The sequence below is a fragment of the Myotis myotis genome, unplaced genomic scaffold (genome assembly GCF_014108235.1).
Source record: "Myotis myotis isolate mMyoMyo1 unplaced genomic scaffold, mMyoMyo1.p scaffold_m19_p_2, whole genome shotgun sequence".
NCBI classification, from domain to species: Eukaryota; Metazoa; Chordata; class Mammalia; order Chiroptera; family Vespertilionidae; genus Myotis; species Myotis myotis.
The window spans coordinates 40,385,433-40,457,521 of record NW_023416324.1 but is presented as its reverse complement, the minus strand read 5'-3'; the positions used below and the strand labels follow the sequence as shown (position 1 = coordinate 40,457,521).

Genomic DNA, 72,089 nt, shown 5'->3' with positions numbered 1-72,089 from the left:
ATCCACTGATCCAAACTGGTTAGGGCTGAAAGAATAATTTAAACCCTAGAAAAATACCTTAATGAAATGGAGATAAGTAACTTACCTGATAAAAAGTTCAAAGTAGTGGTCATAAAGATGCTCACTGACCTAGGGAGACTATACATAAACATAGTGAGAACTTTAACAAAGAAATAAAAATGTAAGAAAGTACCAAACAGAAGTCATAGAACTAAAAAATACAATAACTGAACTAAAAAAAAAAAATGCATTAGAGGGAGTGTATTTATAAAATAGTGATCTGCATCCTTAGTGAAGGATAGTGAAGCAGAAGAAATAATTGGTGATCTGGAAAACAAGGCAGTGGTATTCACCTACATAGAGCATTAAAAGCGAAGATAGCTTAATGGATCTATGGGGCAACATTGAGCAGAATAACATTTTAGGGATTCTATAAGGAGAAGAAAAAGAGAAAGGACAGAAAACTTATGTGAAGACATAATGGCAGAAAACATCCCTAATCTAGGAAAGGAAACAGGCACCCATAAAGTTCCAAACAAAATGAACCCAGAGACACACATTGAAACACGTTATAGTTAAAATGTCAAAAGTTAAAAACAGAATCTTAAAAGCAGCAAGAGAAAAACAATTTATTGCATACAAGGGAATCCCCATAAAACTATCAACAGATTTCTCAGCAGAAACTTTGTAGGCCAAAAGGGAATGGCATAATGTATTCAAAGTGCTGAAAGGAAAAAAACTTTCAACCAAGAAAACTCTATCTACATGCTTGTCACTCAGAATTGAAGGCAAGATAATTTTCCAGAAAAGCAAAAGCTAAAGGAGTTCATCACCACTAAACCTGCCTTAGAAGAAATGTTAAATGTTTATTTAAGCTAAAAAGAAAAGGCACTAATTAGTAACTAGAAAAGATAAGAAAGCAAAAGCTCACTAGTAAAGGTAAAAATAGAGTAAATGAAATGGATTAATCTTCTATAAAGCTATTATAAAGGTTAGAAGACAAAAATAGTAAAAATAACTGCAACTATAGTAATTAGTTAAAGGATACACAAAATAAAAAGATGTAAAATGTGACATCAAAAACATAAATATGACAGGGGAAGTAAATATGCAGATTTTAGAATGCTTTCAAATGTAATGTGTTCTAAAGTTAATTTAGACTGTTATATATTTAGGCTGCTATATGTGTGCCTCATAGTAATCACAAAGCAAAACCTAGCATAACCAAAAGATAATGAGAATCTAAGCAACATTACAGAAAGTCACCAAACCACAAGGGAGAAAAGCGAGAAGAAAGAAGGAAAAGAGAAACTACTACAAAAGTACCAGAAAACAATTAACAAACACGCAATAAATACATATCTATTAATAATTACTTTAAATGTAAATGGACTAAATTCTCTAATCAAAACACATAGAGTAGCTGAATGGATAAACGTGCTACCTAAAAGTGACTTACCTCAAATGTAAGAATTCACACAGACTGAAAGTGAAAAAATGGAAAAAGATGTTTCATGCAAATGGAAACCAAAAGAAAGATGGGGTAACAAATACCTATATCAGATAAAATAGACTTTAAAAGAAAGATTATAATAAAAGACAAAGATGGGCATTACAGAATAATGAGGTCAATCAACAAGAAGATATAACACTTGTAAATATCTATATATCTAACATATACATGTTCACATAAAACTAAAATAATGTTGTATGTCAATTATACTTTAATTTGAAAAAAAAAAAGAGTGTATGGCTCAATATTTTCTAAGCACTTCTCTGAGCTCTCCTCCTCCATGGAGCTCTCAGCAGCATCCCTGAAGAAAAACCACTGTCTCTCTGTGGAGATGAAAAGCAAACCATCTGCCCCACATGCAGCCTCAGCTCATGCTACTTTGTCAAGTATAGCAGGTGCTCTATAAACTCCCTTTGCCTATAAGGCTGAGAGCAGAAACCATTTATTTATTCTCACTTATTCAACCAATATTTATTGAGCACCTACAGTATGATAGACATTGTACTGAGTACATGTCTGTATCCCTAGCCTTCACCTAGGGCTCCACATAGCAGGTGCTCATAACCCTGTATTGTGAATAATAAGGACGCAGATCACTATTTTATAAACAAGGGAACTAAGACCCAAAGAGAGTAAAGACCCTGGATAATGGCAAGACCCAGATCTTCTTGGTTCTGACTTTTAGCTCTTTCTTTTCCCTATCCCGAGCCCAGCCCTACCCATCCTGTATGTGTTCCCGGACATGGAGCACAGGACTTTTCCTGATCCTCAGGCTGGAGCAGGACCAGGCAGGCCCCAGAGTCAAGAGTTCTGCTAAAACAAGGATGCTATTTAAATTCATCTTTGTATCTTCATAACCAAGCTCCAATCCCTGGAACATAGTAGATTTTCTGAAAAGTAAGTTGAATAAATAAATAAAGCTTTATCATTTAGGCCTCTCAGATCTAGTGTAGTTCCTGTCTCATCCAAGTCTTAGCAGAAGGGACACTGCTCTCAACCTCATAGCCTCTTTGCTACCCTATTCCTGCATAAAACATGACAACAGGCAAAAGTGAGATCGTCCTTGAAGCATGCTGCGACTTTCTCATGTGCAACAGCAGCTGGGTCAGCAAAGCACCAGAGTTGAGGGAGAAAGGACCCTGAGCCAGGGGGCCCCCAGTTCAATTCCTTGTTTTGTAAAGGATGTGGCAAATTCAGGTTTGGAACCTGAGCGGGAGGGTCCAAGATGGTAGAAGTCATGGCAGCAGGATGTTACAGACAGTGCATGGAACCTGCAGTTAGATGAGATCCAAGATTACTTTCCCTTCATTCAGAAAGGAGGACTCTGAAGGGGATGCAGCAGCCTCTGCTCCGTGCCATTCAGAGTTTCAGTCTCCCCTAGACATGGATCAGGGCTTTATTAATTGTCATCCACACTGTGCTGAAAGCCATGTTTCCACCCTCGTCACCACAGGTACATCCCTGGGTGGGGGGGTCTACCTAGAAATGGACTCAGAAACATCCCCTATCTTAGTCAGCTTGGGCTGCCATAACAGAATGCCATAGACTGGGTAGTTTAAACAACAGGAACTTATTTCTCACAGTTCTGATGGCTAGAAGTCTAAGATTAAGGTGCTGGCTGATTTGGTTTCCCAGTGAGGTCTCTCTTCCAGGCTTGTAGACAGCTGCCTTTTCCCTATGTCTTCACATGTTGGAGAAAAAAGAGAGCAAGCAAGCTTTCTTGCATCTTCTCTTATAAGCACACTAATCCTTTCATGACAGACCCATCTTCATGACCTCATTTAAACTTAATAACCATCTAATGGCCCCATCTCCAATATAATCACATTGGGGGTTAGGGCTTCAGCATATAAAGTTGGGTGAGGAGAACACAATTCAGTCTGTAACTTCTCCCCCACACCCACCTCTAGTCCTTCCCATAGGCTAGACTCTGCTAAATCAAAGGGATATCAGGGTAAGAAGAATTCAGATCTTACACTCCAGGACTCCTAGTCCTGGTAGAGTCAGGGGGTGGGGAGTGGGGAGGTTGGGTAAGAATAGGCCAAGGCAAAAATGCAGTCTAAAAATGTGTACAAGCTGCTTTGGAAACAGAGAGAGAGCAGCAGATACTGCTTAGGGGAATTTGGGAAGGTTCATAGAGGAGCTCATTTTTTATTTGGGCCTCCAAGTTTAAGCAGATTTTTGCCAGCTAGAGAAGTGACAGAAGGGCACTGCAAGTCAAGGAGCAGCATGAAGCATGGAAGAGCATGGTGTGTATTGGGGGGAACCAGTCAGCCCTGGGATGGGTGGGTGTATGTGGGCATTGAGCAGCAGAACAAGCCTGAGAGAAGGCTGAGGCTGGCTCAGGGAGGGCACTGAATGCCATGCTCCAGGGCCCGTGTGGACCTTCGGGCAAGAGGGACCTAAGTGATATCTAAGCAGGGACGTCATGAATGATCCTATGGTTTAAATACTCTTAAACTCAGGAGGTGATCCTCTGACGGAGGTGGGGGAGTGAGGTTTTCGGGCAGACTGCTTTAGTCCACTTGGGCTGCTGTAACAAAAGACCACAGACTGGGTAGTGTATGAACAACAAAATTTACTTCTCATGTTTCTAGAGGTTGGAAATCCAAGATGAAGGTGGCAACATTATTGGGCTCTGGTGAAAGGCCTCTGGGCGGGAGCCTGTGGGCTTCTCGCTGTGTCCTCATGTGTTGGAAGGTGCTACAGAGCTCTCTGGAACCCTTTCTGTAAAGGCACTAATCCCATTCATGAGGGTTCTTCCTGACCTAGCCAACTCCCAAAGGCCCACTTCCTGATACCATCACATGGGGTGTGAGAACTTCAACATATAATGCTGAGGGGACAGACACTGAGACCATACCAAGACCAACAAGGAGACTCCAGCAGTGATCTCAGTGTGAGGCTATAAAAATCTGAACAAGGCAAGTCATTGTGGGAAAGAACAGAAGTGGACCAATTCAGGAGACATGGGGCAAGTAGAGTGGACAAGACTCAAGGCCTGACCTGAGAAGAGAGGGAGAACTTTGGATGACTCCAGGCTTCCTGCAAGGGGCCTTAGTGGATGACGGTATCAGAGTGCAACTGAGGAAAAGATCACAAATTCCATTTCAGACAGTTGGGTTTGAGGTTCCTGTCATATGCAACAGATGACTGGACAGGTGGCTCTGAGATTTTGGAGCCTGAGACAGTAAAACTCAATTTCACCCCAAACCAATAACTGCTATTGTTAGATAAAGATCCTTCATTCTTCAAACTGAATATGCAAACATCAAGGTTAGACTCATGCCTTTTGGTTAGAACAAGCTGTTACCTATCCCATAATCCAAGCTTTTGCTGTGATATATTAGCCTTTGGTTTTCTAAATCCTTACTTCCTTACAATGCACCACGTTTCTCTCTGTGCTTGGAGGCAGAAAGATCTCAGCTTAACATGAAAATTCAGCCATCACGGCAGCCCTTTCTCCGCGGAGTCTTGCACAGCATAGAGCCCCCCCTGAAGTTACAAGATTCCTTGTTGCCAAAGGCTCCCTGTACAAGATTAGCAGCATTTCCTTGTTTTACCAAGTCCCGCAGTTGGTTCTCCCTCAGCCATCCAAAGGAGCACCTCAGGAGTTTCAACATTCCTTGCGACATGTTACACAATAAGCAGAGGCAGCCCGGCCCCAGTCACTGCGGCTTCCATGTGCCGAGGAGAAAATGTTTATGGGCACAATTCAGCCTGCAGCCAATCGACCATCAGCATATTTATAAACCTCCGAGAAAGAAGAAGAAACAAAAGCTGTCGAAATGTGAAAATAATTAGGGAAGAGACTTTCCCAGGGAACAAACATGGCCCACACTGTACGGAGGGCAGAACAAACAAACTTTGGGGAGGTTATGGAGCTGTAAAACCCTTGTTTACTTCTGAAGAAAGAAATAAAGTTGGAGGAAAGCCACTGGGTCTGCACATTAATAAATCAAGTTCCAGGGGGTGGGGACGGAGGGCTGGACTATAAATCCAGAGGCCCAAACAAAGCCGCATTCCAGCAGTCCCTGGTGGCGTGTGACCTGTGCGGCTAGATTTCTGAGCAGACCTGGCTCCTGCCAGTGGCACTATCTTCAGAGTCAACAGGCCTGTGTGCCCCACGGGGCGGTCCCCCATCCCAAAAGCATGTGGTCTGGGTTAAGGTTTTTGAAATAAAGCCTTAGGGTGTTTGATGTTTAAAAAGAAAGGGAAAAACGAATCAAAACACTCTAGTTCCCTCTTCTTCGCAAGCTGAACTTTCCACAGCAGTTTCAGCCTCGACGGAAACCACAAGGCTCAGCCAGGCAGGGCCAGGGCCGGCCCAGGGAGGCCAGCAGGAAATTCCCACAGTGGCCGGCTCCTGGGAAGGGGGGCTCCCAAGCACTTCCCGCCCCGGCTTGGGGTAAATTTGCCTGAGAAATGTCACAACTGAATAGCCTCCTGGCTAAGGGAATTTTTCTCCAGGCTAACACCTCAGGTTTCTGGGAGAAAGAGGACCTAACTGAGCACCCTAGACCTTTACAACTCACACAAATGCCAGGTACTCTGGCCTGCAGTTCTCACATGCGGTTAACAGCCTGATAACACTTGTCTCAGAAACCTCAGACATTTTCCCCCTCTACTTTAAAATGGAAATTACATCAAGGGGATTGAGTTCATTGAATATTAAGTGCCTGCTTTATGCCAGCTCTGCTAAGCCCTTTAAATGCACTGCCCTGTGTTACCCTCATCAGGATTCTATGAGAAAAATACCACTATCGCTTCATATTTTAGGTGAGAAAACGGAGGGTCAGAAAGTTCACAATTGGCCCCAAATCACACAGCCACTGGTGTGAATAGGATGTGAAGTGAGGTCTGTCTCTAACTTCATTTCTCTTAACTTCTATGCTCTCCTGTTCTGATAACACAAGGTTCCTGCTCACAGGAGATGTAGCTGGCTGGTTAAAGAAAACAGGTGAAATTTTACTAAAGTTAATTAGCTTAATTAAGAGCTAGGTAACAATAATAAGAAATCATAATACTGCCAAGAAGCAACCAATTATTAAGCACTTATTACACCCTGGCCAGGCACTTTGCATATATGATTCCAACTGCTCTACAAACATGGCCTTTGAGGGAGGTGTTGTCCGTACCTGACAGAGGAAGTAACTAAGTCAGAGAGAAGGTGAGGAGCGTCCCTAGGGGACCCTCACCAGTAAGTGGCACAAGGATCTCAGGGTGTCAGCTCAGAGCCCGGCTCTGTGATAGAATCTCAGGATCTTGGTGGTCTCTGCAGAAAATTCTTTTAAAACTTAAAATGACTAAAGGTGTAATTTGCACCAAGTCCGATGCCATGTTAACTGGCATTTGGTATAGGCAAGGACCGAAGACCTAAATGGAAGTATGGGAACAAACACAAAGGTAGTGGAAATATGCCTTTAGCTCCCTGGGACATGAGTAAAATTTCAACTTCATCCACAGTTTGCATCAGTCCAGCTCTTGTGTTCCATGGAAGCGGAGTTGGAACCCAACCCCACCATTCAGCCGTAGTATTTTGTCATTCTTCAATATTAAGATAATAGCAGCCATCCTTTATTGGCATCTGCATATGACAGGTAGGTTATTACTCTATTTTCCAGATGAGGAAATCTGGCTCAAAGAGGCTAAGTGACGTGCCCTAGATGAAATAGACAGATGATGAAAATAACTGGACAAGCACTCAAGTCGTTTGATGTTCTGTGAAGGGCTGTTTCAAGCACCCCACTATACCTTATCCTTTTTTACTTTATTTCTGCTACTTCTTTCTTCCACTCACTACATTAGCTCCCTATTGCTGCTGTAACAAATTACTACAAATTTGGTGGCTTACAACAACACACACATTGATTCTCTGACAGTTCTCCAGGCCAGAATTGGGAATCAGTACCACTGGGCTGCAATCGGTGTTGGCAGCTCATGTTCCCTCCGGAGGCTCTAGGAGAGAATCCATTCTCTTGCCTTGTCCAACGTCCACAGCTGCATTCCTGCACTCCTGGCTTGTGACTGCTTCCTAATCTTCAGAGCTAGCAACATAGCATCTTCTCTCTCTGATTCTTCTTCCCTTTTCTTCCAACATATGGCCTTCTCCTCTTCTGTTGTAGTCAGCTCTCCTTTTCTGTTTCCTTCCACACATGGCCTTCTTTTTCTTCTTCTCAGCCTCTATCAAATCTCCCTCTGCTCTTTCTCATAATGACGCTAGTGATTCCATTTAGGGCCCATCTGGATTATCCAAGATAATCTCCCCAACTCAAGATCCATACCTTAATTACATCTTTCCTCATGTCCAGTAACATTCACACCTTCTGTGGATGAGGAGCTGATATCTTTGGGAAAATCTTTCAGCCCACCTTACTGACCCCTACCCCTGAAAATTGCACTTTGCATTATTTTTCCAGGAGTGGAAGTGGGGTTGAGTTTGATCATCCAAACTCTCTTGCCTGGTCTGCTTGGTGACTGTGAACACTAAACATTAACCTAGTTCTTTCCAGCTTTCTAACTTTGTGTGCCAACTGCCCCATTAGAGTGTCCAGTCCATGGTGATCTCGCCATTACACAGTTACTAGTATTAAGAGAAAGTGTGTCACAAGGCAGTGCCTAATCAAAGGTAAAGTGCAAGGAATTAAATTCATGCAAAGGAGAAAAGAAGTGGTTTGGGGGCATTGATGACCAAATTGAAGCAAAGCATCATGTATATGAAAAGTTACCTGGTAATGCCAAGAATTGCCCATTAAATGCTAATCATAAAAAGCAACCAGAATTTGGAAGAGAAAGAGGTCCTATAAGCAGGGGAAGTCATAAGAGCCTTTCTGGAATAGCTATAGTCTGCAATGTGTTTTGAACATTAGCTAAGAAGAGGAGGGAGCTACCATATTTGAGCATCTTCTATAGACTAAGCCTTCCATACCTGCCATCTCATTTACTCCTATTAGATGTTTACAAATGAGAAAACTGAGGCTTGCTAAGAGAGATTATGTCTCTTGCTCAGCTGGTAGACGGCGGGGCTGAGATCCACTTGTGTAATGTGCCTGAAGACTGTGCAGATTCCACACTCTGACACCCTTGGCCTGCAATCTGGCCTCAGGGCAAGTAATGGCCACATGATCATGGTGACCAGTGGACTTAGGGGGAAGAATGGGAACCACAGAACATTAACCTGAACTAGCAGAAGTTCCACACCAGTGGCCCACATCTTGTATCCGTCTCATATATTTTCTGAAGGGCTCAAGGTTAAAAAAAACCTGAAGCCCATCCTTTAAGCTACATGTTAAAAAATAGCCATCAGCATGGTGAAGGGGCTACATTTTCATTCCCACCTGGAAAAAATCATCTTGCCTTGTCCTGTCCTAGGACAGGAGCTCATCACTGGCTTTAAGGCATTCATATCCAGCTTTGTAGGGCTCTGTGAATTTGAGGATCTTCGTAAAATAATATCCCCCACCATTCACGAACACTTTGAGAAACAGAATCAGATCTTTCTACCTTTGGTGTGAATTACAATTTCTAAGTAATGCCAGGACACTGACTCAAAACAAATCAAAGCTCAGTTGAGTTTTCAAACAAGACCTCCCCAATGGTCCCATCACCCACTGCTTCTCCAGCATCTGGGAATGACTTTGTCTGAGATTAATGATAACTCTTATTGGATGCATGCTGCTTCGGTGGACAAAACATCCTCATGTTCCTCAATTCTTATTATCCTCAGAAAAGTGTTACCGGTTAATGGTTGCCATTCCTGTATGCAGATAAGAGAATTCTTTACAATGGCAGTGGGACCTACAGGGAAGAGCAGTGTGGGTTCAAGGCTTTGTGAGGTCTCAACCCAGGACTTCCCCTCCTGGACCTGAACCTGGACCTGGAGGGGCTCATCAGACAAGATGACTGGTATGGACCCATCTACTCTAAAGTTCTGTGAAAGAAGAGGCGGATTTTACAATTCTAAACACATGCACTATTCTTTGCAATGGCTTAAAACTGCCCCAAATGAAAACAAATGGTGACCCTTGATGGGAGGGTGTGGAGTGTTGAGCATCCACTATTCTTCAGCACCAGCTCCATCTGGAGTTTCTGCACGCCCAGAACACCTTCTGGGCCTCCTCACTGTCAGTCAGAATTTCAGAAAGAATGGCTATGAAAAAGAAAATCAGTCTTCTGAGGAAAGCAAGACTCTGAGAGGTTCAGTAACTTACCTGAGAACACACAGCAAATGAGTGACAGTAAATCAAGAGTTGGAGGCACCAACCACACAGGACAACAAGAATCTATGGAGAGGTGTTGCAGGCAAGAGCTTTTTCTCAAGCTCGGATTCCTCTTGGGGTTGAAGATAAGGTAAATTCAGATCTGTCTTAGAGACTGGACTCTTTCATGTCAGATTCCAGCACCACCTAGCCCTTGTCTGTTGGGAGTGGGGAATATCTGAGGCCTCTGCTTTAAAACTATACATAAGAACTGATGGTATCACAGGCAAGGCTGTGGGTCAATCTGAGTAGTTGGAGGAGCTTGTCTTGGTCTGAGATATAAGTTTTGTGTTGGCTGCTGTGGCCCAGAAGGTGGTGATCTGGGCACCTGACCAGCTGGTAACATCCATGAGCCTCTGCCACATGCCTGTGTATGAAGCTCTGCCTGGTGCATCCTGAGTGCTGCCTTGAGTCCAAGTTCACCCCCACCTGATCCAGGGGCCTGGAGCATCTCCTCTACCTCATTCTACTTTGGGTTCCTCTTTGAAAAATGGGAAGACAATGCTAATGTTCAGGATAATGGAAAACTCTAAAGCACAAGACCACTAGCTTTGCAATGAGCCTGAGTTTAAATCTCAAATTGGTTCCTTACCAGCCATGTGATTTGGGCATAGTGTTGAATCTTCTTCATTTGTCAAATGTGGATAATGAGAATGTCTCTGAAGTGTTGCTGTTAATCCTATATTGCCGGGAGCCGGTCCATGCTTGCTGTTTCAGGGGACCTGGCACATATGGCATACTGTTCTTAATATGTTTGCTCACCTTCTTGGCACTATGTCTTTTAACCAAGGTCTCCTCTCTGAGAAAGGTTGTTTCCCCAGGTAGGGATTTTCCCCTGAAGTTAGGGAGGGAATAAAACCTCTTAACTAAGTGCCAGGCGGGTAATTAATCACTTTAACTACGAACAATCGTGCTTAAGCTACATAATCTTTACTCCCTGGAATGAAGATAAGAAACGCCCTAACCTTTGTAATAGAGATTGATAGGATTGAATCAACTGGTATAAATACAGATGCAACAAGACAGCAAGAGCCAGAACTCAGAACACAGAATGGAGAAGACAGAACTCAGAAGAAGGAACCTACACAGACAGAAGAACTTCGCTGGAGGGAACATGGCAAAAGAAATTGAACCTGACTACAGAAATTGGCAAGAGAACCTGACTAGAACCTGGTGACTGAACCTGGCTGGAGAATCTAGCAAGGGAACATGGCTACAGAACCTGGCTGGAGATCCGAACCAGAACTTCGCTGGAGATCCAGAGCAGAACCTCTCTGGAGATCCAGACCAGAACTTGGCTGGAGATCCTGGCTAGAGATCCTGGCTAGACTGCTGATCAACTGAACACTGTCTCCGTGTCCTTCCTTCTTCGCCGACTCCGTCTACACCTTTGGGGACCCCTGGACCCGCTGGGGTTGGACCCCGGCACTATATAATAAAAGAGTAATATGCAAATTGGCCCTAATGGCGCAATGACCAGAACGACCACTCAACCAGTCACTATGAGGTGCACTGACCACCTCTTGGTCCCTTTCCCCGGCCAGCAGGCTCCCATAGCCTGCCCAATGGCCAACAGGGAACGGAGTGGGTGGTGGTGGGGGGTGGGGCCAGCTGCAGGCAGCCAGGGAAAATGGCCCTGATCGCAGGCCAGGCCTAGGGACTGCACCATGCAAAAATTTCGTGCGCTGGGTCTCTAGTATGAAATCCTATCTAATAAAGAGGGAATATGCTAATTGACCCTCACATCATTGCAAAGATGGTGGCACCCACAGCCAATAAGAAGGGACTATGCTAATTGTCTGCCCTGCCCTCAAAGATGACAGCACCCACAGCTAATAAGGAGGGAATATGCTGATTGACTGCCAGGCCCTCAAAGATGGTGGCACCCACAGCCACAAGATGGCTGGCAGGAGAGAGCAGTTGAGGGTGATCAGGCCAGCCGTGGAGGGCAGTTAGGGGTGACCAGGCCAGCAGGAGAGGGCAGTTGGGGCGATCAGGCTGGTTAGGGGGTGATCAGGCTGGCAGGCAGAAACAGTTGGGGCAATCAGGCAGGCAGGCAGGTGAGTGGTTGGGAGCCAGCAGTCCTGGATTGTGAGAGGGATGTCCGACTGCTGGACATCCCCCAAGGGGTCCCAGATTGGAGTGAATACAGGCTGGGCTAGGGATACCCCCCCACACACACATGAATTTCGTGCACCGGGCCTCTAGTAAAATCATAAGGATAAGGAGCCAGGCACTCAGCATAAAGGCAGCCATTTTTGTTAAAATAGGCAATAGTTTTGTGAAACAGAGAAAGCTACTGAAATTTAAGGTGGGGGCATTACCATTGCTGTGTTAGTGTCACTATCTTGTGCAGCAGGCCTGGACGAGGGGCGCAAGGGTGGGAGAAGGCATGAGTCCTGTGAGGGCAGCTCCAGGAACACTTGGTTCCAGGGGCACGACATTTTTGGCCAGTTGTAGAATCCGCCTCACTGCCTTCTTCAGCCCCAAAGACACCAACAAGAAAAAGAAAAAAATTCAAAAAGCCAACCACAGCAGTTTAAAACCTCCCATTGGTTTCTCCTTTCCTTCCCCACGTATTGTTTTTGGGAAGGGCTGTTTCAGCCACAGTACTGCCAAGAAAACAGGGTGGTTTCCCTTGACCGCTGACCACGGGTGCGCGCTTTTGCCTCAGCATCGGTGCAAATGATTTTAAAAAATAATAAAATCCTTCTTTATAAATAAACCCTTAGGCTGTGGGTCTTAGAGGGATGAGTTCCCCCTTCTGAACTCACCACAGGCGAGGTCTCCCCTGCAGAGGAACTGCACGTGGTGGAGCCAGAGAGATTCCATTGAGTTTCCCATCAATGCAGGAATGGTTCTGGGCTGAAACTTCTAAAGACCCCTCCACTTCTCAGCAGACACCCCTCCCTCCATGGAATACCCCTTCCCCACTTCCCCAGAGACTCTTAGTACAGCCCTTTCTGAGTTTCCAGAGTCTGACATATTAAACAGCTCTAAGGATTTACTCGGTGACAAGGTGCAATGAAAAGAGGGTGAGTTCATAGGGTTTTCCTAAGTCCAGAGACCTGGGGTTGAGTTTTGACTCTGTTCCTGATTAGCTGTCTGATAAGAGGCTTACATGGTATTGGGCAAGGTACTTGACATCTCTGTGCCTGCCTCAGTTTCCTCATCTAGAAAATGGACATAAATTATGTATAACTCATGAGCTGTGGTAAAAATTAAATAAAAAATACATTGAAGTCTCAAGCACACAGTAGGTATTCAGTAAATGAACATCAACATCTATAAAATGGGTGATGACTGTACCCACTTTATTGTTATCAAGTTCTCAGCATGATTCATTATCAGTAAGAAAAAGAAGATTCCCTCTGCTGGGATTCCAAAGAGGATTTAATGAAGGGATAATTAATAAGGGGCGGGTGGCACTAAGGGAGCCAATAAGGAACATTTAGGGACCCAGAGACCTGCAATGGTAGGGAGACATAACCACCCCTAGACTTGAAGGGGCAAGGGGACAGCCAGGTACTGCTGGAGCACAGTAGGAGGGGGAGCCGTGGAGCGGGGCCACTAGCTGGAGCTCTAGTTTTAGAGGAACATGGCCAGTGACAGAGCAGGCCCAGAAGCAGGGTGGGAGCTGGGGAACTGTCCCATCCTCTCTGCTTCCCACTTCAGTCCCTTGCTGATGCCTGTCACTGGACACATCCAGCTGGGAGGCAGGGGCCAGAGAGCCCCCTGCGGGTACTAGGAGTCAGCCTCCCAGGGCATAGTGCAGACCAAAGAGTAAATCTCAGTGGGAAGAGGGTGTAAGTGGTGAGTCACCAGGCTGGTCAGAGAGGGATTCCTTGTCATTTGCATATTGGCTAGTATTAGTCAACCCAAACCATAACAGATCTCCTGCAAAAACCCTAGAGTGGTGATTGTAGTCACATCACTTCAAGCCTAAAAGCTCTACGATGGTTACCAGGGTTTAAAGAAATAAGCCCTCACTTCCCTCCTTTCCCCCACTCCCTCCATGTCCCAGGCCCTGTCTTCCGGCTCATCTGCCTCTCTGCTACTTGCACTTTCTGGGGTGCCTAAATCCTCATGTGCTTCTCTGCTATGTGCTCACAGTTCTATTTGAAACATCTGATAGTGGAAAATCTGATGGGTGAAAGTCTTCACCCATTCCATCCCTGTCTTGTCTGCTTGGCCAACTCTTGTCATCCTCCAACATCCTGTCATGTATTGCCTCCTCGAGGCAATGTACCCATCCTCCCCTAAGTTCTCACAGAGAGGCAGCCAAATATGAGTGAGGCTAAGAGCAGACTGCCAACTTGCTGTTCCTGGCTGCAACTTTTTCTTGCTGCATTGTGCCCTTGCCACCTAACCTCTCTGTGCCTCAACATCAACATCTATAAAATGGGTGATGACTGTACCCACTTCATAGGGTTTTCCTAAAGAATAAATGAGTCAATGTATGCAAAACACTTATAGTAAGCACTTAATACATATTAGCTATTTTATATTTAATTACTGGTATATCATAATACTTAACATACATAGTATAACTCAAAATTTATTTTTCTGATCCCCACATTGATTCTTTAAGCAACTCAATGATAGGATCTTTGTATTCCAATGCCTAGAATACTGCTTGGCATATAGTAGGTACTCAATAAAAGATCAATGAGTGAATGAATGAACACGTGAATACACTTGAAGTGTTTGGAATCTGGTTTGGGCTTTCACATGCTGCATACCATAGGCCTTTTCTCAAGGATATGAACAGCTGAAGAAGTCAGATCCAGAAAATTCAAACCCTCCAGAGCAAAGCTGGGCCACCCAGCAAGGCAACTCCCCTGTCTGCCCAGTTTGGGTGGGTCCCTGCCCTGAGCAACCAGCCACTTCTAATTTAATTGTGTGATAAAAGAAATAGCTTCTCCACCCTTCACACTTCCTCCTCCCAAGTTAGAAACCAAGAGCCTTGCTCTGCATTTGTGTCAGAGCGCTGGTCTCTGGGGAAGACACACACTCCCCTCCCACCGCCTCCAGGCAAAATCACCATCCTCAGGACATTCAAGGGTGGAGGAGTCTGAGCAGAGAAGTTGTGAGTTCCCAGAATGCTTGCGTGTTCCTCAGGTCACTCAGTCCTGGGAGCAGGTGTGTACTGTGGAGGACACAGAAGCTTGCCCCAGGCCCGCAGCCACTCTGACTCTCTCTAGGCTTCCAGGACCCCTCCTGCCATCTTCCATTGACTCATTCATGTGCTCTCCATGGCTTCCCATCCGATTCAGTTAAAACAAAGTGCAAGGTCCTACACTTGCCCATGTGACAGGCTTCCTGGCTGCCCCCAGCCCTTACCAACTCCATTCTCCCCATCACTCGCCCACTGCAGACAGCAGGGCTCGTAGCTCTTTCACCACTCAAAACACACTGCTATTTCCCTACTAAAAAGGCTCTTGCTTCAGATATCTTCGTGACTCTATCTTTCTCCTTATTCATGTATTAGTTCCTTCATTTCACAGACAGTTTTAAACTTTAAAATTTTTATTTTAAATTATGGTTCAAAAATATGCAAAATTTACCACCTTTAAAATAAAAATATGCAAAATTTAACCATTTTATGGGTACAGTTCAGTGGCATCAAGTACATTTATTTATGCTTGAATGCTTGCTGTGCAACCATTATCACTATCCAACTACATAACCCTTTTCATATTATAAAACTGAAACTCTACCCATTAAACACAAACTCCCCATCCCTGCCCTGCCCCCAGCCCCTGGCAACCACCATTCTACTCTTCTGTTTCTACAAACCTGACTACACTACAAACCTCATATCAGTGGATTACACAACAATTGTCCTTTTGTGACTCACTTCTTTTGCTTAGCAATATAATGTCCTCGAGATTCATCCATGTTGTAGCAAGTGTCATAATTTCCTTCCTTCTTAAGGCTAACTAATATTTCATGCACACATGCAACCACATTTTGTTTATCCATTCATCTTGTGATGGACACTCGAGTTACTTCCACCTTTTAACTATTGTGAATGATGCTGCTATAAATGTGGGTATACAAATATCTGTTCAAGTCCCCGCTGTTATTTTTGGGAGGTTCATACCCAGAAGGGGAATTGCTGGATCACATGGTAATTTTATATTTAATTTCTTGATGTCTTCTATAGTGTCTACACCGCTTAGCAATGCACAAAGCTTTCAAATTCTCCACATCCTCACCAACACTTGTTTTCTGTTTTGGACTTTTTTTAAAAAGGTAGCTATCCTCATGAATGCGAGGTGGTATCTCGTTGTGATTTTTAACAGACAAGTTTTGAGCACCTACGGTGACCCAGGTCTGAGCTGCGTGACTGTCAGCACATACAGAGCCCACTGCCTGAACTCCATTGAGGGAGAGGGCAGCAAAACAAACCTGAAATGAGCCATACCTGGAACTGAGCCCTTACAGACATTATCTCGTTGAATCCTCACAATCTCCATCAGATGAATATCATTACCTCACCGCAGTGACGAAACCAAGGTTCACTAAAGTTCAGTGACTCGCCTCCTGGTTATAGAGCTAATATATGTGACAACTGAACACACACGTCTTTGAGACTCAAAAGCCTATGCTCTTTCTCTGTGACAGTTTTCCTCAGGTATTTTTATTTAACTGAGCAGAAAGACATACAAATAACTTTGAGGCACTGACTGACTAGGGCCAGCTTTTTATTTGGAAAAAAAAAAAAAGGAAAGCAATTAATTTACCATCTACTGTCACTATTCTTGTATAGGAAAAAAATTTAACCACATACCCTTTGGAAAAACACACACACATGATAAAGTTTATTCAACTGAATAAACTTGGCTTTTTGAAAACCTCACTCCATGGTGGAACTTTTCTCATTTCCCTGCCCCAGTAAGGGAGGCCCATGGCTTCACCTGGGACCAGTCCTCAGCTTCTGAACATCAAGTGCTCTAGCCCGGTACCATGGGGGATGCCAGGCCAAGCATGGGCTGGCCTTGTGGGGAGCTTAGACATGCACAGAACAGAGGGAATTAGGCGCCGCCGGGTTGCCCAGCCTACTCAGCAAGCGATGAGGAGGTAGGGAGTGTTACCACGTGCCACCATTTCTGCTGCCTTTATGACCTCTCTTAAACTTTTCTCCTCCTCACTTTCACCACTAATTCAGGTCCCATTTTCCAGAGGAAATTAAAAACCTTCATACATGAGCCACCATAAATAAAGGGAAGAAATGAGCCATGAGTAGTGAAAGCAGTTGCTAAATACACAAAATAAAAGTGTGTGTTAAGGATATATAAACATTCAGGAAGAAAAAAGAAAAGGCTTAGAACATAATAATCCACTGTCTCCCTGTCTGCAGCCTCACCTGAGTCTGAGTCTCCACATACAAGCCGAGAAATTTCTCAAATGCGGAGATTGCATTAATCCCCCACCCTGTTCTCTGTGCTTTCAAATTAGAAAACTTGTATTCTCTACTGAGAAAACTAGCTCAGTAGTCAGAAAACTATAGTCCACAGGATAAGTCCAGTTGCCTTTTGGTAAATAACAACGATCGGAAGGCAGCCATGCTAAGTCACTTCCGTAGTGTCTGTGGCTGTTTTCATGCTGCAACTGCAGAGCCCAGGAGGTGCAACAGAGACTGAATGACCAGAAAGCCTAACATAGTTCCTATCTTTCCCTTTGCAGGAAAAGATGGCCAATGCAATCCTTGATCTAGCTTCAAGTTCACTGACTCTATCTCCATTATGTTACTAATCCTCTCCAGTGAATTTTTAAATTTTGTCTTTTTCAGCTATGAAATTCCATTTCTTTTTTTAATAGCTTCTATTTTTTTTTTTTTTTTTTTTTTACTGAAAACTCCATTTCCATTTGTTCAAATAATGATTGTTCTTATGAAAAAGAAAACTGTCGGGGGATAGGGACAGGGGGCGGGGAGCGGGGGGAGGGGGGCTTGCAACCTAGTTCAGTAATTGGTTAAAACTGTAGTCTTATTTCCCCACTCTGACTGACTTGGGAGGAGCTGCAGAGCATGCCCCCAAGCCCCGCCCCCCCAAGACTGACTTGGGCAGAGCAGGAGCCTTGGGGACCCTCAGGGGCCCACCACAGGAGGAGATATAGGCCAGAGCCTCCCCACAAGTTCAGTTCAGGATTTGGATCGGGAATTCCCCTGGACTAGCAGATCTGCGAAATAAAGGTTAAACTTTCCTCCCTCAGAGTGCTGGCTGATCGTTCTCCCATGCATTCTGCCACAACACTTACTCCATAAAACATGGTATAATAACTGCTTTTAAGGTTTTATCTGAGTAGTTCAACATCTGGGCAGCTTTGTGTTGCTATCTTTTAATTGTCTTTTCTTTTTAGAGTTGTTGAGTTCCTGGTTCTTTGTTCTTCGTAAATAAATTAATTTCAAATTGTATGTTGGACACTTTGAATATTATGAGACTCTGGGTCCTGTTAAGAATCTCTAAAGAATCTTGATTTTTTTTTTAAAAAATTTAAAGCAAGCAATCTTCATACATAGGTTTAGACCACAAGTTCCAACATAAGCTTCTATGGGCTATGGTTCCACTGCCAGTTTAGTCTTCAAGGCCTTTGCTGTCCTATTAAGGTCTGCCCCAAATGTGCACCACACAAGGGCCCGTCTGGTCCCTGAGAAGTGATCTACACTGTAGTTTAGACATGAAGTTTTGTTATGCAGCTTTGGGTCAATTTCTCACATGTAGAGCCCGAGAATGAGCTCAGAATGACATACACAAATTTAGGGGACACCTTTCTTGAGCTCCTTCTCCTCCATGATTTCCTCTACCCAGGCTCCCATTCCCCTGGTGTGCTGGATAGAAAGCCATGGCTTTAGCTTCTTCATGCTGTCACATATTTTTCACAATGGGGTCCACTTCCAGAATGAAGCAGTGGGAAACAAACAAATAAGAGAAATACCCAGCCCCCACAGTCTTTAGACCACAAGGAGCCCTTTTCCCAGTTCTTCAAATCAGAAAGAAGAATCTTTTCTGAGGAGCTGCCACTACAGGGGTGTGCTTCATGACAAGGACTTGCCTTGGGGCCACCTAAGCAAGTAATAAGAGTAAAATAAAATGAGATTCCTCCCTTCCCTCCCCTGCCACTTATTGTCCTGCAGGGCCCATTCTCCCTCCTCCTCTAACCAGAAAGAGAATGTTTACTTGGGAGTTTTTGTTGTCCATGCTTAGGACAGTTCCAGGCTCAGGCTGCCCTGGGGTCTAAGCTAGAATATACAGAAGGGAAAAAACTCTCAAGAAACTTAAACTCTGTATGATTAATTTTACATGTCAACTTAACTGAGCCACAGGGTGCCCAGACATTTGGTCAAACGTTATTCTGTGTGTGTCTGTGAGGGTGTTTCTGGATGGGATGAGATTAGCATCTGAATCTGTAGACTGAGTAAAGCATATTCTTCTCTCTAGTGTGGGTGGGCCTCATCCAATCAGGTGAAGGTATGAAAAGAACAAGAGGCTGACACTCCTGTGAAAGGAAATTCCTCCTAGAAAAATAGTTTTTTCCTGTCTCTGAACTCAGACTGAAGCATTGGCTCTTGCTAGGCCTGGAGCTTGCCAACTTTGGGCTGGAGCTGTGCCATCAGCTCTCCTGGTTCTCTAGCTGCTGACTACACATCTTGGGACGTGTCAGCCTCTATAATTACATGAGCCAATTCCTTACAATAAATCTATTTATTTAGGTGCATCCTATTGGTTCTGTTTCTCTGGAGAATTCTAATACAGTTGCTCTTTGAGCTTTTATTTCCCTCCCAACCTAACCTGTGATTTACTTTTCAGAAGCCTCAAATAGTTGTTTTATGTATACTCTCCAGGGTTTGGGTTTTTAGCTGTAATTAGTGAGAGAGACAGCTTGGAGTATGCTCATTCCACTTAGCTAAAACCAGAGATGTCTACTTTATTTATTTTTAACTGCTGTATCGTATTCCATTGGGTGAATATACTACAATCTCTTTATTCTTTCTCTATTGATGAGTGTTACGGTTCCTTCCTTATATTCTCTATGAATATGTGCAAAGCTTCTCCAGAATATATACTTACACGTAAAGTTGCTAAGGTGTAAGGTATATCTATCATCAAATTTACTAGATAGCACCAAAACGCATGCTGAAGTTTGCGTTTAGATTTGTACTAGCAATATATAAGTTTTCTCATTGTTTCATAGACTCGTGAACTTTTGGTATTGCTGGATATTTAAGTTTTTGCTAGTCTAATATGTATGGAATGATACCTCAGTGTTTTAATTTACTTCTAGTTACTAGTGAGATTGATCTGCTTTTCAAAGTTTTGGTCCTTTCATATTTCCTCTCCTGTGATTTCTTTGTTCAGATTGGTTCCCTATTTTTCTTTTGGGTTTTTAAAGTGTTTTTCTTGTTGATATTCTTACATAATTCTTATATGTAGCTGACTGTGTTTAATAGATGTAGCAAACGCTTTCTCCCACTGTGTCTCTTGTCTTTCTCACTTTGTTTGTAGTGACTTTTGGTGGATAGACATTTTCATGTTTTGATGCCAGAAAGATCATTGTCGGTGCCTCCTTCTCCCTTACTCTCTATATTCAAATAATTTCTGAGCCCTGTTGCTTTTTCTCTCCTGTCTCTGCCATCTATCCATGTTTGCGGCCCCTGGGTTAGGCTCCCCTCCATTCCCATCTCCTGGACAACTGCATCCATTCTCAATGGATTCCCCATTTCCACTCTCACCTAGATACAATGTGGACTTTAAAAACAGAACATGAGTTAGACCATGCTATTATCCTGGGTTAGACACTTGGAGTGGTTTCCCTTCACCTATCAGATTAAGTGTAAACTATTTTGGGTGCCAAACAGACAATAACAACAAACCCACCAGGCCCCGGCCATTGCTGGCTCCTCCTGCCTCATGTATTATTCTGCTCACATCTGTGCTCCAAACACACCGCACTGCTCCTTCCCCCACCCTTCCCTACCAGGCATCTTCACACTGACTTCTGATACCTTAACATTTAACATAATCATGACAACTCCCTCTCTCCCCTGCCTCAACATAATATTATGGCTTTGAGGTGGGATAGGGAGACTCTAGGCTGGAAATGAGCTACTATGGACCAGACACCTCCACCTATGGTATAGTCTCATTTCCTTCTTACAACACCAGTGACCTCATTTACAGATGAGGAGGTTGATGTTCAGAGGTGCTAAGTGACTTGCTAAAGACACACAGCTAGGAAGTGGCAGAATCAGAGGCTGAACCCAAGTGTCTGATGCTCTAAATTACTGACCCGCAGCCCTTCCTGGTTCACAAGGACTAGGTGTGATTCCTGGATCTGCTATTCACTGGCTTTATGACCTTGGGCAAGTCACTTCCACTCTGTGAGCCTCAGTTTCCTCATCTGTAAAAGAAGAAGAATATATTCCATGGTCTATAGCAGTGATGGCGAACCCATGACACGTGTGTCAGAGGTGACACGTGAACGCATTTTTTTGGTTGATTTTTCTTTGTTAAATGGCATTTAAATATATAAAATAAATATCAAAAATATAAGTCTTTGTTTTACTATGGTTTCAAATATCAAAAAAATTCTATATGTGACACAGCACCAGAGTTAAGTTAGGGTTTTTCAAATGCTGACATGCCGAGCTCAAAAGGTTTGCCATCACTGGTCTATAGGCTCCCTTTCTCCTGGAGACATGCTATTCTGTGCAGTGCCCACTTGGTCCTACACATTTCTTCAGGCCAGGGCTTCCCACTGAGAACAGTCCACTCTCCAATAATGATCCAAGTCAGCAGAGTACTGACGATCCTCTCCCACACTCTGCAGTTTTTACATCAGTGTCTGAACTAGCACAGGAACCCCTGCCACAAGTCTGCATGTCTAGGCTCATACATGGCTTACTGCATCTCTTCCTGAAGCCAAAAATCCATTAGGAAAACAGAGATGGTGAATCCAGACACAACACTCTCCTGAAACTGCACTAAATTCTTCTGGCTTCCTGAGTGGCCATGTGCAACCCACTGCCCCGCTCGGAGCCTCGATGATTTCACTTGTAAAGCAATGGGCGTTGGTTTCTAGTAGACAGAGGACTAGATATAACCTTCTCCAATGCTGGGATATTACAAACCACCTGTGGCAAGAACTTAATAACAGAAGAATGAACCATCAAACAAAGGCCCATTTTCCTAAGGAGAACCTGACCTCAGCCAATTCACATGTCTCATTTAGAATAATCAGCTACTACCCAGACTTCAAGATCAGAATAGAGGGAATGTTCCCCAAAGAGCAGGGATTGAAAACTGAGGAGAGGAAGAAAGGAAGGGAATAAAGCAAAGTTCTCTCCAACCAGGTGAAGACGTTGAGGATGGCGGAAGATTTCCCACAGGCTTCAGAGTAAGGCAGTCGTGGATCCAACTCCCCACTGTAGCTCTCACTAGCTGCCCAACCTTAGGCATGCCACTTAACCTCTTGGGGTCTGTTTCTTCATTTGTTTTTTGTGTTTTTTTTTAAAAAAATGGGCTAATCATTTTTTTACTCACTATTACTTGTGAGGTTTAAAGGAGATAGCATGTGAAAATAGCTGTAGGTATTCCAAATTACTCATTTTTAATCTTGTGTGTTTTCTATTGAAAGAGAACCAGGGACTGCCAAGAAAAGACAAAGAAACTTAAAGCCAGATGTTTTCAGGCAAACACATCGATGTAAAACATGCTCCGCATGCATCCTGAATCACAGTATCTCAAAACTGGAAGTGACTCTAGCAATTATCAATTACAGGATAATTACGCCAGATTTAATACTCTCCATCCCCCACTGCCCACCACGGCTTCAGTGCTGGTACTGCTGGAGAGTTCACTGCTTTTCAGAAAAACGAATTCATAGAGAGGTGGATTGAGGCAAATTATTGAAACGTCAAATGTTTAGACCCAATGGCCCTCCTGAAAGTAAGGCTTCTCTGTCTCTTGCTTTCCCATCCATCACCAAACTATTTGCAGTTATCAGTCCACTCAGGGTTATACTTTCCACTGAAACTTCACTGCTATTTCCTTTATTGGGGATCCTCCCCCTTTCTTGCCCGCCTCTTCACCAGAGGAGATGCCTATTCATTCTTTAAGGATTTTTTTTTTTTAATTATTGATTTTTAGAGATAGGGGAAGGGAGATGGAGAGAGAGAGAAACATCCATGTGAGAGTGGAACATTGATTGGTTGCTTCCTGCACACCCCCTCACTGGGGATCGAGCCTGCAACCTGGGCATGCACCTTGACTGGGAATCAAACCAGCAACCTTTCAGGGCATGGAAGACGCCCACCAACTGGGCCACACTGGCGAGGGCCCTAGTCATCCTTTAAGGTGCAGCTCAAACATCACCACCTCCAAGAAGTCCTCAGTGAGTGCCAACCCCAAGCTGGGTTAGGGGCTTCTCTGAACGCAGTTCCTTTTACTGAGACCTTACTAAATGTCTGAAAATAATCGATTTACATATTGGCCTCTCCACCAAACAGTGGTTCTTCAAAAGCCTTACCTCATATACTTCTAGATCCCAGCTCCTCCCACAGGACGTGGCTCAAAAAGCTGCCTGAGGAGCTGAGCCACCAAAGGGGCAGAGAGGCCCGTGCAGAGCAGGCAGTGGCTGTTACACGGGAGTAGATGCCCAGGATGTGTGTGTGGCAACAATTAGAGCCTGGACCGGGCCTCCTGAATAAGAGGAAATGGAGAAGAAAGGTTTTCATTTCAAAAGTGCTCTGGGGCTGTTTTGATTTTCTGTCTGTCTGCCCCCAGCAGACAGACACGCTTTCCTCTCCCACAAACTACATTCAACAAATTAGTGGGAGGCTGGACACATGTCTCAACCAAACGCCGCAAGAACAAGACGGGAACTCTTCTTTGGGTTTTTGTTGTCGTTGTTTAACAAGGCAATCGGCTGCAATGCCATTGAGTTTTAATCAAGGTAATCAATCACTTGGGAGAAGGAAGGATGGACATTCTGCCAGTACATGCACTGGACATGGTGCTAGGTGCTTTCCAAAGGTTAGTTTGTAGTAAATCTGTGGGGTTAGGTATTGATGTCCGTTTTACATATGGAGAAACTAGAGGTTAAATAACGGTCTAGAGCAGTGGTTCTCAACCTTCCTAATGCCGCGACCCTTCGATACAGTTCCTCATGTTGTGGTGATCCCCAATTTCATTGTTACAAATTGAACATAATTAAAGCATAGTGATTAATCACAAAAACAATATGTAATTATATATGTGTTTTCCGATAGTCTTAGGTGACCCCTGTGAAAGGGTCATTCGAGCCCCAAAGGGGTCGCGACCCACAGGTTGAGAACCGCTGGTCTAGAGGCTAAATAACTTTCCATTAGTCCTATATCTAGGAGGGGATCAATCCAGGTAATCCCCCAATGTATGCTTTTTACAGTCCCATAACCAATGAGGTACAGGTCGTACGTTACCTACCAAATATCCATTTTCTCCTTTGTTTAGATATAGAACTTCTACTCTCTGCTGAGTGAATGACCATCAGGAATAAAGACAACATTTCCCAGCTTCCCTTACAGCAGGAGAAGTCATGGAACGAAGGTCTACCCAATGGTCTAAAGTCCGGAGGGGCAGGTGGGACTTCAGGGAAGGCTCCTGCAGAGAGACAGTGCCCTTTGTTTCCCCTGATTTCTCTGGCTGCTAAGCTAGAACCAGATGTGAGAAATTCCAGAAACCAAGTTGGGACCTTGAGGATGGGAGCCATGTGTTTGAATGGGGGTCCCTGATACCTATGGAGCCAGAGCCAACGCTGGACTCACAGACATCTTTGATGACTGACTGAGGAGATCTTTGTGTCTCTCTCTCTGAAGCTGAAACAGTACATCTGATATCTTGGCTCAATGGCAAATTCACTGTGGGACTTTAGGCAAGTTAATTCAACACTTTGGGAATTAGTTTTCTCATGTGGAAAATACATAGATTGGATTAGAAGGGCATTCTCCAAGGTTCTTTCTAACAAGGGTACCAAAAATACAGCATAATACTAGCAGCCAGGACTGCTGGGGCTGAAAGGACCGCAGACTTGAAGAGCCATTTTTTCCCCCTGAGGATTTTCAAGTAGTTAGAACTATTCATTCATTCATTCATTCATTCATTCATTCATTCATTCATTCATTCAGTGTGGTGGCTACTGTAGTGTATTGCCCAAATGCCCCTGAAGACCATGTTCCAAATTGTCATTAGTACTGGCTTCTGACAGGTCACAGCTGATTCCTCCCCCAGAATGACCATTATTTGAAGGGTGCTGCCTCAAACGAAGCGAGGCCTGCATTCCAGCGTAGCCCATGCCCATCCATGGTTTGATGAGGAAGGTACAAGAGTGTGGCTCCCCTGCCTCCATTTGTGACAACTTAAGAGGGCAATGCCAGCTGCAGAACCCCTGGCAACTGCATCCCAGCTCAGCTGCTCTTTCCACTCAATCCATGAAGGTCAAGGCCTTTGTGGGTGATGTCTCCAAAAGCACTCATGAAAGTTTCTGCATGCAGGCATCTGCCTCAGGGCCTGTTTCTCAGGGTACTCCACCTAAAGCCATTGGGAGGAGTGGCTTCACATAGGGATTTTGGCAGTGGGCTACCCGTCAGCCGGCAATGAGGATCCCATCGCTGGGGCAGGGGCAGTCCTGACAGCACCTGGCTCACTGAAGTCCTGAAACTGGGAAGACTTCTGCTCTTGGCGAGAGGGAGTGAGATTAGAGTCAAAGGAAAAGCACTGGCAGGTGCAATATATCAGATATTTGAGAGATTTGGGGGAAAGCAGTAGTTACTAAGACTATGGAATGAGATGGCTCTACTGAGTGCTATCAATGTCCCGAAGCAGGTCAGTGAAAGGCTGGAAGTGATTAATCCCTAATTTAAGACAAAGTGTGAAAGTTAGAGGGCCTCCTTGGCAGCATGTCAGGAGGCTCATCCCTGGCAGCTGGAGCGCAGAGCTGCTGGAGCGCAGAGCTTAGGGCTGGGCCCAGGACTCCATCAGAAGGGGAGCGGAGTGTCAGTGACAGTCTAATTTTCCACCCTGGTATGACTCAGGTCAGGGCCCTGGGTGAGGAGATGAGGGGTGGGGACATCTGAGTGGATGCTCTTGAGAACCTGGACACTCCAGCTGTGCCTGGGCGTTCTGGGCTGCAGAACTGGCCTCATCCTCCCAGTGATGCATGAACTCCTTGCTTAAAGATGGCTCAGAAGGCTTTGCCTGGCAAGCTAACATATGTCTGCTTCAGGACTTCCTCTCCAGGCCACCAGACAAGAAGCTGGGATCAAACCACACCAGAAACAATAGCACAGCCACCAGGAATGTGCTGGGCCTCCAGGAGAGGGGATGAACCCTGAAGGAGCTTCTGGGTCCAGACAACCTACTCTGGCAGGTGCCAGAAATGTGGGTGTGGGACTGCATCCAGGAGCAACAGACAGTGGATAACAGAGTTTATTGATGTGGGAGCAGTCGCCTCGGACACAGGATTTAACAGCACCAGGATAGTGCTGTCTGAAGGAGTACTAAAAACAGTCCCCTCCTATGACAGCACCAGGATAGTGCTGTCTGAAGGAGTACTAAAAACAGTCCCCTCCTATGACCTTTATGAAAGTCCACCCTGAGAGATAGTCCCCTTAGGCTCCAAGGTTGACTGTGGGGATCTCACAGAAGATCATGAGACATGCCCACATTAAGTGAAGTAGAAACACCAGGACAAAGAAGAGAGAAAGAGATCAAAAGACTGAGAAGTGGACATGCTTGGGTGATTGGCCACAGAAAGCCAGAGAACTTATCTAAGACATTCAGTAACTATTCCCAGTAACCACTATGGGACAGGCATTGTGATAACTTCTCAGGATATTATGACAAATAAGATACTGTGTTCCCCTTAGGGTATCTATAATCTGTGATTATGAAGTAAGGAGACAGATTTTTTTTAAAATAAAAATATCACTCAGAACAGATGAACCCAAATGTGTATGGTTCTTGTAAAAAATCCTGCTTAGGAGACTCTACTTCCCACTAATGTGTGGGAAATTCTGGGGAAGTGGAGTCACATTGACCTGGGCTTAAGTCTAGTCTTGATATAACTTTCAAATTTAAACCTGTGTGACCTTGGAGAAATGTTTTGACTTCTCTGGGCCCTAATTTTCTTATCTGTAAAATTCAGATAATGGTATCTGCTCTGGTGGGGTATTGTCCCATTGCAATTAAAGTGAGATTGCATAAACAAAATGCCTTGTCCTTAAATGCGATGCAAACACACAACTCCCTTTTGTCAAGTCCCATTTAAATTTCATTTAAGAGCCAAATTAAAAAATAGTCGTTTTTCTGTCCCTCCTTCCATTTTTGTCTTTCACTCATTTATTTATCAAGCATGGATGGAGGTCTATGCCAGCGGTTCTCAACCTGTGGGTCACGACCACTTTGGCAGTCGAACGACCCTTTCACAGGGGTCGCCTAAGACCGTCCTGCATATCAGATATTTACATTATGATTCATAACAGTAGCAACATTACAGTTATGAAGTAGCAACTAAAATAATTTTATGGTTGGGCCACAACATGAGGAACTATATTTAAAGGGCCAGAAGGTTGGGAACCACTGATCTAAGCTTTTGGGTACCTGTAGTCACATGGTACAGGGGCAAGAACAGAGTTCTAGAGGGTTTGGTTCAAGCTCCAGCACCAGCACCTGCTCCCCATGTGACCTTGGGCAAGTCACTCAACCCTTCCAAGCCTCTGTTTTCTTTCTGTTCAATTGATGAACCAACCCTATTGGGTGCCTTCTCTGTTCCAAGCCCCAGAGCTGACATGTTATGTAAAGTTGCTTAAGTATTCTCATTGCACTCCCTGATTACTTCTACCTTTGCACCTTGGCTCACACCACGTCCACCTCAAGCATCTCTGATTATTTCAATCCAACCCATCCTTCAAGGTCAAGGTTCACATGCACCTTCTCCAGGAATCCTGCCCAGAGCATCACAGGCCACATATGAATTTGGGGTTCATGATTTAGCCCATAACAGGTGCTAAAGTCTCCCCACTGTTGTGAGTACATGTGTGCTAGTTCCTAACCCTGCCCAGATCTCTGCAATCAGGTCTTCATAAGTGCAATTTAATTTGAACCCTTTATATGTGCACTATCTATTTTCTAGCAGGCCTCTCACAGATACTAATGACTATGGTGATGATAATCTACAGCCATTATAAAGTTCCTTGAGAAGGACAAAGTTTAGCACTAAATTTTATGAGGAATTCAAAGCCAAGTCATGGGCCCTTCGCACCTTGTGCCTCATTCCCCACACCTACCAAATGGGGATACTAAGAACAGCGCCCTCACGTGGTCCTTATGAAAGCCCCCTGTGATAAAGGGCCTAGAGCAGCAGTTCTCAACCTGTGGGTCGCGACCCTTTCACAGGGGTTGCCTAAGACCATCGGAAAACACATATATAATTACATATTGTTTTTGTGATTAATCACTATGCTTTAATTATGTTCAATTTGTAACAATGAAATTGGGGGTCACCACAACATGAGGAACTGTATTAAAGGGTCATGGCATTAGGAAGGTTGAGAACCACTGGCCTAGAAGGAGCAGGGAGTGTGGAGGTGCACTGAGACCACAGGTGGAGCCACTTTTCCAGGAGCAGAGAACAGCTCTATGACTCTGCATTCCCAGGTCAGAAGCCTGAAGATCAAACCTGGAAAAAGGGGTGGATGTCCAAAAGGACAAGGCCCAGCTCCTAGCAGCAGAGATGGATGGGGTGGGGCATCTTTAGTGATCCCCAGGCAGGAGGGCCTCTTGTCAGGATAAGTTCTAGACAGGAGGAAGGGCCTCTCCCCCCTCCTTGGTAATAATGACCAACCTCATGGGCTTGCTGAGTATCTATGGAAAACAGTCCAGGCGGAGATCCTGGATACATCTATTTATGATGATGTTGACATGGAGAGGACCAGTATATTCATGCAGAGGCCATGTTTCCTGTTTCTATAAACATCTTCAATGTGAGAAAAGGCTTCAATGGGTCCATGGGCACAACTTACAGCTTGCTCTGTGCCAACATAAATCAAGCACACATACCATCCCAATGAAATAATGCAAATCATTGATCTAGGGTGGTGAGGACCTGCAAACAGCATGGATTCCAAGGCAACTCATTCTTGTACCCTTGTGACTAGGCTAGCTTTCATCTTTGGGAGGGTCCATCTGGCCATGTGGTACAGAGGAAAGGGCATGGGTTTAGGTATTAGACAGTCTGGGTTCACAGCCAGTGTGGGACCATGTTGTCCAATGCTTTAAGCTTTACTTTCCTCCTCTGTGAAACTGGGCTAACAGAGCTACCTCAGTGAAATGAGACTAAATGAGAACAGAGCCTTGGTGTTACTTTGATGATAAAGTCAACTCTTTTTCTCTAAACTCTCGTGGTTTTTGTTGTTGTTCTATTGTTTTGTTTCTAAGGTCTTGCAGTTTTAAATTGGTCTCCAAATTGGCAGAAGTCCAGCCAGTCACAAGGCATGACCTAGAAAGGCACTTGGAAGCACTTGCCATGTGCTTGGAGACAATGAACGTGGCCCCAAGGCCCAATTGGGGGTTCTGCCCAGCAAAGTCTTGAAGACCACAGAGCCCTTTCATTTGCACTATCTCCTTTGGATGCCAATTCACATAACTATCTTTGTATGAGGACAGGTTGTTTTATCTACATCTTTAGTTGTAGTTTTAGAGTAACAAAAAGGGAAGAATAACTTGGCATCAAGAAAAGTCAAGTTGCAGTCCATGACACTGTGCCTCTGGGGGATTAAATTGGTTCATCGGGGACTGGAGATTCATGGCAGTTTGTTTCTAAGAAAGTGTCGTCTCAATCGCCCTCAGACAACCTGTTAAGACTGAGCTTGTGTGCATCCTCCATGGACCAATTTCTTTTTGCCAGCCTGTTCCATGGCTAAGTATCTTAGAAGCAGCAGAAAATATATGCTTCAGGAGTGTTATGTTTAGTGAATTCAGAAGATCTGACTTTGGCCTCTAACTCTGTTACTTGCTCACCATGAGACCTGTACACTCATTTTCCTGCTCTTGGCCTCAGTTTCTTCATTAATACAAAAGAAATAGCATCCCAACCCCAACTAACTCACAGGTGCACAGGGAAAGCCCCCAATGAGAAGACGAGTGTATGGTAGTTTATAAATTGTGACTTTCAGGCATCCCAATTTAATGGGGCCAAAAAGAATGCTGATATTTGCTCCCCAAACCTCAGCCTAACCCATTGCAGTCAAAGGCACCAGAATCTACCTCCCCTTTGATTTCCTCATCCACCACATGTCACTCATCAGCCAGCCCTGTTGACTACTTCCTTAGATGTAGAGCAATCATATTTAAATTTGTAATGTATTTGTTTTAATATATTTCCAACCTTTTATTTTAAAAATTTAAAAAAATTAATGGACCCTTCACCCAGATTCCCCAAATGTTAACATATTACTGGGTCTCTCTCTCTCTGACTCAGCTGAAATACCAGCTCTGACCATTCAGTCTCTTAAGTCTATCATTCTAATTGCAATTCTCAGCAGCACTGAGCTCCAGCTGATATTTTACTTGGCTATTTACTGGGAACTTCCTAGCCTCCCCTATTAAGATGTAAGTTTTGTGGAGAATGTGCCTGTGGGTCTTGCCTTGTTCACTGTTGAATCCTCAGAACCTAGCACAGGACCTGGGTGGTCTCCACGGTCAAGGTGCAGGTATATGCGAGCACCTGCACTGGCTGTGGTATTCGCTCTTCACCCACGTTATGGAAATATCTGCGTATCTTGTCCTAGGAGGGGATTCCTTAAAGTATGGCTAACGTTTGGGTGTACATCCTCTGAGGAAGAGAGAGAAAACTATGCAAATGCTCGCGTGTGCACACATACACATGAAGGGAGAGCTCACCATGTTAGTAGTTTACATATGGGCTCCGGGGTCAGACTGCCTGATTCACGGTCAGGTTCCACCACTTACTGTTATGTGGCATTGATCAAATCACTTCAGCGCTCTGTGTCTCAGTCTCCTTGTGTGTAAAACAAAGATTAAAAAAAATAAACCCTCATAGGCATGATTAAGTGCATTAATATATTTGAAATGCTTAGAGCCATGCCAGGCCCATAGTATTTAATAAATGTCCGCATAACATATTACATAATTGATAGCAGATAGTGCATACTGCTTTATAAGCTTTTTTGTTGGGCAAAATAACCTGAATATTCCACATCAACAACTATTCCTTTATGCCATGATTATTAATTAATGCTAATATTCCTCATCATATAGATGCACTATAAGTTTTCCAACCTAATCCCATTGTTAGATATTTAAATTGCTTCCAATTTTTCTCTATTATAAACAATGTTATATTGAACACTAGAGGCCCAGCGCACGATTAAATCGTGCCTGTGTAGGGTCCCCTAGGCCTAGCCTGCCATCAGGGCTATGTCTGCCGCCCTGCGACACTGCGCACACCGCTGGCGCCCCTGCCCCACGATACCTCGCACGCTCAGTGGACACTGCTGGCACCCTAGGGGGTGATAGGGGGAGGGCCCGAGAGGTACTCCAGCACCTCCTGGTGGCCGGTTGTTTGGTCGTTCCTTCATTACGGCGTCACGACCACAGACCTTTCATGATGTAGATTCTTGCACAAATACCTTTACATACATCAGCAACTATATCTTATTGTATTTCTAAAAGTGTGATTGATTGTTGGGTCAAAGGCTATGCCTATTTCCTGACCTGAGATATAGATTCCAAGTTCCTGAGACAGCGGGTTGCAACAGAGGCGTTTTCTTAGGGATTCAAGTCCAGAGGTCGGGGCGGCCCCTAATTCCAGTCACTTCCCCACTGCCCTCCCTCCCAGAGCCAGCCAGCCAGCGGTTCATGTCCAGCTGAGGCCAGCACAGGCTCCAGTAATCCTGTTTACTCTGTCCTGGGCAGGAAAACAACCTGGTTGTTCTCTCTTGAGGGGATATCAGAGACCTTTGCTTTGAACTTCATCTAAGAGAATAAAAACAACCCCATCCAACACTGCTGCTATTTCCCTGCCGGACTTCCCTCTGTCCTCGGACTGTGACACTGTGTTTACAAAAGCATCTGTACTTCTGGACTCTTTTCAATCACGGCTTCCCCACCCCATTACCCAACAGAAAGTCATCTGTTCCTTATGGTCTAGCTCAAATGCCACTTCTTCCAGGAAGCCCTCTCCCCTTCAATCCATGCATTCTGATGTAAGCACAATATACACATGGAGTCTAGTTTCTAGCTTGCTTGGCCACCCAAGAGAGGGGAGGCCACGCTTGTCTTTCAGAAGGTCTGAGCAACCCTCACCCATCCTTTCCCCTACTTCTCTAGTTAAATAGAGATCAATCATCCCAGCAAAGGAGGGGGGCACGCTGGTACTCAAACTGATAATGGGGAATGACCTGGCCTTGGAAGGGTTCTCCAAAACAGCAAAATAAACTGCGGTAGCTGCTTTTTTAAAATGGGCTCCTGCGTCCCGCCCCATCCAGCAGCCCTGCCCAGGAAAAGCGGAACCTCTGAAGAGTGGAAGGAAAAGCCAAGGACTTAACACGCAGAGTTGTGGCTCCGGGAGCCACAAGGACAGCTGCCCATGGCTGGTGTGCCAGGGAACTGCCCCCTTGAACAGAACGTACCAGGAGCAGGTCTAGGGTTTGCAAGGTCTGAAGCAGATACAATCTGGGGAGCTTTCTTTAAGAAAACATTATAAATACTGCATAAAATGCCACTCTATCATACCCAATGGGAAGGGAAGAATGATGGAGGAGATTGGTGACTGGGAGAGGCAGCAATCTCTGAACCTCACCAACTGAAATTAAACCGTCAGGGTTTTGCAAATTTTGTAAACATATCTGACCTGAGGACACAGGGGCTCTAAGCTGAGGTTTGCTCATGTCATCTTGCAGTCGGGAGCACCTTGTGCTAAGACCAGAAGCACATCTTCTCTAAACTCCGTTTCTCACAGACCCCCAGCGCCTGGAGCAGCCCGGACCCAGTACAGCAGAGATGGAACTTCCTGTCACTTGCAGGGAGGTGGCAAGCTGGAGTTGATTTAGAAATATAAATCAATCTACTTTGGGCACAGAAGCATCCTAAAAGATCTTAGCTCTACCATACTCAGGAAATAGCTTTATTTTTAAACGACAATCGAAAAGCATCCCGAGAAAGCGACTTCCCTTCATGAGCCTCAGCCTTCCCATCTCAGACATGGGGGTGATTAAACTACCTCACGGGCTTGGTGTGAGAAGGAAGTGAGCTAACACCTGGAAAGATCCTGCCACAGGGCAGCCAGCATCCCTGAGCATCTCCTTGGTGGCCCTTGGGTGGCTGCTGGAAGACAGAGATGACGTAAACCAGGCCCCTCCTCTGGCACTCAGAGTCTAATCTCCTGGGGCTACTGAAGGGTTAGCTGTGCAAAGCTGAGCTTTGCAAAGCGGGGAAAGGGCCGGGCCAGAGAATGTCGGCTCTCAGACTAGAAAAGCTCACTTGACTGAGGCCGAAGTGTGCAGGGCCCGCGCTCTGGGAGCACACTCTGACACAGCAGTCTGGGCTCATGGATCTGAGTGTGAGCCTGGACTGGCTGTGTCTGCAGCCAATCAACCCCCTCTGAGTTTCCAGCAGGGTTTGGGAGAAATGTCAGGAGGACTATCCAAGGCAAGTGCTCGGGAGGTGGAAACGTGTTCTGTTCCATTCATTGCTGCCTGGGTTGAGGTTCTTTGGTAAAAACCTCCATCTGGTTCCTAGGAAGTCCACTTCTGGATCGGCCTCTGCAAGAAGCAGATAGCAAAGTCCAAGCAGAAGGCTCAGGGTACTTCCCCTTCTACCACACTCCACTGAATTCCATTGAAGTGGAGCATCCTCCTTCAAGCAGGAAACGCAAACCACTTCCTCCTACTAGAGATTTTTTTTGCAGTGTCTCTTTTTCCAAATGTCTGGCCAGAGGCCCAGCTGCGAGGAGCCAGCAGCCTTTGATTCAGGGGTGGCCCTGTGGCACTTTCTCCTGGTTCCTGTGCTGACTCAGGCCAATGCGTCTGACCTGAAGACCCGAGTCTCCATCCCAGAGCTCCTCCTCACCCCCCTTCCGGCAACTTTCTCCCTATTAGCATCCTCCAGCCACCAGGCAGCCTGTGCCAAGGCTCAGGCCACGCTCCGGTGATTTCTGCTTACTCCCAGTGTTCGTTCCTGGATGGCGTTCCTCACCCCACCAGCTGTGTCTTTGTGGCAGCTTATTCTCATGAGGCTGCGGAGCATCCTGAGACTACAGGCCGAGCACTAGGCTAAGGGTCTGGAGACCTCGGCTCTGCCAGGGATTCCTGCAGCCTCGGGGAGCTTCCATTTTTTTCATGTGCAGAATGAGGGCTGAACCGGACAGGCTCCAGGGTTCTCCTCAGGCACAGTCTACACATCCCTGATCTGACTGATCTCTCAATTAAGGACCCAGCTCCCTGCTCATTTCAGCATAAAGTGCAGACTTCAGTCCTTCTCTTTACATTCATCACGCACTGAGCACTTGCTAGAGATAAGAAAAGGGCTCATTACTAGAAAAGAACAGAGAACTGTCAACCACAGGCCCCTCAGAGGAATCATCCCAGAGGAGCAACCACACTGAGTCTTAAGGAACAGGTAGGAGATCTCTGAGCTCAGGGAGGTGAGGGAAGGGTGTTCCAAGAAGAGGGAACAGCATGTGCGAAACCAGTTCCAAATATTTATAATTAATTCAACGTGGCTGCTGTGAATTGCACATGTTGTAAGCAGTAGAGAGTCCGGGAAAGAGGACAGAGCATGCTGGGATGTCATGCACTGGGGACCTCCCCCTGGAGATGGAGTTTCCAGTGCCACCTGATGTCAATGCCCTCACCAAATCCAGTAAAAGCAGAAGCAACTTCCAAGCACCACAACCCAATTCGGCCTGAGCCCAGGGCTCTTGGTTGGTCTCACAGCAGAGTCTGACTAAGACTTGCAGAAAACAGTCTTAAAAGTAAGACAAATATTTAGAGTTTGAAAAGCTCAGACTACAAATTAGGAAGAATGGGAAACTTGAATGTCAGATGTTCAACTTTGTTTTCTCTAATTTAAAGCAGACTTGTCTCTGAAACCCTCCTGTCTCCTCAATAAGATGGTAGGAACCACTTCTGAAGAGCAGTGTTTTATGTTATAGGCAACCAAATTGCATAAGGCAACAGACAAAAAAAATAGTGACGTCAATATGGCTTTATCTGAGAATCAAAAGAAATATATTGTTGATCGACTGAAGCCGTTCCAGTCCTAATTGCAGTAGAAGGGAAAAGTGAAAATTTTCCATCTTCTGGTCCTCTTTGCTTTCCCCAAACCCTGAACCTAATAATATATTCATTCTGAAAAAATAAGAGCTTGCTCAGCAAAAGAAAGATGGAGTTTCACTTCACTTTCCCCCATCCCTTCCTAATGCAGGAAGGAACTCATATTTGCTGAGCACCTGCTCGATGCCTGGCCCTTTGTCTACAACTAACTTCCACCAACATGCTTGCCCCTACATGGAATCCACTCTTTTCTTCATTTTAAAGATAAAGCAACTGAGGGTCAGAGAGGTTAGGTGACTTTGTCAGTCAGACAGCTCAGGTAACATTACATGTGAGTGACTGAGTTAGGATTTGATCCTCACCCTTTTCTGACACAGAAGCCCATGCTCATTCCACCTGCCCTACTGCCTTTCTATAGTTCAGAGAGTTGGTTCACGGAGAGTGCCTGTCTGTGCAATGAAATGGTATAAGCTCCATTTAACCACTCATTCATCCAACAAATGACTGGGTAATATGGTGTGCCAGGCATCATTCTAGGCACAGGGACTCAAACAGGCAAAGGCCTGCCTTGTGGAATTTACATCTGTGGTGGGTGTGAACAAGGACTCAGGAGCCAGACTCCTGGGATCACATCTGAACCTTCCCACTTCCCAGCTGTCTGACACGTTACCTAAGCTCTCTATCCCTAGTTTCCTCACTGGCATAGAGGGGGAGATAATAGTATCTCTTTTTACACTTGTTATAAGGACTGAATGAGCTGATATTTATAAAGCATTTAGACCATATACGTGTTGTTACACAAATAGTGAGGCACATAGGCACCAACAAAGTAAGATGCATAGTGTGTTGTTCAGTATTACGTACAGAGGTGAACAGTAAATTAGGGAATGGAGATAGAGAGTGTGGTGGTGGGTTTGCGATTTCAGTTCGGGTAGCCAGGGAAGGCTGCGATGAGAACCTATTATTTGAGCAAAGATCAGATTGTCAGTGAGCCGACAGGGCCATGTTTGAGCTTTCATTGATGGTTCAGAGGCACTGATGGGTTCTGTGGCCCTACTTTTGACTCAATTATAAATATCAATTCCCTGAGATGATCAATGTAGTGATATGCTTCACAAATTGCATCCTTATAGTGTGATGTGTTATAAATGTATCGATGTGTTTGTCAGGGACTCATCCTTTAACCTGGCCTCAGCGACCAGGGAAAAGGTCCTGTGCCTTGAGAGATACGGTCATTTCTGGAATATTCCTTTATAATGAGAACAACAGTACTGAAGTTAAGCCATGGTTTATCAGGTGCCTTCACAGCCCTTATCTTGTAGATAAAGGGTGTCACAGCTGGCCCAGGACTACACACCATGTACCATACAGTATTCTGATCTTGACTTTCTATTGGACCACACCTGGCTGATAATCCTTTGGTCTTGGGAGTGGAGATGGGTGTGCAGACACTTTACTGAGTTTACCTTCCCTTGACTGAGAAGGATCAAGTCTGGCCACGTGCTAATCGCCCTGCCCATATAGGAATGCTGCTTCAGAGGGATTCTTAGGTGCTTGAATGCTCAAAAAACAATTTCATTTTAGTGCACTCCCCATATGCTGTCTGAGAATTATCTTTTTTATCCAACCAAGGCCATGGATTTAGGGATGTGGCTAACATAGTTCACCTTATCATTGTCATGTGAAATGAAGAACACTGGCCTGGGGGGCTGGAGACAAGGGTTCCACTGTCAGCTCAGCCTTTAACTCTCACATATCTGTGTACATCACAACTCCTGTCTCTGGCTCTCACTTCTCTATAAAAGAAGGAGATGATAGGGGGACATACATACACACTGCTCTTCCTGTGTGGCTTGTCCTCTCCAGACCTGGCATATCACACATAATCTCTCATTTGAAAATCACAACGATCCTAAGTTGGGGCCCTTGTTGTTACACCACAGGTGCACTGTGCTGTAGTGGGAAGTGGCAGAGCAGGGTTGGACCCCAGACCTGACTCCAGCTATTGAGCTGCAATTGCTTAGGCTTTCTAAGAACTTTTCCAAGACTGAGATTTGAGAGACTGGGGAAGCCATTCCGTCCCTTTAATTATTCCTTTCCTATGGCTTGAGTTGGAGAGAATCTCTCCAATATCTGTCTCATGGGTTTCAGCCCAGCTGTGAAGACCCTCTGACCAAAACAAACAAACAAAAACAACAGATTGGCATGCGAGTGACAGCAGCGGTCCAAAGCAACCCTCTGTTTCATCATCTCGCCCCTGGAGGCAGACCAGACTAAACACAGGAACAGTGCTTCTAAGGAGGAGCCAGAGGCCTCCCCAGTGACTCACTCAGCGCCAGGAGAAGCCTGGCCTCCCAGGGATCGGTAGGCAGCCTCCAGACGGTTCTCCGGAAGCCCTTACCCATGGTGTGCAGAGGAAGGCAGGAGGTGTGGTCTCAGGGAGAGACACTGTGGTGGAGCACAGCCTCGAATGAATTTGCAGTGTGAGCTCAGCCAGTCGCTTCCCCAATTACTACAGAGAGGTAGACTGGAGCCGGTGTAGGGAAGCAGATATCTGAGCAAGGGAGTGGGCTGACCAGGTTTGAATCCAAGTTCTCCCACTGGCTAGGAGATAGGAGATGTGGCCTTTCAGCCAAGGCTCTTAGCACCTAGGCTAGGGATCCTCAGCCTAAACTTGAATCTGGGCTGGAAGATCAATCATCAGGCTCTGCTGCTGACTAGCTGAGGGCCAGTGGGAACACTTAACTCCTCTGGGCCTCAACTTCCTCATCTGTGAAATGCATAGTATCACAAAGGTCATTGGGAGAATTCAGGGTCATGTATACGGTGTCTCACACAGCAGGCCCTTGATAACTATTAGGATCAACCCCCTGCCTCTCTCTACTCAGCCTATCTCGAACTACCCAAGAAATGTTTCAGGCCCATGCCTGGCCTCATATCATTTAAGGAGCAGGTCTCTTAAGAACCAGACCATAGTCAGAAATTGGTTTGAAAATCCAATCCCTGTAGACTAATTCATCCAGGACTAGAAAGGGAGTAGCACAAGCCAGGATCTATGCCCACTGGGTGTGGGCCTAGAGAGGTTGGCCATCAGCATGGACAGGCCACAGAAGGATAATGTGGACATAACAGTGTCATGGCCCACGTGGACGAGGGGCCTTGCTTTCATAAAAGGCAGAAATCAGACTCACTGAGTCCAGGAATCAAATGGCTTCCGCAGGTTGACACAGAGCTTCTGCAGGTTCAAACAGGAGGAAGAGGGTCCCCTCTACCCCTCTCTCATTCACGTCTTTTCTTCTTCTGATACCTGGCTCAGCAGAGGAAAGCAAACAGGAGTGCAGAAAGTCATGCCTACCATTGTTAACAGTTTCAGTTGAGACCCGGGAAAGTCAGAGAAGAAACAAATGCTTCTCCGATGCCGCCTTTCAATGGGCTGAGCAAGAGGCAAGCACTGGCAGTTAGGAAACCGCTCACTGTCTGTCCCATGGAGCTCAGATTCCCAGTCAGGTCAAATCCCAGTGTATTCCATGGCTGACTCTAATCCATTCCTTTACTGAGATTATTCCACACCCAGTGAACGTGTGTCAGGACTTGCATTTGCTTCCCACCTGCCAGAAGGCGAGGGGCCTCCATCTACGTGTCAAACAATGCCTCAGTGTGTCAAAGGGGCTAAGCTGAGATGTTTGGGTGGGGTCCTGTAGGGTGCAGAGGATGGAGGGGGTGGGGAAGGTTTATTGAGAGTTCTGAAAGATGAGTAGATACTTTGCAGGCAGTCAACAGTGAAGGAAGGGCAGTGCAGACAAAGGTATACCATGAACAACGACCCGGAGGTGAGACCAGGCTGACATACTCAGAGAAATTACAAGATGTTCAGTCGTGGTTAAGGCTCAGAATATGAGGGCTAGGGACGGCCTGAGGGGCTTCCTAACATTTACCAAGGATCTGAATTATGCCCAACTCTGTCTCCTACATGGTTTTATGTGAGCCTTGCCACCTCTGTGAGTTTTGCTGTTATTCCCACTTTTAGATGCAGACACTGAGCCTCATGGTGGTTAAGTGAGAATTGCCAAAGGTCATGCAATTGAAATCAGATCTTAAAGCCAGGTCTATCAGATGGCAAAGTCATGCTTCGTCGACTCTGTGCCATTACTTTTGATGCCGTGATCCCACATTCATACCTTCAACAAATATTGTTGAGCCTTGCAATGTGCAGGCACCGTTTTAGTCTGGGGACACAGAAGCTAGCCAGACAAGGATCCTGCTCTCAAAGAGCTTTCACTCTGACAGAGGGAGAGGAGGGGAGACAAAATATCTGAACAAATGCCCAATATAATTTGGGATAAACTAAGTGCTATGACAAAAATAAAATAATGGGAATGAGACTGTTGGTTGGGGTGAGGAGAAGAGAGGATGACTTTCCCTAGGATGGTTGGGGAAAGGCTGTCTGAAGAGATCACATTAGAATGAGAAATGAATGATGAGAAAAAGGCAAACAATGGGCAATCTAAGGAGATATGCTGTAGATAGAAGGAAGTGCAAAGGTCCTGGGGTAGGCACCAGCTTGTATGTCCAAGGAGCAGAAAGAAGGCCACTGTGGTAGAACAGAGGGGGCCAGGGTCATACATAGTAGAAGATGAGGTCAGGAGGATGGACAGGGCCAATGAATGTGGTTTAGAGAAAGTAGCTGCTCCTGCATGAAGAGATTAAGGACAAGATGTGGAACAAGGCAGAGGTTTTATGTCAGTTAGAAGGCTAGCTTCCCTGGGAGAGTCAGCCTGGTGCAAAGGAAACATCCCCACTCTGGTTCCTCCTCACCACAGAAAGCTTACAATGCAACAGAGGGGATTAGGAAGGTTTTAGTCACTTATTATTGAATTCATTGGACAAATGTCCATAGAGTGCCCACTAGGCACCAGGCACCATTCTGGGAAGTAGGATTCCAGTGGAAACCCAGGTCAGGGCCTGCCCTCACAGAGCATCTATTCCAACAGCAGAGAGTCAATCAAGCAGATTAGGAGAGACTCAATGCAGGGCCTGCGTGTCTGGGGAGTAAAGGGAGTGCAGGGCTGGAGAGGTCAGGGAAAACCCCCTGGAGAGCTGGCCCCGAGAAGGAGGGGTGCTGTCAGCAGAGGGAACAGCACCCTCAGGGGCCAGGCCACCCAGCCAGCCAGATTCAGATCAGGCCTGCTGCTGCTAGTATCTTCCATGCCGCATGAATAAGTCTTGCACAAGAGAGGCCGCCAGCTGTCCCTCCCCGGCGACGTCAGAGCAGCTGGTCCCACTGTGGAAAGATATCTGGGAGCAGGGGCCTCTGCATCACCTGACAGGCACAGCGATTGCGAAATAGGCCTTCGCACCAAACACGTTGCACCACCAACACCATCCGAGCTCCTTCCTCCAGAAGACTTGTGACTGGGAAGTGTGACCGCCCTCTGATCACTGCTAATAATAGCCCTTGCTTTTTGTTGTTGTTGTTGTTCTAAGCAACAATGAACTTTGTAGCCTAGGTGGTGGCAGTCACATTGGTTGGTCATCCGTTGGGTGAAGTTCATCAGAAAGTAAAAGTCCAGTGACTTGAAAGGTTCCAGGACTCTTTAAGGGGGAAAGAGACAGAAATTCACTTAAAACCAGCATCGCCTATGTGGTAGACAGCACACACACCTCCTTTCAATCACAGAGAGGTGGCACAGGTGGACCTGCCGTGAAAATGAATGCAGCCATGTGACTTCAGCCAAGTCACTCATCTCCCTCAACCTCAGTTTCCTCATCCATTACCTGGGAGCCCAACGCCTGCCTTACCTATCTCACATACAGCAATGTTCATAAAACACGAAGCTTGGTTACTGGCATATTATAAGGACCCAGTAAAGGAGGAGGGAAGATATTCAGAAGGGTTAAGGTCGCAGGTGAAAGATCAATTTGAAATCAAGTCTAGCTCCAAAACCCTGTACCTTTCTCCATTCTTCATGCTCTTCTCATGTTAGAATTATACCTTTTGCTATTTGACTGTGTAGGGCCCCCCATGAGAGTGGGAAAATATAGTTCCCTGCCCAGTGACATTGGGTTTGGCCATTTCCACCCAAAGGAATGCAGGTGGAAATGCAATAAGGAAGTTCTGGGCTAGGACCTCAAGAGGCGTCATCTGTTTCATCATGTTCTTGACTGAGCTCTTGCTCATTTCCCGTGAGAAAAGCCACCAGAGGCTACTTTTCAGCCTGGCCCCCACCATGAGGCATAAGGAACAAACACAAACCTGACCCAAAGCTCCACCAAAGCTGTAGCCTTAGCCTGAGCCCCACAGCCAGCCCTCCAACTCATGAATGAGAAAAACAAATGCTTGCGGTTGTAAGCAACTGAGTATGGGCGGTTGGTTATGCAGCATTATTGTGGCAATATCTGACTAACACACCTCCACAGAAGAGGGCAGCCAAGCCAGCCCAGCTCTGCAAGTATTACTTGAGTACCTACTGTGTGTGATGGAAGGTAAAAAGGAATTTAAAATCATCTCTGCCTTCAAAGACAGTTCCATTGTTCCTTCTATCCCTCCTTGCCAAGCACAGTCATGACACAGAAATCACAAATCCTTATTTTATAATAAATAAATGCATGTGTTTCTATTGTTGAAGAGAAAAGCATAGCTCTCTGTGAAATGATACCTAGCAATATCGACACACATCTTTTCCTGGAACTCAGCAGTGGTACGAAAGGAGCCTTTCTAGGGCAGGTGAGACTCAGGTAGTTCTTAACCCACTGTACGCCATAAGCGTCTGTAGACACAAGTGCAGACCTTCCCCACGTGCCATGCGTGTCTATAAAAAGAATGTGAGAAAGATAAATACCACATGATCTCACTCATTTATGTAATATAATGAACAACATAAACTGATGAACAAAAACAGATCCAGTGACAGAGAAGCATCTATCAGACCATCAAACCTCAGAGGGAAGGTAGGGGAGGGTGGGGGTAAGGGGGAGAGATCAACCAAAGGATTTATATGCAAGCATATAAGCCTAACCAATATACACAGACAACAGGGGGGTGAGGGCATGAGTGGGGGGAGTGGGGGGTAAGGTGGGGATAAGAACACATATGTAATAACTTAATCAATAAAAAAATTTTTTTTAAAAAAGAATGTTTTCCCTTAGTGGCAGCCCTGACCAACTTTAAAATCATTTTTCGTGAGACTTTTCAGCTGAAAATATTTAAGAACACCTGAATTGTGAGTAACATATTTTATTTTTATATTATTTATTGCAAATTGATTTTTTTAAATTAAATTCAAAATATCGTGGCGTGTGGGAACGATTTCCATTTTGGACGTGTGGCAGTTAACTGGTTAAGGGGGGGGGGGAGCATTTAAAGATGCTGGACACTGTCCTCCAGCCAAGTCACTGAGCTTTCATGTCCAGGTTACTCTGATGGGGTAAGAGAGGAATCAGAGTGACCTGGGTTCAGCCCTCAGGCTGCTGCTTTCTAGATGTTTGACCTTGGACAAGTCGCACATCTCTGACCTTCAGATGAGTTCCCCCGGCTCTCTTCCCTCTGCCTGGAACGGCCCTTTTGCCTCTGAGGACCCTTCCTGACCCCCTCTCCTCTGAGAACTAAAGCTTCCTTTCCTTTGGTCCCAGCTACCCCCACCTGAAATGACCTTGGCCTTAGGGAACTCCAGGGTCCTTAGTTGTGCATGTGTCTTTTTCTTGTGGGGGACACGGAGCCCCCAGGACAGGGCAGGTCCTCTGCACCCCTGCGTCCCCAGTGCCCAGCACAGCAACAGGCTGTCAGGAAATTGCCCTACACTAAGCGAAATTGCCCCAAAGATCATCCAAGGATAAATTATATCAAAGAAGAGTTTCTACATTGTTTTTGTAAAAGGGTCTCAGGACTAAATACATCAAGAGAAAAGAGACGCATGCTTTGAAAAACACATCCACATAAACACACATGTATGCAAACAAACACAGGCCAAAAACAACCCTGGGAGGATTCTGCAGACGTGTCTCCCATGTAAGGCCTGTAATTTCCCTCTTGGCCGACGCTGGCTTTGGCCTGGACCACGTTTCTCAGACTCCTGGCAGGCAGCCGGCTGGGTCTGGGTTCAGCTTTTTTTTTTCTTTTCTTTTTCCATCAGACCTGAAACTGAAGGCGCAGACCTTTCTCGAACCTTCTCTCAGCTGTAGCTGTCATGATCCATCACCGCTTCCCTCCCCAGGCCTTGTGGACCCATAACGCGTCCAGGTCCCTTACAAGCTGGCAAATAGCGATTCCTTCTATAAGGAAGCAAGGACTCTCCGACCCACCGGCCCGGGGACTGCCTGTGACCCAGACCAGGCCTCCACGCCCCCAGAGCTGACTTGGTCTGAGGGCCTGGACTGCTGGCCCACTTTCAGCATCACAGATGTAGGACAATGGGGGAAACTGAGGCACATGAAAACAAAACAGAATGAACGGAGTTGTGCTGGTGACATGGGTGAAGCTTGTATAAACCTAAATCCTGGGGCCAGACAGTGGCAGCTGGCTTCTTAGGTCAGACACAGCTTATGTTCAAATCCTGGCACTGACAGTTTCTTCTGGGCAAGTTACCTAAATTCTCTGAACCCCATTTCCCCGTCGATGGGCTGCAGCACACCTGCCTTGCAAGGCTAATGTCAAGATTAAGTGAGTTCGTGAATGCCATGGGCCTACGATCTCAGAAAGAGCCTGTCAGGCTGCACCAGTCCCACCCCTCCCCCTCCCTCTAAAGTGCAGCCCCCTCCTGAGTCAGCCCATGCATGCTTTGAGGTTCTCAGGGCGGCCTGCTGCAGCCTGGAGAAATCTCATGACTAGAAAGTTCTTTCTTAGGCCTCACTCAAAAGGGGTCTCTCTAGAGCTCTCGCCCACTGGCCCTTCCTACTCGAGACCATACAAACAAGCCCGTCCTCTCATGTCAACTGCAGCCTTTTCCACAGCAGAGACAGCACCAAGGCTCTCCTGGCGGTGCCTCCAACATGCTCCAGGCTTTATATACATACATGTGCATGTGTGTATGTTTGTGTGAGTGGGGAAGCAATTACAAGGGACTATGTAGGCACATACGAGAGGCGCCTACCCAAGACCTGGGAGGTCCAGGAGGGCTTCTTGGAGGAAGGGTCTTGGAACTGAGCAGGATCTCCGAAGTGGTTGTGTGAAACCCTGCAGCTAACAGTGAGGGACCTGAAGACCAAGAGCACGCCTTCTCGGTGGGGCAGCAGGCAGTAGTTGATGTCCACAGAGTGTAAAGCTAAATGTCATTATTGCTGAAGTTTTACTGCTTTGTTACTATTAAAATGCACTTTCTAGGCCCAGATTCCTCAGCAAGTGGGGCCCGGCTCCGCCGACAGCAAGCTCCTCCGTTCGCCTTTTCAGTGGACAGAGACCTGGGTTGGCGTCCAGGCTCTGTCACTCGTAGCTGGGTGACCTGATCTAAGTGAGGCCACTTTTCTGTGCTGCAGTTTCCACTTATAAAATGGGACAGCGCTGCCTACTCCCTGGCTGCTGTGTGGGCGGAACGAGGCGTGGTGTGGACAGTCGCCCAGCCCAGAGCCGATGTTTGACGAATGTTTACTTTCTTTTCTTGCTGGACAAGATGGTGCAGGCTGGTCCGATATTAGACCTCCACTAATGTTATTAGGCTCTACCTAAAGTTGATAATGTTCCTAGACCTTCAAGGGCACTTGCATTTGAACCAGAGGGTACCAACCAGCTCAGGAATGTTCCAGGACCTGTGCCAGGCTCAGGACCTCAGGAATGAGTGGGCACTGAGGCCAAGGAACCACTGGAGAGGAGAGCGTCACAGAGGCCCACCGGGGTAGCTGCTGCAACAGAGCTGTGTGCACGCAACAGAAAGAAGGCTTTCACTCATCGTTGGGTGATCAGCTGTCTTCATGGTGGAGGGGGCAGAGGACTCTAATGGTGGCCATGCCATAATGTCACATGGGAACTACTGCACCAGCCCAAACATCTTCCCTGGGTCTGTACTCGATCCCCTAGAACAGTGGTTCTCAACCTTGGCTGCACATTAGAATCACCTAGGAATCTTTATAAAATCCTGATTTCTGGGCCTCATCCTCCTGAAATTTCTGGGCCTAGAAATCAGGATTTTAAAAAGATTCCCAGGTGATTCTAATGTGTAGCCAAGGTTGAGAACCACTGAACTAGAACCTCTCAGGAGCTTAAAGGAGCTTTCTGCAATCATAAGTCAGATTGTGGCATGCCCCCGCCCCCAAATCCACCATGGCTTCTCATTGTGCAATACCCCCAGTCCTTCCTCTGCAGCCCCACAGGCAGCCAGGCTGGGCTTCTGGAAGCCAGCAGCTCCGATCCCTCCAGGACAGGTGCCCATGTGGAAGATCCCAAGGGCATGAGAGGGCAAGGAGAGGTGTGAGCGGGATTATGCCTGCTCCTGGCCAGGACAGGGTCTGTTTGGGGGACTCTGCAGAGCCTCCGTGGGAGTGTCGATCCAAATCATGGCAGGAAAGAAAACAGCAAGCACAGGGCAAAGCTGCAAATAACTGAATGGCAGGGTTCTGCTTAGAGGTGAGAGCAGGGTTAAGGAAACCAGTGAGAGGTCGAGGCAGCCCTGGGCCAGGACAGCCGGGAGTGCATCCCCCTCTGGAGGCCTGAGAGCTGCAGCCAAGGAGCAGCAGCCACCTCGGGGAGGGATAGCCCTGTGGCCGTCCTGGGAAAGCCAATGCCAGAAGTGGAAGGAAGGAAGGAGCAGAGAGAAAGATGGATGCCTGACTTCTCTCTCCTCCACCCTCCTCTCTCCTGCCACAGCTTCCCTCTGGCCCATCCAGCCTAGTTTAAAGCTAGGGGACTGTGCATGGCGTAGTTCTCAGGGGTAGTCCTCTGGGGCTCTGAGCAGGTGGGAGGGCAGAAAACTGATTGAACGGGAAGGACCACAAAACAGGATTACCAACACATTGGACATCCTGGCACCCCATAGGGAGAAGTGACAAGCAGCCCTGAGTGGGCCAACTCTTCCCCAAGAAAGGGAATACCACTGAGGAAGGGGGCCTGGCTGGCAGGCAGTTTGCCCAACCAGGCTGCAGTGTTCACATGGCATCCAGGTCTGCGTCCGCGCATCTGCTAGAATAGACCACACGGCCACAGGTGTCTCATAACGTGGCCCATGCCCAGCTGGAGGGCAGAGGGGTTGTTCTATGATCCTGGCCCATCTCCCTGCTCCTTCCCCAAGTCCAAGACCTGGGCAGGCAACAGGAGCCTCCATGCCACCCAGGAGACAGACAGAGATGACTCAGTTCCAATGGCAGCGAGAATGATAAGAATACTAGTTTGACAACAATGTGTTATATAATATGTCATAACATGCTACTGTTTCCACTATCATATCTGTGCAGTGGAGTTCTTCCTATGTGCTAGAGACTGTGCTCGTTTTTTTACATCCTCTCCCCACCCCAAGGAGGTGGCAGATAGTATTATTCCCATTTCAAAGATGAGGGTAAGGTCCAGATCAGGTAAGCAGCTTGCAGAGATCACTCAAGTCAAGCCCTGACTATTCCCAAAGCCACCTGGGGCCCACAGACGAATGGGAGAGAGAGGCAGGATTCATTCAGCCCTTCAGGTTACAGGGTCAAAGTCTGCTTTTCCAGAGTGGTCTTGCGACACTGCCCTGCACACTATTCTCCAGCCATGCCAATCTCCGCGGCAGCCTGGTCACAGCCAGCTCTCACCCCTTTGCTCAGGCTGTTCCCTTTCCTGGGACATTGCCTTCCCTCTTAATCCCCTCGTGATTTAACTAAATCCACTTTGGTTTACTATTTCTTGCTTCACAAGGCCCTGCTGCATGTCCCAAGTCCTGGGTAGGTGCGCTCACAGATCCTCACCATGCCCACCACAGGCCTCAGCCCTCCACGTGGTCCTGTCTCCCCCACCTGGCTGCAAACCCTGCAAAGGCTGAAGCACACCTGTCTGGCCTACCCCCGTGTCCCTAGAGCCCAGCCCAGGGCCTGGCAAGTAACGAGTGCCCGGTAAATGTGTGGCAAAGGCAGCTGGGTGCTGGCACAGGCTCGGCCACCCAGAACCTGGAGCACGCTGCAGCCCACACAAGGAGAACCACACCCAGTGCTGCAGGAGCAAGGCAGTGTTGTGAGGGGGTGTTTCTCCAATCATCCGAGGCTAGAGCAGCCAGAGCCTTAGGAGGGGCTCTCAGAGCAAGGGCAGCGGAGCTGAGGTCCATGCAGGGGCAGGCTTTTGATGGCACAGAAGGAAGGGAGTGTGTTCCAAGCTGAAGAAATAGCATGTGCAAAGGCTCAGAGAAATAAAGTGCATGGTGAATCCCTTGGCATGAATGATAGGAGACTCGAAGGGAGACAGAGCCATCCTGAGGAAGGCCACCTGGGCTGAGAGCAGGAGGCTCACTTCAGGCTCAGAAAGACGTGAGTTTGGGTCCATATTTGGCCATTTTCTAGCTCTATGACTTTGGGTGATTACCTAACCTTTCTAAGCCTCAGTTTCCTCATTGTGCAATGGGACAATAACAGTAGCTGCCCCCTGAGAGGATCAAATGAAGTAATACACACAAAATGCTTTGCACAGTAAACAGCATGTGGCAAACGCCAGCCTAATGGCTGTGCAGTCCTTTCTGGCAATAGGGGCTGGGATGCTGTTAAAGGTTTTGGCAAGGAGGGAGGCAGCAGTTGCTCAGCGGGTGTTTGTGGAAGAGAGGAAAGGGAGGGGGTGGTTTTGAACAGGACCTTACAGAAAGGGCATGGAGAGGTGAGGCAGGAGAGACAGACCATTCTGCCACATGGGTTCAAAGTTCCTGTTGCGCCTGTGCTGAGCTTTATGGGAATAAAGGAGAGCCCTGTATGCTGTGATGCTAGCAGCGCTTTTCCTTTCTGAGCTCCACTTCCCGCCAGCTGCGTGGAGAGAGACAGGAACCAATGAAGCAATGCATGCACAGTGCTTACCACATATATAATGATGCTCGGAAATGTTCGTACATTTACATACAGATGAGAGCACTGAGGCTACAGAATGTTCTGAATTTCCCCTTAGGTCTCACACTCTTGGGTGGTAAAGATCAAATCCAAACCCAGGGTCTCACTCCAGTCCACTTTGCTCCCCACCCCGCTGCCCGATACTTAGACCCATGAGACCCCAGATAATTCACTGAGGCCAGAGACCACCCCTTTTTTGCTCTTTCAACACTAGTTTCCCCAATACCTGGCACACAGTAGCACAGGTCCAATATCTCTTGAGTTTGGTTGAAACAAACTGGTTCCCAGTCCCATTTCATGCTACAGCTTTCCATCAGCCTTAATTTATACTTTCCTTGGGGAATGCAAAGTGCAAGCTACTGCTCCAAAAGACAGGTGTTCATTCACAGGTGTTGAAGGATGAATAAATGAATGAATGAATGAACAAAGACAGTTTCTGTTTTGGGGTCAAGTGCTCAGGAAAGGTGCTCTCATAGCGCCCTAGACTGTTCCTCCAAAGCCCAGTCAGGATTTACAGCTGTATGACCGTCAGCTTCTCCCTCTGCTCCCACCATTCACTGTGATCTCCAAAAGTCAGGATGTGTCCCTGTGCCTGCTGTCACGTCCCTAGTGCCCTATGCTTTCCTGGCATGCAGCTGCATTCAGCACATGTGCTGATGGAACAAGCCCACAAAGTAAGATCTCATCCTGGCCTCTCCTCCCTTTGACAACTGAGGCCCAGAGCATGTAGGTGACTTGGCCACAGTCTCTCAGCCAGCCAGCAACAGAGCCAGGTCTACTGGCCCCTTGATTTCTTTCTTTTTTCCTGGAGCATTGGAATACTGAGGACTGGGGCACTTCAGGTGCTCAGAACCTCGTGGGTGTCTGTAGAGAAAGGAGAGGGAACGTCCTGATAATTTCCTGGAGGAGTTACATGGGAGGAATCTATCCTTCAGGGCCATGCTGGGAACTGAAACCAGCCCCACCCTCTGCCCCCCTTGGCTCCTGACTCAGGAGGTAATGACTGAAAAGTGCTTTGCAAATGGACAGGTGTCTCGGAAGGAGAAACCAATTAGGACACACCAGCTCTGGGCTCATCAAAACGCTGCAGCCTCTCTTCCACCCACCCACGCAGCTGCCATCCCTCCATTCATACTGAGAAGCAAAGGGCCGTCATTGCCAGGCTCTGCTCCTTGCTCCTTGTGTGACATTAGGCAAAATGCTTAATGTCGCTCTGCCTCAGTCCTCTTTATGTAAAATGGGCACCATGACAGTATTTCTCTCATAGGCTGTTCTGAGAATTGAAGTGAATATATGTAAATGGCTCAGGCAGTGCCCGGCACCAGTACACGCTATGAGAGTGGGGGTTTCTATTTCTCTATTGACACAAAACTGCACCCCCCTGCTCTTTGTCCCTCTACCGTGACCTCTCTTTTGTTTTTGTGGGTGCACGTCTGTGTTCCCAGCAAACATCCATTCCTCCACTGGTCACCAGAGCCCACCCCACACATCTACTCAACGCCTGTCTCCAGCAGTTCTCTCCTTTGGGCCTCCTTCATCCATTTTTGCCTCCAGACTTGATAATTCCCATCAGCATACAAACGTTATTATGCCTCAAACACACACATGGACACACACAGACACACACGCTCACACACCCTTCTCTTGAGTCCACATCCTCATCCAGCTACCATTCTGCTTCTTTGCAACCCTTGACAGCAAAACTCCTCAAAAGAGTTGAATGCACACCCCACCTCAAACTCTTCTCCTCTCTCTTGCCTCCGAGTCACTCTGGTCAGGCTCATGCCCCCCTCCCCCATCAGTGTTCTTAAAGTCAACAGTGACCCCTCACCATCTACATCCTCCTTCGCCAGGCAGTGGCATTTGACATGACCCTTCACTCTTCCCCCACAAAGGTCTTTCTGTACCTGGCTTTTAGGACAACAGCCTTTGCTACCCCTCCTATCTCAGGGGTTTCTCCCCAGTCTCCTTTGCTGGTTCTTCCCCACCTTCCAAAACACTTAATTATTTTGAATATATTTTTATTGATTTCAGGGAGGAAGGGAGAAGGAGAGAGAGAGAGATAGAAACAAATCATTGGTCAGCTGCCTAGTGCATGCCCCACACTGGGGATCAAGTCTGCAACCCAGGCATATGCCCTAACCGGGAATTGAACCGTGACCTTCTGGGTCTTAGGTCAACGCTCAACACTGAGCCACACCAGCCGGGGCCAAACACTTTATACTGGGGCCCTGAGCCCAGTCTTTGGACCTCCTCTCCTCAGTGACTGCCCTCTCTCCTAGGTGAGCCCCTGTGGCCTCCTGGCTGCAAGTATCACCTGCACTCCATTGGCTCCCAAATGCCTCTCCAGCCCTGCCTTCCCCCCTCCCCCCGACGGCTCAGCACCTCCACATGGTAACTTTAGGTGTCTCACATTGAACATGTTTACAAAGACCGATTTCCTGACTCCTTACCTCACCCAACACCGCAAACTGCTTCTCCTACTGACTTTCCCATCTCAGTGAACAACAGCTCAACCCTTCCATCTGCCCAGGTCCCTAACCCTTGGAGTCATTCTTGACTCCTCTCTCTTTATCGCACTGCCTTTCCAATCTGTCAGCAAATATGGTTGGTTCTTCTCAAAAAAGACGTTTTGAGTCTAACCATATCTCACCACCCGCAGCTCCCAAGTCTGAGCACCACGGCCTCTCACCTGGATTGACACCTAGTCTTCATCAGAGGGCTCCCTGCTTCCTTCCTCGTCCCCATTTTCGGTTTTCACCACAGTCCCCAGAAGCATCCTGTTAAAACATGAAGCAGATCCTGTCTTTTCTCTGCTCAAAACCCTCCTAAGGCTCCCATCACAATCAGAATAAAGCCGCCATCACCTGCAGGTCCTCTCCCCTTCCCGGCACCCTGCAGACTTCTGTGTTCCTACTGCCCCTGCCCCCTTTGGCGCCCCCACACTGCTCCTTGAAGCTTGAGACTCCCATGGGCCTGGCGAGCACCCCCAGTGGAAACTGCAAAGGGGCTCACAGTCTCCTCCTTCACATCTTGCTCCAGGCCACCTTCCTCACCACCTGAGGCCTGACCTGCCCACCCACTTCATTTATATACCTCCACCCACAGCCCCCTCTCCCCTCCTCTGTTCTGGGTTTCTCCCTAGCTTGACCCCCATCCTGACACCCCTGGAGTGTGTTCCTCATTTGCCACCCTCAGCCCTCCCTGGATTGTGACCTCCAGCTAGCAGGGCTCAGACACTTCTGCTTACTGTCAGCCATGGTCAGGTGCAGTCAGCACTGAATCAGTGACTGGGCCTCCCATTGGCTCCGCCCCTCCGTGCCTTGTGGGAAGGAGCCGTCTCCTCTCCACCTGGGCATCCCCCATGCACAGCGAGAGCCTTGCTGCCCGCTCTCTGAGGACCTGTGGGAGGAACAAGGGAAAATGGAGCAAGTGGAGGCGTGAAGAGCTCGGTCCTAAGCGGGGGCTGGCTGGGCTGCATCGACCTTGTCCTTCCAGGAACCATTCACCCAAACAGCTGCCCAGTCTCTGGCTGCGGGCCTGGGAACATCTCCCAGAGTCTCCCCTCAGCTCCTTCCTGGGGCAGAGCAGGGTCCACCCTCCCCAGGGCCCAGCAGGGTGGGCAGCAGTGAAAGCGCAGAACTTTCCGGATGGCTTCCCCTTCCTCAGTGAGGTCGTCAGCTGAATTCCATCGTGGGGAAGGAGGTGCTGGTAGGGAAAGTCCAATAAGAGATTTGGAATTGGGGCTATCCCAGGACACCTTTTCTAGAAAGTTCTCTGACCCTCCCTTTTCCAGGGTGGGTCATCCTCCGGCTGCCTGCTCCCCCCGCACCCTCTGCTCACCTGCCTGTACAGGGTGGGCAAAAGTAGGTTTACAGTTGCCAGTATACGAAACAGTTTATTCTTGTACTATTGCTTATTAATGGTTGTGTTATTTTTCATACAGATGACTGTGAGCACTTGGAGGCAGGAATCAGATGTCATATGTCTTGGTATCCCAATGCCAGACCCAAGAGAAAGCTCACTAAGCAATTTCTGTAAACCTCATAGATGTCAAATAGAACCCAGACCATGTTCTGTACAATAATAAATCCTCATGTTTTTCTAACAATTTCCAGTTTGTAAAGCAATTTCCCCCTCTACCCCTCCTCACCCTTCTCTCTCTCTCTCTCTCTCTCTCTCTCTCTCTCTCTCTCTCTCTCTCTCTCTCTCTCTCTCTCTCTCCTGGAACCAAACCTGGGACCGAACCGAACCTGGGACCTTTCAGTCCACAGGCCAATGCTCTATCCACTGAGCCAAACCAACCTACACTCTTCTCCTCTCTTTTATTTTAGAGGATAAGGCAGATGGTTTTCAGGGCATACCAAAAGGAGGGATAAAGAACTCTACTTCTCTACGTGGACATAGAGCAGTCCAAGGAAGAACCCAGAGGCTTGAAATAGTGTACAAGTTGGGGAATTATGATGTGTTCCAAACATAAAGTGAAAGAAAGGATGGAAGGAGATGAGGTTGGAGAAAGGGGTCCCAGGCAGTCCTCATATGGAAGTCATTACAAAGCCTCTCTTTTCCACACTCCCTCCTCACTCTCTTTCTCCCTTTCACCAGGTTCATCTATTTGCTTTAAAATAACCCCTCAATTGAAAATTAAAAACAATTCAGGAAGGAAGATTTGCAACATAAATGGCATCTGTGAGTGCTCTGGAAATTAATCCGTTATATACATCATTCTTTTTGAGGTTGTTTTATCTTCCTTCTATAGAACTCAGAAACTCAATGGCAACTTGAAACTGAACCCAACTTAGTCCTGTCATTAAACCAAGAGGGTTTTATTCTCCCTGATCCTCTGTCAGATTTTAAATGGATGTGCTTTTATTCCCCTTCTCATCTAATACTGGAACATATCCATCAACAGCAAGATCTCACTTTTAAATGATGTTGTATTTCAAGAGACCTTTTAAAGGGGACAAATTATAGCTCCACTCTAGACAAAGCTCATGGCTGGAAAGTGAGTCTATTTATCTCCAAGATTCAACAAATTCTTACAAAGTATTGGGCCCAAATTCTCCGTGGCTAGAGGAGGAGGTGGGGTTCAGAAGGGGGACATGACTTGCTCAGAGTCACATAGCTGTTACTGTGTCACCTGTGTACTTTCTTCTCATAGCTATTGGGTACTTTCCCTCAAAGTGAGACCCAGACTCTGGTTGGAACAAGAATTCCTGTCCTATGCTCTTCTGAGATATAGCACCCTAGAGAATTAAAATGTTCAGCTGTTGCCATTGTCTGGTGTAAATCTCTCTATATTCACCTGTTTCCCTTGGGAAAGAGTGACTCACTGGACCATGGCTGAAAACCTCACATAGTCCAAACCTTGGTGATCTGTTTGGTTTATTAAATAAAAAGAAAAAAGAAATGAGAGAAAATTGTTCTTTAGACTTAAAATATATAACAAATATATTTATGTATTTTAATTAGGGGACTACTTAGATAGGTCAATGGTACAGTGTAAAGTCCAGGAATAATCTCAAATACATTTGAAATTTTACTTTATATTTAAAAAGTCATCTCAGATCAGTGCAATAAAGCTGGATTGTTCAATAAATGTTGCAGGGATCATTAATAGCTGTCTTGCAGTAATAGAATTTATTGATAATTCAAGATAAATTCTAAATGAATCAAAGACAACATTTTAAAAAATAAGTGCCTATGGAATCCAGGGGGAAATTGTTTATATCCACAAATGAGAAGGTCTTTTAAAGTATGATACAAAATCCAGAAGTTATAAGAGGAAAACTATAAAATGAATTCAATTATATAAAAAACATAAATAAAGGCAAAGACAAGTGGCAAACTAAGAAAAATACTTTGCAACTCATATAAGAGGAGAGGCTGATTTCCCTAATATGTAAAGAACTTCTACAAGACCCTAAGAAAAAAGACCAACAGTGCAATAACAAAAAAATAGGTTATTAACAGAATTTACAGAAAAAGGAAATATCAGTAGCTGCTAAAAAACATGAACTATATCTAGCTTTATTTATTAAAAATGTAATGCAAATTAAAACTATAATGAGATGCTATTTTTACCTACCAAGCAGGCAGAGTTTTTTAAAAAAAAATTTTTTTATTGATTTCAGAGAGAAAGGGAGAGGGAATGAGAGCTCTGGGGATCGAATCCACAACCCCAGCAAGTGCCCTACCCGGGAATCGAACCATGACCTACTGGTTCATAGGTCGACATTCAACCACTAAGCCATGCTGGCAAGGCCAGGCAGATTCTTTTTTTTTTTTTTTAAATCTTTATTGTTCAGATTATTACAGTTGTTCCTCTTCCCTGCCCCCCACCCCATAGCTCCCCTCCACCCAGTTCCCACCCCACTCTCTGCCCTTACCCACCCCCCAACTGTCCTCATCCATAGGTGTATGATTTTTTTCAAATCTCTTCCTGCACCCCCCACACCCCTTTCCCCCTGAGAATTGTCAGTCCACTCCCTTTCTATGCCCCTGATTCTATTATATTCACCAGTTTATTCTGTTCATCAGATTATTTATTCACTTGATTTTTAGGTTCACTTGTTGATAGATATGTATTTGTTGTTCATAATTTTTATCTTTACCTTTTTCTTCTTCTTCCTCTTCTTAAAGGATACCTTTCAGTATTTCATATAATACTGGTTTGGTGGTGATGAATGCCTTTAGTTTTTTCTTATCTGTGAAGCTCTTTATCTGACCTTCAATTCTGAATGATAGCTTTGCTGGGTAAAGTAATCTTGGTTGCAGGTTCTTGCTATTCAACACTTTGAATATTTCCTGCCACTCCCTTTTGGCCTGCATAGTTTCTGTTGAGAAATCAGCTGACAATATTACAGGTACTCCCTTGTAGGTAACTGTTTTTCTCTTGCTGCTTTTAAGATTCTCTCTTTGTCTTTTGCCCTTGGCATTTTAATTATGATGTGGCTTGGTGTGGTCCTCTTTGGATTCCTTTTGTTTGGGGTTCTCTGCACTTCCTGGACTTGTGAGTCTATTTCTTTCACCAGGTAGGGGAAGTTTTCTGTCATTATTTCTTCAAATAGGTTTTCAATACCTTGCTCTCTCTCTTCTTCTGGCACCCCCATAATTCAGATGTTAGTATGCTTGAAGTTGTCCCAGAGGCTCCTTACACTATCTTCATATTTTTGAATTCTTTTTTCTTTTTGCTTTTCTGGTTGGGTGTTTTTTGCTTCTTCATATTTCAAATCTTTGACTTGATTCTTGTGATCCTCTAGTCTGCTGTTGGATCTCTGTATAATATTCTTTATTTCAGTCAGTGTATGCTTAATTTCTAGTTGGTCCTTTTTCATATCCTCAAGGGTCTCACTAGATTTCTTGAGGGTCTCACTAAATTTTTTTCTAGAAAACTCTTGAAAAACCTTATAACCGTGGTTTTGAACTCTATATCCAGTAGTTTGCTTTCCTCCATTTCTGTCATTTGTGACCTGTTTCTTTGTCTCTGCATTTTGGCTGCTTCCATGTGTTCATAGAGTGGCTTTCTGTGCTAGGTGTCCTATAGGGCCCAGTGGCTCAGCCTCCCCAATTACCAGAGGTAGACACTTTTGGTGCATCCCTTTGTGTGCTTTGTGCACAGTCTTGTTGTAGTTAAGCCTTGATTATTGTAGGTATCACTGGGAGGAATTGACCTCCAGGCCAATTGGCTGTGAGAATCAGCTGTGTCTACGGTGGGAGAACTTCTGTGCTGGAGACACCCTTATGGGGCAAGACTTGCTTCAATGGGGCTTTGGTGCTCACTGAGTCTGCCCTCTGGGTGTGTCCCTTATGGATCCGAGGATCTGGAATCTGGATGGTCCCCCTCTGACCACTGGGTACACTGGCTCTTGGATCTCTAAGGAGGTGCTAATTTAGCCTCTGCCTGAGGCTACCCAGCAGGAGCTACGGAGAGATCTGCAGATTCCTCTTCTTTGTTTGGGTTTTGAAGGAGCCCAGATGAGGCCCAGCTGTGAAGCAATGCAAGCTGCTGGGCCTTCTTTTGGATGTTCTGGGTCTCTCTCCAGATTCTTTTTTTAAGTTTGATAACACAACCTACTAGAAAAACTACGGCTAAGGACATACTCTTGTACATTGCTGGTAGGAGTTAAATTGGTACAGTCTAAATGGAGAATAATTTGTCAATATCAAAATTACTAAAGCTTATATACTTTGATGCAGCATTTCTGTTTGGGGGACAATATATGGATGTACAAAATTACATGTGCAAAACTACAGGGTTCCACATTGCAACCTTGTTTATAATAACACAAGAATGATAGCAATCCAGATGGCTATCAATAAAGATGATCCTATGTTCTCATAGATTGAATACTATACAGCCATAAAATAAGGATGAGAAAGCTTTTATATGTTGTTATGGGATAATAACCAACATAGATTGTTAAGTGAAAAGCAAGGTGCATAATAATATAATATGTTAAGTTTTGTATTAAAAAAGGAGAAAGGTTTACATATAAATGTATATATCTTTGCATACACCGGCAAAAAATCCCTCTAGAACAGCAATCCCTTTTCCATCTCATGGCACACACAAACTAGTTAATAAAATTCATCAGCATACTGATATATTTTTTGGTGATCTGACAAAAAAATAGGTATAATTTTGATTCATTCACACTGGACGGCTACTGTTCTGTTGGCTGTTGTCATTTTTATATTTGACAATTTAAGGGAAAAGATGCCAGTACCCCTGACTAAATAGTCAGGTATTTATGATTTTTTTGTAAAAAATATATTTTATTGATTTTTTACAGAGAGGAAGGGAGAGGGATAGAGAGTTAGAAACATCAATGAGAGAGAAACATTGATCAGCTGCCTCCCTCACACTCCCTACTGGTTATATGCCCGCAACCAAGGTACATGCCCTTGACTGGAATCAAACCTGGGACCTTTGAGTCTGCAGGTCGACGCTCTATCCCCTGAGCCAAACCGGTTAGGGCTAAATAGTCAGGTATTTAAAAATTCTTGTGGCACCCGTCAAACTGCTGCTCTGGAGGGATACACAGGAAACATTAGTTGCCTCTAGAAAGTGGAACTATGGAACTGGAACACAGGGATGGGGAGATTTTGGAGACTTTCACAATATACCATTTGTACCTTTTGAAATTTGAACCAACTAAAACAAACAAAAATTTAATGCTATTTTTTTACATTGTCTTCAGAAGAAACCACTGTTACACACAGCAAGGATGAATCTCACAAACATAATATACAGAAGAAGCCAGACACGCTTAAAAAAAATAAGTAGTATATTTTCCTATACACTTAAAGTTAAAGAGAGACAAAACTAACCTTTGGTGAAGGAAGTTGGAATGGTGGTTACACTGGTGGGGATATGAAGGAAACTTAATGACTGGGATGGGGCATGAAGGAAACTCCTAGGTTGCTGGTGATATTCTTGATCTGGGTGGTTGGTGGTTACTTGGAAAAATCTATTGATCTGTACCTTTATGGTTGATACAGTTTTCTGCATGTAAATTATGTTTCAGGTGTTGTTTTTTTAATTATCAAAGGGGGAAAGAAATCTTTTTTAGAGCTGTTTTCCTCCCCTGGGGCTGCTGTAACAAAGTACCACAAACTGGGTGGTTTAAATCAGAAGACATTTATTGTCTCACAGTTCTGGTTGCTAGAAGTCCAAACTCAAGGTGTCTGCAGGGTCATGTTTCCTCTGAAACCTGCAGGACAGAGTCCTTCTTACTTCTCCCTAGCTTCTGGTGGTGTCATTAGTCCTTAGCTTCATTCCTTGGCTTGTAGATGCATCACTCTGATCTCTGTCTCCATCTTCACATGGTGTTCTCACTGTCTCTTCTGTCTTACACGGAGTTCCCTTTATAAAAACACCAGTATATTGGATTAGGGACCCACCCTACTCCAGTACCATCTTATCTTAACTAACACATCTGCAATGACCCTATTTCCAAATCAGGTCACATTCTGAGGTGCTGGAGGTGAGGGCTTCACCATATCTTGGTGGTGGAGGTGGAAGGGGGAATATAATCAATGCATAACAAGGGTTAAAGAAGAATTTTTAAAGAGGATTGGAATTGCTATAGAAGAGTGTTTTAATCCCATTTTCGTGAGTGATTTGTGGAGGCACTGTGCGAGGCACCAGACACAGGAACAAACAGGACAAAGGTCCCTGCCTCCTTGGAGCTTTTATTCCTGCAGAAGGAATCACCTGTCTTACAGGAGGGCCAACTGAGGTTAGCTCAGAGAGGCTAGGCAACCTGGCCACGGCCACAGGGCTTCAGGGGAAAGAACCCAGAAGAGAATGCAGGACTGTCTGACTCCAAGTACAGGGAATGTACTTTCCACCACACCCGCCACCTCAGGGGATCAGGGGCTCATCCATGAGGTGCCCTTTTTTTCTAAGTTAACAACAAATAAAAGAAAACTTGGCAGAAATGCACACCCCAGGAGTACCTTGGAACTCTTCTTGTCTGGTGTGTGTGTCTAGCAAAGATGTGAGAAATACCTGCCAGGTCTCCTCTTGCCAGAGCCAACGACAGAAGCCACCAGCACTGTGAGACGGCGTCTGCTTGTGTGCAAACCCGCAGGCATTTTTAGCAACTTTGGGGAACATAAAGAAAGCTGTTGGTTTTGTTTGCACATATTTTTCGCCTCTGCAGAAGGCGTCTCACCAAGCAGCAGCCTCCAAGTTGCCTTTTATTTGATCTTAAGACACTCAATGTCTTTACAACTCACTGAGCTTACATTCAATGTAAACATTTCGCAGATTACTTTCACCTGCTCTTGGTTCCCTCCCTTGGAAAATGGGTCTCATCAGAATGGTTCTACATCCTTGCTGGGGCTGGCTGTGCAGATTAAATGAGATCTATGGATGTGCCAGCCCTCCTGCAAAGCAGTGTGCCCTGGAAAGGGCCTGGGGAAGCACAGTGGAGGCAGCCAGGGAAGGAGGGGTTTCCATTAGAGTCTGGACCTGGACTGGGATCTCAGCTCCACTACCCAGGGCTGCACACCTACTGGCAGGTGATTTAGTCACCCTCCCTCCCCAGCCTCGGTCCCCCTCGTCAATGAGAACAGTGATGCCTATCCCAAAGGATTGCTTATGAACGTTAGAAATAATGTATATAGAGCATCAGCACTGGGCCTGCATGATAGTTGTTTGATAAGTGGCACACAGTGTTCATTGTTATCATTATTGTGATTAGTATATGAGTGTGAGGTCAATGAGGATTTTAGGAATTTCAGACTGAGTTCCTGGAGGCCAGCATCATGTCTCCTACATCTCCGTATACCTGGCAGCTAGCAGCTGCTGGGAGAGTTTGAGAACCGGATGAGATGAAGGAAGAAGAGACCAAACCCTCAGAGCGGTTGGCTCAGGCTTGAACGAGAGCATGTGCTCACTGCGCATTTACCTGGGGCAGAGCTTTGTCTTCACAGGTGTTTACGCCTCGTACAGACTTATGAGGCAGGTGGTATTATTACCCAGATTTTTAAAATCAGGAAACTGGCGCTCATTAGTCAAAGGACTTATCCAAGTTCACACAGCTAGTGGGCAACAGAGCAAGGACCAGAACCCGAGAGTATGTGACTCTGTGCTCCCCCTCTTAACCTCTACCTGCCCTGCCAGGAAGGGCTCTGGTTTGAGGTTTCCCCTTTTCTGACCTCGCTGCATTCCTGGTCCTCTGGTTGCTTCTGCTGTTCTAGGCAGGAAGAGCAGATCTCTCCACAGAGACCTGAGTAACAGATCTGCACGGCCAGCCTGTGTCATTGCTTTGCAGTGTTGGTTGAATTCTGCGGTTGCCGAATGGTAGCAGGCAGTGGGGGTGAAGAGGGAGGCTGACATCCCCCATCTGTGGTCATCCTGTCCCGCCCAGCATGTTGCCCAAGGGGCACTCATGCCCATCTGCAAGGAGTGTGTGCTGGCACCCAGAGCCGCAGGGGAGGACGTGGGGTGAACCTGCCCAGGAACCCCTGCCAGCGGGCCAGAGTCCAACAGCTGGGAATAGGGAAACACCACATTCCTCTCTGCCCCCAACTCATCCCTGCTTCTGCTGGGACATCACAGTGGGTGTCCCATCAGCCGCTGCACAGTCCTCACAGGACGTGGAGTCAGGGTGCCTAAGTCCAGAGCCAGAAGGCTTGCCCAGGTCACAGCCATTAGCAGCAGAGCCAGGGCGGCACATTCCTCATTCCCAGGCCCGTGGCTACAGTGTGATGTCAGGGGATAGGGATCGTATCCCAAAGGGTTTTTTTAAAGAACTGCAGCAGTTAGGTTTTCAAATGGCCCAATAACATAACAGGTAAGAGCTTTACTTCTAAAGCAGGAGCTAACGGAGTCTGGATTCTAGACCTGCCACGAGTTAGTGACCTTGGACAGGTCCTGTGACCTCTGTGAACCTCCAAGGGGAGGAACTGTGCCCTGCCTGGCAGGCTGCTGTGAGAGTTCAATGATCTACAGCACATAAGCCCCAGCCCCTCCGGGCAAGCAGTGAGAGCTCAGAGCTTACTAGCTGTACTTCTTCCTTCTTCTCCAGACATTGCTTGGACATGAAAATGCTACCTTATGTCCAGTATTTCACTCAATATTGACAACAGCACTCTCGGGAAGGAATTAAGATCCCCAGTACACAGATCAGTGAACAGTGTCAGAAAGGTTAGCTGATTTGTCCACAGCCCCTTTGCTGGTAAACAAGCCTGATTCTCTGACTCCCAGAGCCCTTGTTTTCTATACTAGTTCACAGATGCATTTTGCTTTATTTTGTTTCTGTTTTAACCCAAGGGTGGTAGAGCTGAACTAATATTACCCTGCAAACTGTGACATCAAATGTCCGTCTGTGAGATTCCGGTTACTGCCACAGTGCCTATCTCCCTCAGCTCTTACACCCACCTCCCAGGGCAGCTGTGAACATTTACTGTATCTGTGAACGAGCCCGGCCCCACCCGTCTCCTAAATCTATTATCTCGCTAGGTTCTACCTGGTCCTCACGTGCACATCTTCCCCCTAAGCCAGTGGTTCTCAACCTTGGCTGCACATTAGAATCACCTGGGAATCTTTTTAAAATCCTGACTTCTGGGCCTCATCCTCCGGAAATTCTGTTTCTTTGTTATGGGGTGGGGCCACAACATTAGTAACAAAGAAACAGAATTTCCGGAGGATGAGGCCCAGAAATCAGGATTTTAAAAAGATTCCCAGGTGATTCTAATGTGCAGCCAAGGTTGAGAACCACTTCCCTAAGCCCAGGCACAAACAGGGGACAGGTCCCCCGTGGATTCCAAGCCAGGGCTTCTCCCACTGACCAGGGTGACACACCTGGTCCTGCCACAGCATTTGAGCTGCCTGGGGGACAGCAGAGCTCTGCTGGGGGTGTGAGCACAGTCATCTTTTGTTAATGCAGCAACAATACAGACATAAAGGGAAAAGGGGGAACGAGACGGAGGAACCAAGCACATACCACCTGTTGGGGGTGTGCCCAAGTCTGTGTGGAAAATGGGAGAGTGGCACTCAAATGACAGACTTGAGGAGGTGGGTCATATGGGAGCACTTGGCTAATGTGGAAACTTGTGAAATTATGGGGGCAAACTGGTCTGCTCACTCAGAGAATGCAGTGAGGAAGAACCAGAGTAACGCTGCAAAACACCAGCGGGAGGAAGGGGCTGGATTTTGCCGATAGTAGCAGCATTGCCTGAAATCTTAGAAAGACTTTTAAGAGGATGGGAAGGGCCTCCTGAATACTCGGGGAGAGAAGGGGCCTTGGGATCCACATGGCTCTGCCAAGCATGAGCCGTGAGATCGAGGACAAAGTGGCCTCTCTGAGCTTCAGCTTCTCAGATGTAAATGTGGATATCACCTGAATGTATTAGAAAACTCAGAACAACTGTATCATAGCTCCTAGATCCTAGATCTTCGCATGTCTGAAAGTAGAGTATGTCTCAGAACCTGCCACATTTTAGAATCTATGAAATATAGCATGTCAAACTCATCACACAGTGTGAGTCCCCAGTAACAATGGGTAGTGTCCTCTAGTAAGAGCCAGAAGAGGCACCTGTAACACACCCTGAAATCCACTTAAGGCAGTTAACTCAAAACAACACCCGGATGGCCGGGCTGCTGGAGAAGGGGAACCATGGGGAACCTTTCACTCGTGGCTCACCGCTGACGATCTGCTGGGTGAATGGATAGACCCAAAAGGCCCTGATTCATTCCTAATCCGACATGATATCTGCTGCTGCAACACCACCAACTACCGAAGAGTTCCCTAGTCTCTGAATCAGGACACACGGTTGCACCTACAAAACGAAACCCAGTCAATAGCTGATGGAACTCAGGTCACCTGCTGCGGGTAGAACCATCCTGAACAACCCGAAGTCCTGAGAAGGTATTGCTTCCCACCTCTGGATTTTTGCATGTTCCCTTACTTCTGGTGGGACCCCCCTCCCTCCCCACCCTCCTCTCCCCCTGTGTTGGGGCACTGGATAGAGCAGGGCAGATGCTCCAGGTTCCTGCCCACAGAGAGTGAGAGCCTGGCAGTGATGATGGCTAAACAAGTAGCGACAGGGAAGGCAGGGAGTGCTGAGACCAGGGAGACAGAGAGCCTCGCCTCACACTGGCTGCCTGACAAACCCCACTCTTCCCTGGCATGCCCTCCTCCTGGAAGCTGCCCTGGACCCTCACATTGGGCTGCCTGCCCTATCACTCTGGGTCTACAAGCCTCCGACCCCACTTCTAGAAGGTGAGCTCCTTGGGAGCAGAAACGGGTCTTATTCATACTTAGTTCCTAGGATGACGGCACCAACATAGTCGAGTGTCAGGAAATGTTTGCTGAATGGAAATCCATTAAGAAAATATTTGTGTGATTGGAAATTTAATCATATGAAGTTCTACAAAAGATATAAATAGCCAATTGCATTTAGCTACCCTGCTCTCCTGGCCTCAGTATCTGTCTCTATAAAATGAAGGGGAATTAGAATGATCAGTGCTTTGCTTTGCTTTTAATTCTCCCCTTCTCCTCCCCCTCTTCCTCCTCCTCCTTCACCTTTTTCTCCTCCTCCTCCTCCTCCTCCTCCTCTTCCTCCTCCAGTGGGGGCTGCTCTGCAGTGAGAGGGGATTGCAGCTTCAGGTCTCCTCTCTGCTCCCCTTCCCCAGGAAGGTGTAGTGGGTGCCTCAGGAGGCCCTCACACCTCAAAGGTAGCCAGGCTCACCGGGACCAGATATATTACCACCAGAAAACATTGCGAAATATGTATCGAGTGCCCAACACACACCGGGGTAGTCAGGCTCTTTAAACAATTATCCCCTTTCCTCTTTCTTTCTCTCCTTGCCATCCCTTTCTCTTTGCTCCAAATTCTTCATTTTCAAGTTACACATAATCTTCCATTATTGTTAGTTGCCTTAAATACTTTTGGAGAATGAGTTAGAGTTATAAATAGATCTAAATATAAAACATGGCGTGTGTTTAATCCTTACAACAAACCTGTCAGGTTGGTTTTGAGTGTGTGTGCATTTTTTTTTTTAAGCCTCACTGGAGGACATGCTGAGAGACGAGAAAGAGAGAGAGAGAGAGAGAGAGAGAGAGAGAGAGAGAGAGAGAGAGAGAGAGAGAGAGATGGGGGGGCATCAATCTGTTGCCTTCTATATGTGCCCTGACTGGGGATGGAACCAGCAACCCAGGTATGTGCCCTGACCTTGAATCATACCGGAAACCTTTCCGTGCACAGGATGAAGTTCAATCAACAGAGCCACTCCAGCTGGGCAATTTCAGTAATTCTGTTTCATAACTAAGTTCAGCAAGGCTCAGAGAGGAAGCGAAATTGCCAAAGATCTTTCCAGGAAGTCAGTGAGCACAATCCCAACTCCCACCTCGAGGGTGCTGCCTAACCCTGGCACCATGCTCACTAAGAAGTGTAGGTTTACTAATTTATTTAATCCCCACAAACCCTGTGAGGTGGATACTGTTGCTATAACCACGTTACAGATGAGAAACCAGAGGATTAGAGAGGCTGAGTAGCTTGTCTGGGACCACACAATCAACAAATGCTGAGCCAGGCCTTGAACACAGACTGAGTGATGCCCGGGCCGGGGCTGGTGCCCAATGTGGATCCCCACTCCTGCCTCCAAAGCCCCACTCCTGACTCCCCTTGAAGGTACTCTCCATGCCCTCCTGGTCAGGGCTCAGGGACAACACAATGCAGGAGCACAAACCATTGAGCAAACCAGACTGCCCGAGGGAAAAATCTGAGTTTCCTAGAGATTTGGCTGTGTGACCTCTGGCAAGTTGTTTAATTTCTCTGTGTCTCAGTTTTCTCAACCAAAAAATGGGAATTACACTCCTAAGAATCTCAGAGGTATTTTTTTAAGGCATGAAAATTCTTAAAACGGTCCCTGGCATAGATCAAGCACTCTGATCGTTAGCTCTTATTATGTGTTTATAAAATGCCCAGCAATGAATCTCGGCTCCTACCTATGCTGTTGCAGTTTCTGTCCCTTGGGGGTTCCGCACACGGTGGAGCTTTTGTCCCGAGGGAAGCTGGAAGGAAGCTGGAACTGACTCCAGGCAGATTCTGATTCTGTGCATTCTCTCCCAGCTGAAGGCTTGTGGTCTCTTCCCACGGACGCTTATGCAAATCGACACACGCTCTTGAGCACCTAGTGTGTGCCAGGGCCTGCTTGAGACTCTGGGTCCAGAGAAATCAAAGAGGCCCCAGGGCTCCCTGCTTTCCTGTGTGTGGCAAAATATTCATAACATAAGGTTTATTATTTTAACCATTCATAAGTTTCCAATGCAGGGGCATTAAATATACTCTCAATGTTATATGACCATCACCACTATCTATTCCCAGAACTTTTTTATCAACTCCAAAAAAACTCTGCAGCCCTTAAAAAATAATTCCCCTTCTCCCCCTCCCCTCCCCCCAACCCCTAGAAACTTCTATTCTAATCTCTGCCTCTAACTACATTTTAAAAAATTGTTGTGGTAAAATATCCTATATAATAAAAGCCTAATGTGCAAATCAACCTAAAGACAGAACAACCGGTCACTATGACACACACTGACCACCAGGGGACAGACGCTCAACACAGAAGCTGCCCCCAGCCTGCAGGCCCCAGGCCAGCCAAGGTGGGTGCCAGCGAGGACCCCCCAATCACCCTGCTGGTCGACACACAGATCAGCCCTGATTGCCTGACCAGGCCTAGGGACCCTACCTGTGCATGAATTTTGTGTACCGGGTCTCTAGTATGACATAAAATTTAACATTTTAACCATTATTAAGTGTACAGTTTGGTGGCATTAGTACATTCACTTTGATGCGTTACCATCACCACAAGCCATCTCCAGAACCTCTTCATTTTTCTAAACTGAAACTTTGTACCTATTAAACTCCATTCCCGCCCCCCCACCCCCACCCCCGCCCAACCACTGGCTATTGGTGACCACCATAATACTTTGTCTCTATGAACTTGACTACTTGAAGTACCTTATATCAGTGCTGTCAGACAATATTTGTCCTTTTGTGATTGGCTTATGTCACTTAAGATAATGTCTTCAAGATCCATCTGTGTTGTGGCATAGCTCAGAATCTCTTGCTTTTAAGACTGGGTAATATTCCAGTGCCTGTGTACCACTTCATGTTTATCTATTTATTCATCTGCCGTTGCCCTCGCCGCCTGTCTATTGCAAATAATCCTTCTGTGAACACGAGTATAATTCTCCCTGCCTTTGAGCTGCTTCTGGTCTAAGGTGGGGGGTGACATGTGGATTCACCTGCAATTACCCTGGACAAGACACCCTGGATAAGTTAACCTGGAAAAGACACCCTGGATGAGCCTCTGTTTCCTCATCTGTGAAATGGGCATAATGTTCCCATGGTAGGTATTAAATGCGTTGCTGCACAACTTAGGGCAGCACCAGCACACTCTAAGCATTGATAATGCTGGCTCTGCCGCAGCTGCTGCCACGTTAGGCCAGACGTGCCTGGGGAAGAAGGGATTAGAAGTCAGAGGGCAGCTTGAGTCTCTCACAAACATCCTGGCAAGCAGGCCTGAAGATCTCGATTTTCCTGATGAAGAAACAGACTCGGAGGAGTCCCTTGACTATGGATAACGGAGATGGGCCTGGAATCTTCTTACTCAAATCTAGAGAGCAGGGATGATGGAAAGGCGCACAGGAAAGCAGGCACCGCACACAAAAGCTCCCTCAGAGGTCTGTCGAGCGGGCATGGGAAGAGCAAGCACAGTTGCCAGGAATGGCCTTGATGTTGGAGGGAAGAACTAAGAAGGCAGGGAGAGGAGAGGTGTTAACATGGCCACAGAGGGCACAGCCTGAGCAAAATGCAAGAGGTGGGAGGTGCCCTGTCTACAGGAGGAATGGGAGGAGACCAATCTGTGGGAGCAAAGGGTACGTGCCGGAGGGTGGGGTCAGGTCAGGAGGGGACAGGGAGGTGGCCCCACCCAGTCTGGTTCCAGGGTCGGGAGGGCCCAGAGGAACTGCCCAAGGTGCTGTCTCAGGGACATTAGTCAGACGGATTGGACAGGGACGCCTGCCTCGTGACAGATTCTTGCCTTCACCCCACAGGCGATATCTTTAAAATTGTATGTGTTTCACCAACATCATGTACAAAGTTCAAAACGTCAGATAGGCCTAGAAGGCCCATTCCCCAGTCTCATTCCCCTCTTCTCCAACTCACTGCCCAGAGGCAGCCACTGACCATGATTTTGTCGAATATTTAACTCCAAAACCTAAATAATATGTCCCCACATCTCCTTCTCCCGCTCCAGTTTGAGATATGCCCTGTTGGCTTGCTGGGATGAAGAGAAGGGTCCAGCTCCCTTCCCTTGTCACTTCACCTTGTCCCCACCTCCCAGTCCAGTTACGACAGAAGCTGGTGTCAGAGTTAGTGTTTATGGTATTGTGACCCTGTGGATCATGGCTGAACCATATCACATTGTGATTAAATGTCTGCCCCTGTACAACTTATTCCTTTTGCTGAAATGAAGATTTCGGTGTTTAATTCAGTATGCTACAGTTTCTGAGTACACTCGTCTGCCTTCTCTTTGTGGGAATGTAAGTCTCCTCTTAGAAGCTCCAAGTTCACAGGTAATCAATCCATCAGTCCACCTTTCATGCTTCTGGAGCCGACAGCATCCTAGTCTAACCCGGACACTTGCTCTCTGCCTGCTTCAGGACGTACCTGTGCCCAGCCCTGTTTTAATCAGGCCACCAATGCCAGACAAGTGAACAGTTCAGTGCATCCTGGCCCAACCATCATTCGTCTACAGAGTCTATTAAAAATACCTACTGTGTGCCTTCTGGATCCCAAAGAGGTCCAATGTCAGAGGCTGGTGACAGAGATGAGTCAGATGTGGTCCCTGTTTCAAAGGGGTCTGAATCTGAGCCCAGTGGCCCCAGTGGCGTAGGCACAGGTAGGTGCTGGGCAGAGGAGCTCTAGGAGATGGGGGTGAGGTGCTTAAGAGAAGCCCTTAACTCAGCCTTTGGAAGGGCCAGCACAGAAGGCTTCCTGGAGGAGGTGAGGCTACACAAGCCTCAACTTGTCAGGAGGTGTTTTCTAAGAGATCTGGAAAGGGCATTCCGGGCTGGAGAGCATCATGTGCACAGTCATGGGGGCATGAGAAAGCATGACTCACTCTGGGGATTTCAAATAAGTAATTAGTGATGATTGTGTGGGCGGGTTCCAATTGAGGGGGAGGCAGGGTCTTGTGTGCCAGGGGCCTGAGGGAAATGGGGAGCCACAGGAAGATTTTACAGAGCAAAGACAGGATCAGGTCTGTATTTTTAAAAAGACAAGATGGTCGCAGAGTGTCAGGTAGATTGGAGAGAGAGACAGGCTGGTGAGGGGATGCTGAGGTCTGGAAAAGGATGAAAAGGACCTGAGCTAACACTGGCACTGCAGGTGAGGCATGGGGCTCATGAGACCTTACAGAGGCCAAGGAGAATGAACATGGGGTCACGGGGAATGTGGAAAGGCTGACCAATAATTCATAGGGACCCACGGGAAAAGATGTTTCCGTTCAATGCATGTCTCCTGGGAAACCGGAAGCTTCTCTGGGCTGGGAAGGAGGGCATTGGCTTCCTGGTGTGTCTGGGGGGCCAGAGGCAAGAGAATGGATGCCCAGGGTCTAAGGGAGCAGGGCCAGGGCCTGGGGTTTTCAGCGATTAGAGGGCAGGGGCAAGATTAAAAAGCCAGGGAGCCAGAAGGGTTGGTACAGCCCAGCTGGTAAGGGCATGTAGGGGTGTGTGAGCAGGGACGATCTGGCAGAGAAGGGGGTACTTTTGAAGCATAGAGCCCTCCATGTGCTAGAAGTCAGGGCTCACCTTGTTCTGGAAACAGCACCAGACAAGGTGTTTCCAGCTGGAGAGCGGTGGACAGGAGATGGACGGGGAACCTGGTGGCAGCTCACAGTGGAGAACAGTGAAACGCCTCAGTGCAACACCAGCAGATGCGGATGCCACGTGGGTTGCACACAGGAGCCTCCCCGCTTGGTAAATGTGGAAGTGGTCGGATCCCCTAGAGAGTTCAGGGGGCCCAGAGGCCCGGCGGAGGGGAGGGGTGTGGGTGGTATTGTGACCTGCACTGTAAGGATGAGGAAACAGACCCAGAGGGGATGTGGGCAGGGAGGGCTGCAGTGGCTTCGTGTAAAGGTAAACGTATGCAACTACATGTGTGTATAATCATACTTTAGCACTGCACGGGTATAAAGGCAAACACTTTAATATTACACGCTAAACACTTTCTTTCACCTCAGCCTGGCGGCCATGACCTGTGTCCTTAACAAGCAAGTTGCCCTGGATCTGAGTTACCAGCTCTTTCAGCTCTTTGGACCCCGCCACCAGGACCTGGGTCTCCCTGGAATGGGTGGACGGTCCTGTCATCCTCCAGGGGAGTGACAGCTAGTCCCTAAGGCCCTTTCAGCCGCGATGTGCTGCGCCACCAAGGACTTCCCATCCCATTCGCCCAGGGACTGGGCCGATGGCTGTTTGAGTTTGGAACCAGCTGGTGCGGCTGAGTGACAGGTAAAGGAGGGAGTGCTGCAAATGTCCCTAAGTTGCGGGGGAATCAAAGTTCTCTGTGTCTGCAGATGTCTGCGACTTTACTCCGGGTGCCACCTACCACGTCCACCCAGAGGACTAGGCGTACTGTCTACCCCACCCACTGGGAGGGTGCAGAGGCTGAGTCAGCCTCAGCTGCCCAGGATGCTGTATCAGGAGGAGAAACAGCACCGTCTGTCTTCCTGCCTGCCTGCCTGTCTGTCTGGGGTCCCAGGGAATCCTGCCTGGAGGTGGGAGAAGCATGCAGTTCTTTCTTTGTGTGTCAGCCACTCATGTAGCCTGGGAGAATGGATGGAGCTTCGACAAGGGCAGTCCCTTCCTCAGGCTTTCCTTACAGATGCCTCACCGACCTCTTTTCTTCCTCCATATGCCCAGGGTAGAGGCAGGTAGGCCTGGTTTGTGAGTGCCAGGCCAGTCCTCCCACTTCCCCGCCTTTGGCCACCGGATGTACCTGGGTAGGTAGGCAAGAGAGCACAGAAAGTGCTGATCTGGAAAAAACAAAAAAATAGGTCTAGCCTGGCTATCCCTTTAGGTCTCAATTTTTCCTCATCTTCAAATCACATTTCTCAAAGCCCAGACCCCCTCCTACTTAGTATTTATAATGGATGAATGGATGGAGGAATGAATGAATGCTCAGCTTTTCCCAGTCTTAGAAGTCACTGATACTTCTGCCCTCCAATACTTGTGGTCAGGTGATAGAACCCAACTTCCTCTAAGACGGGAGGGAAACTGAAACTTGCAGGTTTGGAGAAAACTTACTGAGAAAGTTCCCACCTGATCACTTCTATCTTTTTCAGGAAGGCTGAGGGTTTGGTGGGAAGATGATGGATAAAGTTTGGAATCGCTATTGTACAGAAGGAGAGTGATCCAACTGGGGATGTGTAGATACATTACATACATTACAAGGCAGTGCCACGGGCCCTGTGAATTTTGGTGGTGAGAGTAATAGCTAGTATTTCTGGAGCGATTATTATGGGCCCGACACTGGGCCTGCGCTCTACTCACATGACCTTTCATCTTCTCGCCCACCGAGGGGGCAGGTACCTCAGTAGGAAGAGCCAGGTCATGCTGCAGAAAATTTTTTAAAAATGTCTAAGTGGCTTACAGACACAAATGTTTCTTTCTTGCTCTTGCTATTTGTCCCTCCATCCATGTGGCAGAAGAGGCAGGGCAAGAGTGAGAATCCCAGGAGGTCTGAGAGGCTGGGAAGAAAGGAGGGAGGGGTCCAGAGCCGGGAACTTAGGAGGAGGTCCAAGACCAGCTTGGTGAAAGCTCTGGAGAGATAAGGGGGAGGGCTGGAGAGTGAGACCCTGCGCTTTGAGATTCCATGGGTGGAGCAGAAGCCAGCCGAGATAAGAGCCAGGTGTGGCTCTGAGTGGGGTGGCTGGCATGCAGTCAAGGTGAAGGTCCCTGGAACTGGGGAGGTCAAAGGTCTGACCGATGGAGCCATGTTTTCATTCCTCTGGGACAATGGGGGTTCATGGAAGGATATAACCAGCCTCCAGTTAAGTATTTTGCAACTTCCTGGGCTATACTTTTTGCCAGGAGATGAGCTTTGGAAATAAAGTGTGCTTTTTTAATAGTCAAACATGCAAATATAAAATGGAAGACCTTGGAGAAAAGTGCCTGTAGAAGCCCACTGCCCTCTATGCCACAGGAAGCTGGAGAAAGACCAGATGTAGAAGAGTCACTTAAAAGTCACAGATGACCACAACCAGGCGGATCGGGGTGCAAACATCCAATGGCCAGGGAACTATTGGGAGTAGCACTGGGAGGCAAAAGAAGAAACTTGATCCTGCCTTTTGGCCCTGAGGCATGGGGGCTATGGAAAAGCAAAACCCATCTCCACAGAAAGAGTGAGGAATACAGGTTCCACCTATGGCCTGAGACAGAGGCACACAGAGCAGCCTGGTTTTAAGCGGAGCATCTTGGGTACAACACAGTGTCTTGGGGTTGTAGAGGGCAGAGTGGGAAGAAGACACAAAAGCAGCAGCCATGGGCCAGGAGAGGTGACAGTGTGATGTTTGGGAGGGAAGGGGTAAGGAAGACATCCACTGTCTGAAGAGGGCTGTGAGGACAGAAGTACAGACACATCCTGGAGGTCTTCCTGAAGATGATAGTCACCTTCCCCTCTGGAAATCTCCCAGGGCCAGTGATGACAGACAAGATAGGAGCTGATGCCTGAATAGAGGTTTGAGAGCTGAGGGTCCCCACAGAAGGGAGTGAGCCAGAGCCAGGTGTCAGCCTTGCAGAGCCAGCCTTTAAACCTTCAATTCTGGGGTCACCACATGACCAACTCTGCCTCCCAGAATAAACCATCCACCCCTCTCAGTCATGGCCTTTGCGTGATCGAGTGGTGCCACCTCCATCCCCAGCCGTCTCTCTCTCTCTCTCTCTCTCTCTCTCTCTCTCTCTCTCTCTCTCTCTCTCTCTCGGCAGCGTGGGGTCTGGCTTCATTACGAGCTCTCGCGGTCAATTAGTCTTGATCACCTCTCTAATTGGGCACCAGCTGTGTTTTCTCTTGACAAGAACTCTTTTATGGGCCTTCTAAAATGCAGCACATGAAGAAACGTAACCGTTTCAGGGGTATGTGATCATATAACCAGGAGCACTTGTTTTCCACAGAAACAAAGAGTGCATCTCTCTTTATGTTGAGAAGATATTCTTTTGGAAAGTTGGGAGGGAGGGCATGGAACAGCAAGTCCTCGGTTTATGTTCTGGATGTGAACATGGACTGTGGTTTTAAACGAAGCTTTGCATAATCACAGGTGTTGGTACATAAAGACGCGGGAAGTTTCCTGGAAGAAAAGGGAGACTTGAGAAACTGCACCATGAATGGCTCCATTTATGAGCAGCCACTAGTGATTGACAGAATGACTGTTAATAGCTAATATTAGCTGAGCCCTTCGTAGGTGCTTAACCCTGCACCAGGC

At 46.7% G+C, this 72,089-nt stretch overlaps 1 long non-coding RNA gene across 2 annotated transcripts; it reads right to left on the bottom strand.

Annotated features, from left to right (window-relative positions):
* Window positions 1–30,736: 30,736 nt before the first annotated feature.
* On the bottom strand, window positions 30,737–64,908 carry LOC118676105. 2 transcript variants are annotated; one of them, XR_004974037.1, is made up of 4 exons: window positions 64,552–64,908; window positions 51,336–51,487; window positions 50,778–50,865; window positions 30,737–30,831 (listed from the first exon to the last, which is right to left on the bottom strand). It is a non-coding gene; the product is annotated as an uncharacterized LOC118676105 (long non-coding RNA). The 2 variants fall into 2 exon arrangements; XR_004974036.1 differs by lacking the exon at window positions 30,737–30,831 and adding an exon at window positions 39,967–40,699.
* Window positions 64,909–72,089: the final 7,181 nt, after the last annotated feature.